Raw genomic sequence first — 72,089 nt, 5'->3', positions numbered from 1 at the left:
ATTTCAGGATGAATAATTAAAAGATCCTAAAAACATTTAAATATATATATATATATATATATATATATATATATATATATATATATATATATATATATATATATATATATTTGTTTTGTCGTGGGAAAAATGGCAAACTCTCATCTTATTTAACAACGTTAAAACCTTTTAGATGACAGAAATTAAGAAAAAATATTTTGTAAGAATGAGAAATGGAAATGTACAAGTTTTTACAAAATCAATTAAATCACCATAATGCTTTAATGGAAATACTTAAATAATATGGTATGGTATGTGTTTCCCTTTCCATTTGGCTCATACGTTCATTTGTTTAATATATTTCATTTTAGAGATAAAAAATTTGTTTAAACTATTAATATTACTAAATTAAAACAATATTGCAAATATAATTATTTTTATTCTGCTTAAGTTGCTCCCAAATGGCAAAAATATTTTTCATTTGTTTTACTAATATTTTCCCTGAAATAATTTATTATGCTCAAAATAGGGCCACTATTAGTATATTTACATAAATAAACACGCTGTTTTAGGAGCTGCCTCTATATGACATTATGACTATAATCATACAACTATGTGCACAACGCTCTTTTAATTAAAAAATTAATTAATTAAAAGCACATCTTGTTTGCCAGTTAGATATAATCTTTGCAGCCATGTCTTCTAATATTGTATTAACATAAAAATTACTGGTTTAAATCAAGATTATTATGCATGTAAACAGAAATTAAAAATAGTATCTGCCAGAACTGTGTAAAATAGGGTATTTTATTCTACTCATTGTTTTACAATTTAGTCCTAAATCTGCTGAGATTGGTTGAAGTAAAATTGAAAAGGTTTCATGCATGTTTTCAAAGTGATTGAGTGGTTGTTTTTTAAGGGCACTTATGAAGGGCATCATTTTCCTTGAAGGCTCATCATGTCAGAAGTTGTCAGAGATTCTAAGCAATTAAACCCATCTTCTATAGACAAGCCACTCGCTGTGTCACTGCAAAATATGTAATAAACTTTGAGGGTTAGAAAGTAAAATCCTTCCATAAAACATGTCTGTTTCTTTCCGGTGTATTTCAGGTTTTGTTTTTGTTTTTGTTTTTTACATATACTTATGCATAGAGTATTGTTTCAATGTTTTGAAAGTTATGAGCTCCTCTTGTCTCCAATTTTTTTACCTGAACTACTTTTTACAATAATAATAATAATAATAATAATAATAATAATAATAATAATATATTATTATTACTCTTTCGTTATAATCCCGAATTATTCGTACTATTATCTGTAATTATTATAATAATAATTATTACAAAAAATGGTGTTCTATACTATGTGATTACCTATCAATAATTATGTAGATTCCAATAAATGATGTATGATATGGCGCTCTGCAATTACTATTAGTGATGCAATTAATTGAAAGGACATTTAAAGACTTCTCAGAAATCCTTAATCATTTCAAAACTTAATTACTGTAGCAATGTGGGTTTATTTTTTCAATTATTTACACATATTCAATCATTTAAACCCCTTTTGAAGCAGATGTTCCATTTCCTGCTTTCACTTAGGATGCTAGGTATCTTTTCACAAATAAGTGTAGCATCAATTTTTCCAAAATTACTAATTGGGTAGACAAAGCTTGGTTTTGTACTTATACTATACTGGAGTATTGTATGGTCTTAAATAAAGATTCAATATAGAAAATCATGGGGATTTTTTTTTTTTTTTACATAACTGATATACTGATAGACCAATTAGCACTAGAATGTTTCTTACCTCATCTCTTTGTGCGTGAAAACAAAGGTCAAAGTACATTTACTGTATATCTCTTCCCCTATATGATACAAAGTACAACTGACCCAAGAGTCCTCTGTGACAAAGTTTAGAGTGTATGTCGTTTTTCTAAAGAGGCAGTCTCTCTTTAGAAACACTTGGACTCAAACTGTTTGGACCACTTGGTGGTCAGGGGTCATACTCTGGTAGCGCTAAGTGTTGGCAGCATACATATTTGTATGTAAGCAAGCCAAGGTGGATATGAGGTTCTTCCCTGAAGGGTAGCAGATTAGCAGTCTCAAGGATTTATGGAGGTGCTGACCAACTGTAGACAAGTGGCGGGTGCAACCCCCAAATAAATGCCTAGGCAAGGTAGGTTGTGGCAGGGGTAGCCTTCTAGAGACCCACCGAGGCACAGACGGTTTGGGTGAGAGCCAGCGGCTTTTTTAGGCATGGCCTGACCCTGTGTTCATATGTAGCAGTTTTTACGCTCCTCCAGCCCATGGTAAGAGACCACTATATCTAAAGTTAAGTTCGGCAACTTTCAAGTTTAAGGTCCCACTAAATGTGCGTGTATCTGCCAAGCATTGTGTAGTACTTAAAGTGACTGTAACCATCAAGCTTGCCGTGCCTCTGAATGAGTTTGAATTAAAGTTAACTTGTTTACACAAGAAGCAACTGCGACATCTTTCCAGCGGATTTCAGCGCCCTTTGTTACATGTGGATAGTTCCAGGGCGTACGTGCCAGTTTAAGTTGTGATTGTTCCAGTAACTGACTTTTTTTTCACAGCGTTAATTTTGAATTGGAGTATATTCATACAATAAATGTTAACTAATCTTAAGGATCTTAACCATTCCCATACAGAGAATATATGGTGACATCTCAGTAACACATATTTTGATTATGTTATTTTAAAGTCTCTTGAATGCAATTATATTTGTCTTTTTATTAGCTGTGAGACATCATGGTTCATTACTTTATTAGAGATGAATATTCTAATACTATAAAAGAGAAAAAAAAAGTTGTTGAAACCAACTTCTTTACCACTCACATTTATTACATTAGATGATTCAATATTGGCTTTGGGCCCAGAACATTAAAAATTGTGGAAAAAATGGCTACAAAAATAATTTGTCTTCATTTTGACAAATGTACTTTTCATAGAATATATTGAGTTCAAAATCTTGTATTTTATGAAGTTTATGCATTTTTTAAGCATTTTTCCTTAAATAATTTTACCATACCATACCTACATTCCAGTTTACCTAATTACCTATTTTTATTTTCAAATGTAAGAGGGAAAAGTATCAAGTTCCTGGCAAACATGCCCAGAAAAACTTGAATAATTGCCTTTGTCCTTCTTTTGCTTTCTGTTGAAGAGAAATTTATATGAAGGTGTCATTTCTGTTTTTAATGTATAACAAAGGTGAAAGAATTGACAGATTATTTAAATGGTATTAGCATCAGGGCATGTTAAACTTTGGCCCCATACAGGGGCAGACTGGGAGTATCTGGACCTCCGGCATGAAAGGTCATTGACTATATAGGGTAAAAATTTGCATTTAAGGGGAAATTATCCCTTGTATTTGTTTTTGATTTTTACATTTCCTGCTCTTAAACATTAAAGGGGTTGTCCAAGATTATAAAAAGGTCTGCTTTTTTTTCCAGAAACAGAGCCACTATTGTATAATGTGTCTGGTATTTCAATGCGGCCCACTTCACTTTAACATCTAGTCTTGGACTACCCCTTTACCCCCTTAAGATACGGCATTATTTTGGGTCTTCTGGACCAAAGTCATAACTTTTTATTTACCTGTTGACGTAGCTTTAAGAGAAAAAAAATCAGCAATTCCGTCATTATTATTTTTGCAATTTTTATACTATTTATAAACATAATTGTAGCAATGCCAAACGTAAGAAAAATAAGTCATTTTTGTGTCACCGCATTACGAGGGTCATAACATTCCTACTTTGCCGTCGCGGCAGCAGTATAAGGGATATGTTATCGTTTTCTTTGCACCATTTTTGGGTACATATAATTTATTGATTAGCTTTTATAAAAAGAAAATTTTTTGGTTGAATTGGCAAAAAGCAGCAAATCCGCCATTGTTTTTTGGATTGGTTTTTTTTTCACCATGAGGAAAAATAATATTTTTGGATTATTTTACCAGTCTTTACGGTCCCACTAGAAGTTTTGATCTCTTATATAATGCTTTAAAATACTTAGTATTCCATAGCATTATTGTCTATCAGTGTTACACTAACGCACGATCTATGGCGTAATAGGTAGTTACATGTGGCAGACCTTGGGGCCTTTGTTTACCACTATTGATTGCGGCATATAAGGAGTTAAACAGCAGGGATCAGGGAGTCTGGCTGTCGATCACAGTTTTTGTGCCTGTACAATCACCAGGACGTATGGTTACATCCTTATGATGTTAGGTAATAGTAAAAGTGAAAAGGGATAAAGAGTGTTAAAGCTGACTAAGGGGCGTGGGCCCATTGGCACTGCCCTAATGCCCGAATGGTCAGTCTGCCTTTGCCTCCACAGTTACCTGAAGCTTTCAGTGAGATGTGATGTTGGTACCTCATGACATTACATCACTTCCCAATTCGCCACATAACTTTACATTCTGTCTAAATGCATGTGTCCCCCATGGTGCAATGTCATTAATATCATGCCTGTGGCAATTCAAGCCAACAGCCATATTGTTCTGCTACTAGGTCAACAACAATAATACTGTCATTAAAGAGGCTCTGTCACCAGATTTTGCAACCCCTATCTGCTATTGCAGCAGATAGGCGCTGCAATGTAGATTACAGTAACGTTTTTATTTTTAAAAAACGAGCATTTTTGGCCAAGTTATGGCCATTTTTGTATTTATGCAAATGAGGCTTGCAAAAGTACAACTGGGCGTGTTGAAAAGTAAAAGTACAACTGGGCGTGTATTATGTGCGTACATCGGGGCGTGTTTACTACTTTTACTAGCTGGGCGTTCTGATGAGAAGTATCATCCACTTCTCTTCAGAACGCCCAGCTTCTGGCAGTGCAGATCTGTGACGTCACTCACAGGTCCTGCATTGTGTCGGCCACATCGGCACCAGAGGCTACAGTTGATTCTGCAGCAGCATCAGCGTTTGCAGGTAAGTAGCTACATCGATTTACCTGCAAACGCCGATGCTGCTGCAGAATCATCTGTAGCCTCTGGTGCCGATGTGTCCTCGCTCGTCTGACACGATGCAGGACCTGGGGAAGTGACGTCACAGCGTGATCTCTCGAGAACACGGCTGTGTCTGCACTGCCAGAAGCTGGGCGTTCTGAAGAGAAGTGGATGATACTTCTCGTCAGAAAGCCCAGCTAGTAAAAGTAGTAAACACGCCCCGATGTACGCACATAATACACGCCCAGTTGTACTTTTACTTTTCAACACGCCCAGTTGTACTTTTGCAAGCCTCATTTGCATAAATACAAAAATGGTCATAACTTGGCCAAAAATGCTCGTTTTTTAAAAATAAAAACTTTACTGTAATCTACATTGCAGCGCCGATCTGCTGCAATAGCAGATAGGGGTTGCAAAATCTGGTGACAGAGCCTCTTTAAGGTTCAAGTGTGAAGCATTGCTCCCTGTGGAAGCCAGGAAAACTAAATATTTATTCTGAGACTTATTTATTTTGGCTCTTTTGATCTTGCATACAGAACCTGAAACAAGAAAACATGTTTTATTAACTTTATAAAAGTTTTAAGGTGTACATACTGTATTCATCAACACACTATTAAAACTGCACTGCAATAGAATGACGGGCACAATATTGGGATCCTAATTTATTAAACATTGCAAATGTTTAATAAATATAATGACAATACACAATTTATACAAGCATTTACTCAAGAGTCCTTATAATATTGTTGACTCACTGTCATCTTTCTCAAAAAGCCATATACTGTAGTTATGGAGAGGAAATCTGTTCTCTTAACCATTTTTTCCATAAAAAGTGTATTTATTTAGTAAAAGTGTAACAAAAAATACATAGAAGTTAACATGGTTTAAACGGCACGGTACAAAAAAAAAAAAAAAAACAACGAAAAAAACAATTTATTCATACATTTCCAGTGGGAATAGCAGAGTAACAGCACAATGCAAACTTTTAAGAAAAGATTCAGAACTGTTATTTAATGATCAATAAAAGTATTTTGTAAAATCAGACATGTCAAGAGAGCGGACAGGTCCTCTTAGAAGGAGCGAGTGGTTTTCCACTGCAATGTAGATTGGTGATGTGTAGTTACATAGGTTGGGTTGTCAGCGGGTATAAGAAGAAATGCAAGTAATTAAATTTTAAGATATCATTTTTAATGATTAAATGAGTAGATTCAGATGCAAACTTTCGAAACAGCTTCGATCTCTACCTGAGACAGAATGCCTGAGGATATTAAGTATCTATAAGGATGCAGATATTTACAAAAGTGTTAACTTATTCTTGTAATGTTCTGTAGGTATTCATTTAATATAGATGTAACTAAGAGTGGATTTTAAATCTACACTTAATCCTTGTATTGTGATTCACTGTCTTGTTCCTGAACTATTGAAGTTCAAGCTCATAAAATCCAAATCTTTTGCAATGGTTTATCTCTAAATCAAGCCCTTGCTCTACCAGCCTTAATAATATCCATTCTAAATGCAAACAGCATATAAGAAATATTCATTCTGATGTTGAGTCTACAACTACCACTAAGACTCTGTGTTCAACGCTACCTGAGAGCAACTGATAAAAGCTAAATGCATGTTGATATAATGTGCATCTTGTAAAGAAATGCAACTTTGCTTCAATCCAAGGAGATACTGAGTATCCGGACACATTTGTATTGCTGTTCCTACATGTTTTACTATTATTAGGCAGTGTATAATAAAGGCATCTATCCTATTTAAGGTTTTAAAGAGTTAGTGCTTCTGTTACATCATAAACCTTACATTTCTGGAGGTATCCACAAATATGTATAATCAGTTTATTAACTCTGAAGGATCATTTAAAAATAAATTTTCAGTGTGAAGGACACTTTCATATAATTGAAAGCAATATTTTCTAGAAATGTAATGATGTTCGATTGCCAATTATCCTCATTTTATATATATACATATATACATATATATATATATACATATATACATATATACGTATATAAAAATGACCCCACTGTAGCATTCCTTGTATAATTAATTTTCCAGTATAGTGGAGGTTGTGACCTGTTTTGTCATGTTGCATGAACTCTGAAAGTAGTCATGACAGAATTTCTCACTTCTACTTTATGATTCTGATACCTCACTTTGAAAACACCATCTGCAAGCCATCAGCGGCTGCTATTGGGCACTATTCGATATGGGGATTCCCTGCAAGACCATACCCTCATGAGGGACATTTTAGGCTACATTCATATGACAGTGAAAAATGGCTGTGTGACGGACTTTTTCAGAACAATGGAGTTCTATGGGTGCATTGACACGGCCATTTTTTTTAATGGCCCGTGTCTTATTTTTGGCAATCTTCACGGCCAGACAGCTCTCATAGAAGTCAATGGATCTCTTTTTACCGGTCGTTTTTCAGGAAACTATCCTTGTAACGGCAGGTAAAAACTGATCCTGGCCATGAACTCCCCGCACACAGCGCTACTTTGAGCACTGAGCCCGGGGAATTCGTTGACATTTCTGTCCATATACGGGCAGTGAAGTACGGGCTTTCAAAAATGGAATTTCCAGCCAGAGCATCGCAATATCTCTGGCCGGAGATTCCTGTCTTGTAGATAGCACCCCTCCATATAGATAGCAACCCCCATCCCCCATAGATAGCGCCACTATAGCTCCCCGTAGGAGCGGAATCCCCAGTGGCCAGAACCATATATGGACAGTGACGTCAAGGGCTTACTCCTGGAGCGGAATCCCTGACCCCTTCTTGCAGGGGATTCTGCTCCTGGAGAAGTTCCCGGCATCACTATCCATATATGGACAGTGACGTCAAAGAGTTACTCCTGGAGCGAAATACCCAGCCCACTCTGCCAGGGGATATCGCTCTCCTGACGTCACTGTCCATATATGGACAGAGATGTCTGGGGCTCCGTCTATGAGTGGAATACCCGGCCCATTCTGGCAGAGGATTCCGCTCTCCTGACGTCACTGCCCATATATGGACAGAGACATCAGGGGCTCCTTCTATGAGTGGAATCCCCATCCAGAGGGTTTCCGCTCCTACAGAGAGCTACAGTGGATTTATCTACAGGGGAGGTGGGTGGTGCTATCTACAAGGGGGTGCTATCTACAAGGGGGTGCTTTATGGGGGGTATGGCACTATCTACAGGGGACACTGTAGCGCTATCTACATGGGCATGGTGGCACTGTGTGGGCTCTGGCACTTTGTATGTGGGCACTATGTCACTTTATATTTGGCTACGGTGGCACTATCTGCAGTGGGCACTGTTTCACTATGCGAGCACTGTGGTACTATGTGGGCCATAGCCAATGTTGGCATTATCTAGAGTGGGCACAGTGGCACTATCTACAGGGACATTGCGTCACTATCTACGTGGGCACTGTAGTGTTTGCATTAGGTTGGGACTAAAAAAACCCTGACAAATGAAATCCATCCTTTTTTTTAACGACCATGAAAATGGCAAACGGATGAAAACGGTCATTAAAAATGGACAGACAGACCATGCAAAATGGCTATGAAAAACAGACAGTCGACCAGTTTTTAATACCCATTTTTTTTCACTGTCGTGCGAATGCGCTATTGATTCCATCAAAACAACAGAACCCTGTCGAAACATTGCCAAACGGAAACCTTTAGCAACGTTTCCGTCACCATTGAGATCAATGGTGAGAAAAATAGAAGCTAAGGTTACAGTTTGCCTTTCCGTTGAGGGGTCAACCCGACGGAAACCTCAGACGGAACCCCTCAATGCAAGGGCTATGGTGATGTGAACACAGCCTTTAGGTGAAGATTGCAAAATCCCTTCGACTCCATCCCTCTGTTTAGCCCCAGTCAAATATGTTGTCACAGTATGTTGTCCAGAGGGCCTCAATCAGAATTTTCGGTGCCCCATACCGTCAAGGCGTCTGAGCTCCTTCCATTACCGGAGCAGGGGTGAGAAGTAAACTGGCAGTGGCTCTTTGGAGGGGCAGGGTGGAAACAATAGGTGAGCAGGAACTCTGTTGGGACAATGTGGAAAGACTAGGTGGCAGGACTCTGTGAAGTTGGGGAGGGGGTAAGAGAGTAGATAGTGGCATGTGTGGGAGTGGGACCAGGGGGGAAGGTCAAGGATGAGACAGTAGATGTGCAGTGGGAGCAACATAGCACTGAAGCTGCTGCTTTTACACAGCACAATCTCTTACCAAGTAAGGCTGGATTCACACGACCATGTTACGTCCGTAATGGACGGAACGTATTTCGGCCGGAAGTCCCGGACCGAACACAGTGCAGGGACAGTTCAGTACGGGACAGTTGTCCTGCAGCGAGGCAGGGACTCCTAGCATCGTACATAACTATGATGCTAGGAGCCCGGCTCCCTGCACTGTGTTTGGTCCGGGACTTCCGGCCGAAATACGTTCCGTCCATTACGGACGTAACATGGTCGTGTGAATCCAACCTTACAGTGTTGGGTGCTGCTTCTGGCTCCTGCAGGTTCTTAAATCTTCCACTGCCGCGTCACGTCTGGATGAATTGTCTGCCTTCTCCTAACAAGTGGCACCCAAGTTACCCATGTACACCAGACCAGATACAAAATCTATTTAGATCCCTGACCCCATTCTTAAATTAATTCACAACCCAGGCCCTTTAATTAATTCAGACCCCAGACTAGATCCCTAAATAAATTCATACCTCCAATTAGACCCCAGACTAGATCCCTAAATAAATTCATACCTCCAATTAGACCCCCAAATGAATTAAGACCCCTTTCAGACCTCTATAATAAATCAGACCCCGACTAAAACCCTAAATTAATTCAGACTCCCGAAAACACCCTTAAATTTATTCAGACCCCCTACTATACCAGACCCCTAAATTAATCAGACCCCCAATATGAACCGTTATTCAATTCAGACTCTCATCCAGACCACTAAATTAATTTAGACCCCAAACAAGACCCCTAAATTAATTCAGAACCCAGACCAGACCCCAGACCAGACCCCTAAATTAATTTAGACTCCAGACCAGACCCCAAAATAATTCAGACCCAAAACTAGACTAAATTAATTCAAACTCCCAGGCCCCCAAATTAATTAAATCTCCCAGACCAGATCGGTAAATTAGTTTACTCCCCAATCAGACTGCCAAGTCAGACCCCAGACCATACAAGCAAGTTAATTTACACCCTAGATCAGACCCCCCCAAAAAATCCAGACTTTAGAACAGACCCCTTATGTACTTATGTACTTATCACTCCTGGGTCCTCTTGCCTCTAATTACAGCCAGGTGCTTCTCCTATGGGCACCTTTTTACTTCTGGTGCCTCAGGACCATATGAAGCAGGGGCCCAGCAGTAGTTACTTTGGAGAAGGAAGTGGGAATTGTTTCTTTCTCCAAATTAACTACTGCTGGGTGTCACATTGGGTACGTGGACCCACTGGGCCGTACCGCCTTGACGGTATGGCAGCTGGCCAACAGGACAGAGGTCACAGTCTATAGTTCGTATAGGTGTACCTGTGGTAGCTCAGACAGTAGCAAAACAGGCTCGGCTGGGACTTTGGCAGCAGGCAGGCACTAGGTGTGGTGAAGCAGGACAGGCGTGGTACACAGTGCAGCATGACTCCAATTCAATATGGCACTTGACCAGGATAGCACGGGATACAGGTTACAGGTAGCAGGAACGGGAAACACTGGGAACTGGAAAACACTTAGGAGTCAATTTGCATAGACAGACTAGGGTAACGACAACAAAGCTCATGCAAGGCAGGAAGGGGCTGGGCCCCTCTTATAGCCCAGGGTGCTCATGGGCTAATTTGGCACTTTAACTCAGGTGCGTGCGCTGGCCCTTTAAGAGCGGGCACAAGCTTGGGCGCGCACCCTACGGGACCCGGCTGAGAGAAGCGGAAGTGAGCACTGGCATCTCCTGAGGAGGAGATGGGGGCCAGCGCTCACAGACCCATGACTGCGGCCATCAGGAGGTGAGTGAGCCTGACGGCCCATGGCCATGGGCCACAGTATCCCCCTTCTTACACCCCCTCCTGTTGGAGCCAGAGCGAGAGAGAAACTACTTCAGAAGAGTAGGAGCATTGACGTTCTTCTCTGGCTCCCAGGACTTCTCTTCAGGACCAAACACTCTCCAATCAACCAAATAAAATGTTCTTCCACCCACTCTCTTGGTGTCCAGGACCTCCATAACCACAACAGTATCTGATGAACCGCTGGGAGCCACTGCAGGACTAGGAATCTTGGAGTAGCGGTTCAGGACCACAGGTTTCAGAAGGTAGACATGGAAGGAGTTGGGGATCTTAAAGGTAGGAGGCAGCCGAAAATTGTAGGAGACAGGGTTGATTTGTTGTAAAATCTTGAAGGGTCCGAGGAATCTGGGAGCAAACTTGTACGATGCCACCCTCAGTCGGATATTCTTAGAGGACAGCCAGACCTTAGTGCCTGGAAGAAACTTGGGAGGCTCTTGTCTTCTTGTGTCTGCCTTTCTTTTCATATGGTCGACCACCAGCAGAATAGAAGATCGGGTCTGCTGCCAGATTTGTAGAAAGTCCCTGAGTCAGCTGCAGGCACCTGGGACGTAGTGGAAATGGAGAGATATTCGTGGGTGTTGGCCGTAGACAATGAAGAATGGGCTGGAGTAGGTGGACTAGTGTGGTTGTTGTAGGAGACCTCAGCCCAAGGAAGCAGCTGCAGCCAGTCATCATGCTGCCTGGAGATAAAATGTTGCAGATAGTTCTCCATAATCTGATTTATTCTCTCGACTTGACCATTGGACTGGGGATGGTAGGCTGAGGAAAAGTCCAACTTCCCACCGAGGAGTCTGCAGAGGGCTGTATAGAACTTTGATGTGAACTGAACCCCCCGATCCGACACAATATGCAGAGCCAAGACGTGCAGATGGAAGATGTGATGGATGAAGAGATTGGCCATTCGGAAAGCAGAAGGTAGGCGGTTAGTGGAACAAAATGATCCATCTTGGAGAATCGATCCACCACCACCCAGACCGTACTGCATCCAGCAGAGGGAGGCAGGTCTGTGAAAAAAGTCCATAGCAATATATTGCCAGGGGGCATCGGGCACAACAGTGGCTGGAGCAGGCCAGTCGGTTTGGAGTGGGAAACTTTATTTGCTGCGCACACCGTGCAGCAGGAGTCAAATTCCATGATGTCTTTGGGCAGCATGGGCCACCAGAACTGACGAACAATCAGGTCTCGGGTCTTACAAGCACCCGCGTGAACTGCCAGTTTGGAACTGTGTCCCCAGCGGAGGATTCTTCTTCTGTCTGCCAGACGCACAAAAGTCCTCCCCAGGGGAATGTCTCTAACTTGCAGAGGGTAGACAGTGATGATGCAGGATGGATCAATGATATTTTGTGGAGACTCCATAGTGTCCTCTGTCTCGAACGACCTGGACAAAGCATCAGCCCTCACATTCTTGTCGGCCGGACGGTAGTGGAGCTCAAACTGGAACCGGGCAAAGAATAGTTACCACCTGGCTTGACGGGGATATAGTCGTTGGGCCGTTTGGAGATAGGTGAGGTTCTTGTGGTCTGTGAATATCAAGATTGGATGAACTGCGCCCTATTGTAGATGTCTCCACTCCTCCAGAGCCAATTTGATGGCCGGTAACTCCCGATCCTCCAATCGAGTAGGTGCATTCTGCGGAAGAGAAGGGTCTAGAGTAATAGCCACATACCATAGTCTTGCCCTTGGAACCTCTCTGGAACAGAAGTGCGCCAGCACCGACAGAGGAGGCGTCCACCGCCAACGAGAACTGTCGAGACACATCTGGATGATGGAGGATAAACGCTGACGTGAAGGCACTTTTCAGGCTATTAAATGCGGATTCCGCCTCAGGAGTCCACACCTTGGCGTTCCTGCCCTTCTTGGTGAGGGTAGAGATAGGAGATGACAGTGAGTAGAAGTTTGGAATGAACTGTCTGTAGAAATTAGCGAATCCCAGGAAGCGCTGTATGGACCTCAAGCCTTGAGGGCGTGGCCATTCTAGGAGAGCCTTTACCTTCTCAGAATCCATCTTGAGGCCCCCATCTGAGATGATGTAGCCCAGGAAGGGTAGATCATTTCTCTCAAACACGCACTTCTCCAACTTGGCGTACAGGCGATTCTCCCTTACTGCAGCAAAACTTTACGGACATGTCTCTGATGAGTCATAGGATTTGTAGAAAAAAATCAAGATGTCATCAAGATAGACCACAACTCAAACATAGAGGAGGTCACAGAAGATGTCATTAACAAACTCTTGGAAGACCACAGGAGCATTACACAGGCTGAAGGGCATTACTAGATATTCATAGTGTTCGTCACGGTTGTTAAATGCCGTCTTCCATTCATCACCCCGGCGAATCCGGATTAGGTTGTAAGCCCCACGCAGGTCTAGCTTCTAAAAAATCTTGGCTCATCGTATGCAATCAAACAGTTCAGAAATCAATGGCAATGGATATATATTTTTTACCGTGATCTGGTTGAGACCCCGGTAGTCAATGCAAGGACGCAGAGAACCATCCTTTTTGTTGACAAAGAAGAACCCGACTCCTGCCGGGGAAGAAGACTTCCATATGAAGCCGCTCTCTAAGTTCTCCTTAACATAGGCGGACATGGACTGAGTCTCTGGCAAGGAGAGAGGATATACCCTACCACGGGGAATGAATGCACCAAGAATCAGCTCGATAGGACAGTCATATGCCCGGTGTGGGGGCAGCGTCTCCGCCTCCTTCTTGCTGAAGACATCCGAGAATGTGGAATATAATGACAAGGCAATCCTGCCAAGGACTGAAGCAGAGGAGGCTGAGCCGAACAAATCTTTACCAGGCAGCGGATGAGACACTCGGAACCCCACTGGAGAACCTCTCCAGAATTCCAGTCCAGGATTTGGGCATGTAGTTGGAGCCAGTTTAGGCCCAGCAGCACAGGGTTGATGGCTTTAGCCAGGACAAAGAATGAGATGAGCTCGGAATGGAGGGCTCCCACTTGGAGCCTCAGCGGCTTGGTCACAGCTACAACTGGGTCTGGCACAGGTAGTCCATTCACCGATGCAACCATCAAAGGCCTCTCCAGAGGGTTTGTGGGTAATTGGAGAAGATAGACCAGGTCTCTTCGAATGAAATTAGCAGCGCGTCCATAGTCCAGATAAGCAGAGACCCGGTGCGTTTTTTCGCCGGACACTATGGTCACGGGAATGGACAATTTAGACAAACGTCCTTCTCCACCCAGGGTTGTCTTTCCCACCAACCCTAGGCTCTGGGGCTTTTGGGGGCACAGACGCACAAGATGGCCTCCGAGGCCGCAATATAGTCCCGAGGTGCGTCTGTGTTGTCTCTCCTGGGTAGACTACTTAAACTGGTCCGTCCTCACATACTCATTTGGAGGATCAGCAACTGAGGAGAGCAGGGGTTGCTGCAAAGTAGGAACCGGGCTAGGGTGTCTTCCCTCCTGATGAGCCTCTTGGAACTGTTCTCGGATCCTTATATCAATCCGGGTGGCCAGAAGGATGAGGTCATCCAGGGTAGACGGTAGATCTCGAGCTGCAAGCTCGTCCTTAATCTCAGGAGACAGTCCCTGCCAGAATGTAGCCAATAAGGCCTCATTGTTCCACGACAATTCTCCCGCCAGGGTGCGGAAGTGAATGGCGTACTCGCCCACGGAAGTGTCTCCCTGGCATAGGTTCAGCAAGGAGGCGGCTGGAGACGAGACTCATCCAGGCTCCTCAAAGACCGTGCAAAATGTCCGTAGGAACCCCTGGAAATCACGGATCTCAGGTACTTGTTTCTCCCAGATAGGGTTCGCCCATGCTATGACCCTGCCAGTGAGTAGAGAGACAATGATAGCGACCCTTGCACCATCAGTCGAAAATGCCCTTGCATACAGGTTAAAGTGGATCTGGCACTGGTTCAAAAATCCATGGCAGGTTTTCACGTCTCCATCATAGCGGTGAGTTAGCGGCAAAGAAAATCGGGGATCAGCACTGCCAGGAGGTGTAGCCGAAGTATCTGTACTGCCAGGAGGTGTAGTAGGAGGAACGGCAGTTTGCACCTCCAGCTGATGTGAATAATATTGTTCAATGCCTGGAGGAGTTGGTCCTGTCGAGACTGGAGGTCTAGCATATATCGCCCGCATCTCTTGTGACGTCATCTTGGTCTTAGATCGACCAGCGGGGTCCATGGTCGGAGCTTACTGTCACGTTGGGTACATGGACCCACTGGGCCGTACTTCCTTGACAGTATGGCAGTTGGCCAACAGGACACAGGTCACAGTCTATAGTTCGTATAGGTGTACCTGTGGTAGCTCAGACAGTAGCAAAACAGGCTCGGCTGGGACTTTGGCAGCAGGCAGGCATCAGGCGTGGTGAAGCAGGACAGGCGTGGTACTCCCCACAGCACGACTCCAACTCAATACGGCACTTGACCAGCACGGGATACAGGTTACAGGTAGCAGGAACGGGAAACACTGGGAACTGGAAAACACTTAGGAGATCATTTGCAGAGACAGACTAGGGTGACGACAACAAAGCTCAGGCAAGGCAGGAAGGGGCTGGGCCCATTTTTAAGCCCAGGGTGCTCATGGGCTAATTTGGCACTTGAACTCAGGTGCACGCGCTGGCCCTTTAAGAGCGGGCATGAGCCGGCGTCCGCACCCTACGAGACCCGGCCGAGAGAGGCCTTACTGCGGCCCTGACTGTCCTATTGACAATGATCTACACTCAGAGTAGAATGAGATACATGCATTAACTTAACTATTAATTTATAAAATTGATCTCTCATAGGTAAAAGAACATTGCCACTGAAGTGTTATTTTATCATAATCATAAGCCAAGGTTTTTATAACTCATTTATCATACCTTAGTACATCTAAATTCAGACCAACATTTTTTTATATGCTTCCTTTCAAGGCTTGTCTTTGTACTCTCAAAAATGGGATGCTATGGCAATGACATATTTAAAAAATATTGCAAATTTGATGGGCACATTTGTTAGTCTATTTTTTTTACATGGGTCCAGTATGGGTGCCCCAGGGCTTTGGAACCTTTGAATACATTCATGCTTGCTGTCTGTGAGGTGGAGCAGTTTTATGCTACAGAGAGACATAAAGGTGCAGACAAGAGATTTCACTATATGCACAAGTGGTTGGTGTACAGAGAGGAAACAAAAAAAAAGAACATGAGACAATTATTTTTATGGCAGTTCCAGAATATAAGGCATAATACTTGGGTGAATTACATTTAAAAAAAGTGGAGGTTAGTATCTATGGGCCTTGGAGTACTGTAAGTATGCAAGAAAGTGACAATTATACCGCCAGCTGCATATCTGCAATAAAAGATTATTACAATAATGAATGTTTAATTAGCTAAGAAAGGATCGAGTATGACAAATTCTGCAAGAACATTATTTCCTATAGTCACAATTTCCCAAACAAATAATGCAAAGTTCATAATCTCCGCACTGAAAAAGTCTCTGACTACTCATAAACATTAGTTGAAATACATTTTCTTACCTATCCCCTTGACGGTCCTCCCAACTTGGCACACTCTGTGCTTGTCATTCAGCCCTGGTAAACTGGGCCAGTCTATCCACTGACAGAAGGTCTACCTAATCAGTGTTTCGCTTCAGCTTTATTTAGGTGCTGGATGGTTTGGATAGAAACTAGAATTTTGTGTTAATTGCCCCTCCAATGTACCTGCTTCGGGCAGCGCTGAGTGGCAGAACTGAGTAGCATCTAGATGTATTCAGTGGATAGTTAACAATCATTATTTTGAACTCTACTTAGCCAATTCCATTTTTCTTTAGGCAGGAAATTTGCCCACCTAATACTTGTCCTGGCCCTAACTGAATTCAATGGACAGTCTACTGTTGCATTTCACCTCTTAGGCAGAATTAGAAGCTCCTCAACCCCAATGTAAAATCTGTAACAGGGCACCCTACCTACCATGTGCCATATATAATACCGGTGTCTTCTGATGTGGCAGATGGACCTTTTGGCCTCTTGAGGCACCAGGGCCCGGGTGCAATTGCTAACTCGACATCCCTATAGCTGTGCCTAGTTTCAGGTCCCATACTTACACAGGTTGTCCAGCATTTCATTATAGTTTCAACCGCACTGTCAGACAGTAGCAGCATTCCTTAGGCAGGATTCCTATATGTGGTTTTGATACAACTTAAAAAATGTTGTTGCACATTTTTGGGCCAAACTGTAGCCTTTACACTTTTGCTTCTTTTTAGATCCACTCCTGGCTTTGGCTAAAAAAGAAAAACTGCACTAAAAACTGCATTTAATACTGCATGTAGGAATTTAGCCTTAGTCATATAGCAAAATGAACTTCACTCATTTATATATGATTATTGTAAATGTTTTGTTTTCACATAAACAGATGGTTACAAATAGAAGAACAATTGTCCATACAGTAAGAGAATAGAAATGGCAGTTGTGGGATTCTTTCCATAGATGTTATTAGCTTGGGTCAGTGCCATGTGTGCCCCACCAATCACTAGAACAAGGGACCATGGCACTCATCTGACCCTTTGTCTTCTGACTGAGAGGTCTCCAAGTTTGTCACTGGAAATGTTATACTGTACACGCCCCTTTATTCTAGTGATCTGTGGGGGTCACAGGGCACAGATCCCTCCGATGCCATTTTTTTAATATGTCTTAGTGATACGTCAGAAAATGTTTTAAGGTGAACTTTCCCGTTAATGGATAGGTGATAATTGTCTGATCACTGGTGGCCGCAATGCTGGGGCCCCCCACTGATCACGAGAACAGGGGTCCTGAACCTCCATTCCTCCTCACTATACCCCTTGCAGTGAGGAAAATATTGACTGGAGAAGCAGGCACATGTTCGTCCTCCACTTTATTTAATGTCTATGGTACTGACAGAAACAGTTGAGCGCTTTCCTCGGCTGTTTTCATCATTCCTATAGACTTTGAGTGGAGCGGCAGTGCACAAGCTCGACGTCTGCTCCATTCAATGTCCTCCTCAATGTGAGCAGTAAGGAGGAACGGGGGTTCGGGACCCCCAATATCAAGATCGGCAGGGGTTCCAGCGGTGGGGCCTCCAGTGGTCAGACAATTATCACCTATCCAGTGGATATGTAATATTTGTTGATTCTAGTACAACCCTTTAAGATTGAACAGGATGGAAAACGTTGCCATTAATATCCATGCTGTACTCATCTGGCAGTTTAAATGAGAACTACTGTATATCTTTACAACATTAGCAAATGATAAAAAAAAATCAGTTCCCTTTAATTTGCTCAGGAAATAAATATGAATTAATTATAAAATCTGTACATTACACAAAGCATTTGTGTGATTTTTAAATACCTGTTATGGATGTGAAGATAATAGCATGTGTGATTATTATATCATTAGTGTTTATTGCTCACTTTATGGCTGCGTTGTATTTATTCATTTAATATCACCATGAAGGATTTCACACTACAGAGCAGAATGGTTTTACACTGCAGTCTTACTGTGATCGGTAAATTGAACCTGTGTTGCTACGGGCTTAATGCAGAATCATTGAAAGCAAAAGATTGTAGAAAGATTTTTACTTTTTGCTACCGTTGATTCGTTTGCCATCCAATCAAGAAAAGCAATGTCCATGGCACTAAAATGGCCCCCAGCCCTTGGATGTTCTATACTTATATCGGGGTTAAACATCTATGTGTAGATGTGACAGCACACCTTATAAAAGATATTATTGAGTAGTATAGACTTTCTGTAATAACCAAACAGTAAAGAATATAGCTTTTTTAAAGGTCTTCCCATGGCGGATCTCATGACTCAAAGATGAGACTTGTGCTGCAAGCTAAGTAATAAAATGTAGTGGATACTCTAGGCTAGCTTGTGACAAATCATATCACACTATTATTAAAGAAGGAACTGGAGACCCAGGACTATTATTGATTCTTGACAGAATTTCTTATAAATAAAGAATTGCAATCAGTTCCAGGACTTTCGAAGGTCCAGGTAGAATTGAACTTACTATTGGGAAGACTAAAAAAATAGCAACATTGTATTATACGAAAGGTGAAAACTGAGATAAAGCTGCATATTCAGTGTCACGTAGGTCAATGCGAACAATCAACAAGTAAGATAAAAAATACAAGGGCCCTGGAAAGGTGCAGATACAGATTACTATTTAAAATGGGCAAAGCTGTTTCCTGGCTTAAAGCTATTTGTGCTGTGAACATGTTAGGAGAATGAATCTGTGACCCTTCTGAGCTCTAAGGACACACCTCCATTAGTGTCCGTATTCCGGCATTGAAGAGGATGGTACAGTCAACTAAAATGACAGCGTGATAAATATAAAACCACTATCATCACCAAGACTTGAATGTAAAAGCACTTAGTTTTATCCTAAGTAACTCACGGAAAGTTAGGTTTCAAGAACCGATGCATCATCCATCAGTACTTTACCTTCTGTTGACAAAGTAATTGTACGATATCTAAAATGGAGGTTCAATATGAACTGACATTTTTGAAAGGAGGAATTGTGTGCTGCACTTACTCATTAAATGTATTTTTCACCCTGGATGTTTCGCTAGGATTTTTTCTCTATTTTTTTATTGCACGTATGAATAACTTTATCTAGCGTTCCCTTGACATATTGACTCTGCACAGAATAGCACCTGTATTCATTAATATGGAAAATGTATAATTTTACACTTGAAAAGCTTTTCATACAATTATATGTTCTCAAGGAAAATTATGTTTAGATCAAACAAGGGTAAAAGGTTTCGTCAAATAAAAGATAGCAATGCTTGGAAGATATAGAGAGTTGCAGGATGAAGTTGGTGTTTCGAGACTGCAACTTTTTTTATAAAATGAAAATAAAACGTCTCAAATTCTTTCGGAACATCGTGGATAGTGCACGCTCTTTGTATAATTATAGGAATAGGATCAATCCTTATTTCACATGAGTAAACAACAGTGAGTAAATATATTGAAGCACTATTATAACAAGGCATCTTATAAGGCAGGAAATAAGTCATTATCTAAGGCATTGAACATTACTTTGATGATTGACAGTGTTATGACTGTATTTATTATTTTTATTTATTCTGCTTTATTTTTATTTTAAACAACTCCCAGAACCACCCATGGCACACACAATTTCTATTTTCTTTAGCCTACCCAGCATATGAAAGCCTCCGGGGTGAGATAAATTAATTAAAGCCAAAATCCCTTTGTGAGTTTGGTTGGATGTTATGATTTTATTTGAGTTATCATGGCAAGTTTCCAAGTTCAGTCACCGCTGGGGAATGCAGTGTAGCAGAAAAAAAAGGCATAAAATTATCCAAACAGAAAAAAACAAAAATAATGTAGACAGAAATCCCCACCCTGTGTATTTCAAATGCAAATTGTGGGTGCTTACAGCAGGTGTATTGAAAAGCTTATTATGTGTTTTAAAAGGGCTTCCAAATAAAGAAGAAACTCCATATACTATATGCATAGGAAAATATTTTATTATTTTTAGGTTTATTGAATTTTTGGCTATTCTGTATAACATTTAGCCAGCCGTAGCGTCCTACCTGCTACTAGGCTGGGGTGTCCCATGCTGTGCTGCCAGTATATGTCCAGTGGCTGTTTACCTTCTTTGCTGGCTGCTGACATGTGTTGGTGTGTATTGATTTTGTGCTGCTTCCACACTGCTGATCTTTGTTGGTCACCAGCCCTTTTTGTTTACTAACGGTATGTGATGATATAACGCCCATACTATGTGGCACAATGACCAAGGATCCCACTTACAATTAAAGGTGAGGAGGTGTTAGGGATCACTGTGGATGATGGATGGGGACAGGGGAAGTAGCACTGTAAAAGTGATTGCAGATCATTAGGTGTCCAGGAAAGAAAGAGTCAAAAATGAGATTAAGCCTTCTGCCAAGCTTTTATTGGGAAAGATTTTACTCATTACACATGATGGAATCCAATCCTGTTTTTGGCACGACATATTCAGAGCGGACAGAGCTTTTCGTATCCCAAAACACACCTGTTGCTGAAGGTGGTTTTTTCGTGGAGTAGAGCCAAGTATTGCTATGGGGTCCCATGGTTACATGTTAAGACCCTTTAATGGGGGGGAATGGAACACTCAGCGATCAGCCGACAATCAATAAAGTTCCTTTGTTCGCGAATTGCATCTTTTATGTGTCAAAAAAATTAATCATTATCGGCAGCACATTTCCCCGTGTAAACAGAGGATTTGCTGCCAACAATGATGCAAACTGTATGGGGACGAACAATCTCGTTTGTTTCCATACAGTACAATGATCGATTTATGTAAATCAAGCTAAACGAGTAACGATCAACATGCTACATCGTCGATCAGCGCTTGTTTACCTGCAGAAATCCTCCCCTGATTCAAACACAACTAGAGTGTTGTTTTGTGTTTCAATTGCAATGAAAAATAATAAAATTCTTGTTTACAATTAGCAAGGTATTCAAGAAATGCTTTCTTTAGATCCACCAAGAACTATAAAGCACGTACATTACCTCGAGTCTCAGATTATGTGGAACTCAGAAATACATTTTATAGTTTCTCTTTGTTCTAGATACAGGTAAGTAAAATCCTCACTAATTCAAGTTCAACTTGTTTTTTGCAATGCAAGTTCTTTTTTTGCTGCAAGAGAATGTATATCATTTCTCGTACCGTAGTTGGAGCCAATAAACCCAGTTTACCATAAATCCTGTTAAACTCTATTACTAAAAAAACAAACTCTGCAAAAAATAACAAAACAGGATCTAGACCTATAGGAGATTAGCAGTTACACCTGGTGAGCTCTTTGTTGTCACTGTTTGATTTAAAAAAAAACAAAAAAAAAAAAAACAGAACTGCCCCAGAGACAACTGGCACAAATTACAAGAAGAGGGCACACATGAAATCAAATCCTCTTCTTCTTCTGCCAAATAATTGTCTGTATTTGTATTAAGGACTTAAAAAACCATTGAAGATGTGTAATTGTATACAGCAATATCAGACTGATGATAAGTTGCAATGATTGAAATTTCCTGCTGCATATTTGCACAGTTGTCTTTTAGCTATTCCAGTTTTGCATGAATCCTGCCTGCATGTCTACTAAGAATACATGCCTGAGGCTGTGATCTTATTAAACATGTTATTTATTAGAGCTATTGTCCTACAGTATGGAGTGAAAGGCCTGGTACATACCTACAAGCCCATGGAGGGTTACATGTAAAAATGGAGTGTTTATGATGCATTTATAAATTATGCCACAACCGTTTATGTTTATGCCTATAGCTACATGTAGGACGGCACAATTTTTTTCAGGGACCACTGTCTATAAGTCTGTTCATTCTTTTATCACATAAAAAAATTTTGAAATAATACGATGATATGTCGTTTCACCAATATCAAAGGTCGTTCTCAAAGCATCTTTTTTTTTTTTTTTTTACTGTAAGAGAAATGTTTAGCCAGAAAGGCCTAGATTACAGAAACTCCAGGAACTAAATGTTGTATTTTAGTTATACATTTGGTGTTTGAAAATGGAGCTAAATTAGGCAAGGTTTGTACCACATTATCCTATTATTTGCCAAATATAGAGTATCCTCTTAGGATAGATTTCAAAACAACTTATAAAAACGAAATAACAGCACAACAATTAAAAAACAAAAACCTATTACTTAGCCCTTATTCACACGACAGGGTTTCCCATCAAAAAATGGGACTTGTCCTATTTTTGGCCGTTTACCCGGCCGCCCGGCTCCCATAGAAGTCTATGGGGCCGGGTAATACACGGCCATCACCGGAATGTGTCCCGAGTGATGGCCATGTATTCCGTCGCTCGCGCTGTCTCTCCTCCTCCTCACAGTGCAGAGTGCATGTGAGGAGGAGGAGGGTCTTTTTTTGCTCCCTGTAGGAGTCGGAATCCCCAATCCCCGGCCGGGATGAACGGCCGTCACCCGGCCAGGAAACCCTGTTGTGTGAATAAGAGCTTAGACTTTTTAGTGTGTGTTGCAACACATAGGATGCAAAATGGAGTAAAAAATAAAATAAAATTAAAAGTTGCAACTGAAGGTGCCATGCTACAAAAAGTCTATGTAAACCGAGTATAAAGCAGCCTTAACAAATACCCATTTTGAAGGTGGAAATCAAATCTAATTTAAAAATTCATGCACGTGACCGTAGATTTCATCCGTAATTAAGGACCCATTCATTTATTTTATGGACCCTGCTTCCATACTTTATAATGGGAGCATGGCCCGCAAATGCGGACGGCTGTCCGTGCCGGTAACCACGGACTGTGATTACGGGCACGGTCGTATGCATAGGACCTAACTCAGTCATCATCCATATGCAGGAAAGGCACATGAGAAATGTTGAAACCATAGTGTAGTGCAACAAATTTTTTACACACTTTTTTTCAGTGCCTTCATAGTGCCCTCAAAACATTGCTAGCCACAACACTCCTAAAAGGTGACAGGGTTTGCACATTAAAATGGCAAAATGTAAAATTGAGTAAAAAAAAAAGGTCACATAAGTTGCAATTGAGGGTGCCACGGTTACACACTTTTTTTTAAGTGACCCCAAAACATTGCTAGTCAAAACACCCATATAATGATGACAGCCATGTCGTCCCCATAACAATGATAGCTGTTATACATAGGGCACTATTTATTTTATAGCTTTGGATTTTGCTGCCATTTACTGCTATATTCTATGTTCTATACCTCTATCATTTACGCCAGATGTTCACTAATATTTAGTGCATTCACCAAAATCACATCTCGGCTCCATTTGTGTGTATTTGGCATATGTTCATTAAAATCTGCTTCATAAATGCAGATGCAAAATCAGGGGTAAACAATTAATTGTCTATGCAGATTTGAATAAAAGAAATACAGAGTAATATACTACCCGATAAGCGAAACCCCAAGCACAGTCCCCATTGTGAGAGTTATAATAGTCATGATAACCCACCTAAAGGTGTTAATTATGAAAAGGTTATGCACCCCAAAATGAATAGGAAGCACAATTAGTTAGTCCTGTGTGGTGATATTCTTACTTAAAGTAAAACACATTGATGGCCAATCTTTAGAATAGGCCACCAATGTGTAATCAGTAGTGGGTCTCATCCATAGCAGCGCCACTATCAGCAAAACAAAGGAGCTGTGGCGCTATAGATAGCACCATGGCACTTCATTCCGCTGATTTTTGGAAGTGCTGTAAGTTGGACCCCCATCCATTACTCAGGGCCAGGGCCATTTTAACACATTGGTGAGCCCAGTTCAAAGGTTGCATGCGTGGACAACCCCCTGTACATCAGGATTACACTCCTGTCTCGCCCTTTAGATTTATTGCCTGGTTCCTGTGGTTCTACTTCTGGTATCTTTTTTCCTTACTCCTGATTGCTAATCTGTTGATGACCCTTGGCTATGTTCCTGGTTTGGTCTATCAATAAATAATCTGGGGACCGCAACCTGGGAATCTGACTGGGAAAGATCCTACCTCTTTGCATGGGTTAAGGGTGAAGAAAGGGAAGATTTTAATAGACACACCCGCCCCAGTCTAGCCCTGAACATTAGAGCTCTGGATGTGCTGTCTTATGAAGGTTTATCTGGCTATATCAAAAATAAACTGGTGGGTCTTGACCTTCCTTCTGCACTGTATAATTTAATTTCCCTGGGAATCCGATTTCAGGATAGATCTCAAGAAAAGGAACATAACTATTGTTTTTCTTGTCTCCTACCTTCAATAATCCACCAGCTGCTGCTTCAGACAGGCCCATGTAAGTGGGCCGCATAGCCTTGCTAGTAGAGGAATGAGCAACGACGCCATCTGACTCAAGGCATATACCTCTATGGTGGACAAAGAGGTCTTCTCCGTGCCAGTTGCCCTGATTGTCCTCCACAGCCAGAAAACGGCAAGGTGTCACGAAGGGTCTGTGGACCCACTGGGCCGTACCGCCTTGGAACAGCAGCTTGTGCCTCCTGCCGACGTGCAAGAATGTTCAACGCCTGGAGGAGTTAGTCCTGTGGAGACCGGAGGTCTAGCATATCCGCCCGCATTTCTTGAAACGTCGTCATAGTCTTGAATCGACTAGTGGGGTCTATGGCCTGAGCGTACTGTCACAAAGGGTCTGTGGACACACTGGGCCGTACCGCCTTGGCGGTAAGGCAGCTGGCCAACAGGGCACAGGTCAATGTCTATAGTTCGTATAGGTACCTGTGGCAGCTCGGACAGCAGCAGGGCAGGCTCGGCTGGGACTAGGCAGCAGGTAGACGTCAGGCGAGGTGAAGCAGGTCAGACGTGGGATACAGCACAACAGGACTTTGGCACAGCACAGTGCTCGACCAGGATAGTATGGAATGCAGGGAACAGGAACAGGAACACACTAGAAGGCCATCATATAGACAAACTTAGGAAACATCAACAACGCTCAGGCATAGAAGCAGGGGATTGGAGCCCTCCTATAGTCCAGGGTACTCACGGGTTCAAGTTCATCAGAAGTCCGGTGTGCACGCTGCCCCTTTAGGAGCGGGCAAGAGCATGCGCGCGCACCCTACGGGATCCGGCTGAGGTGAGTGGACGCGAGCGCTGGCGTCTCCTGAGGAGGAGCCCGGGGCCAGTACTTGCCGACTCGTGGCTGCGGCTGTCAGGGGGAGATTGGAGCTGACGGCCCGCAGCCCCGGGCATTACAGTATCCTCCCTCTAACACCCCCTCTTCTTGGGACCAGAGCGAGAGAGAAACTTTTTCAGAAGAGTAGGGGCATTGAGGTTCTCCTCTGGCTCCCAGGTCCTCTCTTCAGGTCCAAACCCCCTCCAATCCACCGAAATAAAAAGTTTTTCCTCTCACTTTCTTGGTGTCCAAGATCTCCTTAACCTCAAAGATGTCCGAAGGGCCGCTGGAGGCAATCGCAGGGCTAGGAGTCTTAGTATAGCAGTTCAGAACCACCGGTTTCAGGAGGGAGACATGGAAGGAGTTGGGGATCCTGAGGGTAGGAGGCAGCCGAAGCTTGTAGGCAACAGGGTTGATCTGCTGCAGGATCTCGAATGGTCTGAGGAACCTGGGAGCAAATTTGCACGACGACACCCTTAGTCGGATATTCCTAGAAGACAGCCAGACCTTTGTGCCAGGAGGAAACTGAGGGGGTTCTCTTCTCCTTGTGTCAGCCTTCCGTTTCATGTGGTTGACTGCCATTAGGATGATGGATCGATTCTGCTGCCAGATCTGCAGGAAGTCTCTAAAAGCGGAGTCAGCCGCTGGTACCTCGGAAGTATCGGGCACCGGGAGAGGAATTTGTGGGTGCTGGCCGTAGACAATGAAGAATGGTGTATTCCTTAGCAAACCGAGCAATGCCCCAAATTGTGCCAATGGTCACAGTGACTGATATAACAAACCAGAAAGAGAAGAAAAGTCACGACCAAGTATTTGCAAAATTACAAACAATCTTTATTTCAGTCAAAAATACACAGAAAAAACACATTACAACTATACACAGTAAAAAGAATGAACCCTCATAAAGAGATGGAATCCGAACATGAAAGCAGCCTGGTCCCCCTGATGTTAAATTGGTCACAAGATCCCAAAAAGAGCATAAATAAATATTTTTAAGCAGGTGCTAAGCATAGTACATTTGCACAGATAGATACCTAATAAAATACATGCAAAGTGCAGTCATAGGCAAACTAATGAGCAGTATACCTACACCTACGTAGTGGAAAATGAGCAGGAGATCAGGGCCGGGAGGGGAGACCGCTGCCATACCCGACGCGCGTTTCGCTGGTGCTTCGTCAGCAGTCGGAGCCAAGGCAGGCCCAGCAACAGAGGGTTACCAGCTTTGGATAGGACATAGAACGACAGAACTTCCAAATGGAAGGTCTTCGGCGAGCGACATCCGACGCCATTTTCTTGTGGACCGGAAGCCGCGGCCGGACATTAAGATGACAACTTACGGTCGCGGCTTCCGGACATGTGATTAGAAGCAAGCACTAGGAGCGGACGGACCGGAGGGAGCGGCAGCAGTGGCGGCGGCTGGAGCAGGTAAGTTATGTTTGTGTATGTTCGTGTTTTAGTGTGTGATTACCACTGTATGTAAGCCTACTACACTGTGTATTCGCTCAAAAAATGGCGGCACACAGTGTAGGAGGTTTGAACATTCAATCCCCTCCTTTCTCCTGGCACTAGCCAGGATAAAGGAGGGGGGATTGTTTCAGGACGCTAGAGCGAGTGTGTCTTCTGAAATTTTGCAGCATAAAGCATTTTGGGAATTGCTCCCTCTAGTGACCAGCACAGGGAAATGTTATAAATTAGAATCTAATTTATAATATTTCCTGACTTGTGAAAAAATGAAAAAAATTAGAACAATGTGTAATCATGTATATAATAACTGTTTAACTAAAAAAAATAATAATTCTAGCGACACATTCCCTTTAATTCCTCCTTTTGTTCAAACTTAAGATCAGAATACAATATCGCTGTCAGTGTAATAGGTGTAACACCTATAATGGCTTTAAGCCTTCTCTGTGTCACAGCATGTAAAGCCTTTAATTAGTTCTATTGTTCACCAGGCAAGCAATCAGGTGGCTGCACACAAGCAGCACACTACAGAATGAAAGGGCAGGAATGAAGAATGGGTGTCGTACAATAAAAGCTTGTTTGACTGCCTAGAAACGCTGGTCTGATCACACATAGGAAGGGCCCTGTAGAAGAAGGCAGATGATGGCACAGTCAGGACTCATTGTATCTGCCCATAGAGTTTAGATTGATGATAGGCAGCAAGGTAATGACACCATTAAGTGTACCTCCAACCAGTGGCGTAACTACCGCAGTAGCAGCAGTAGCGGCTGCTACGGGGCCCGGGGCTTGAGGGGGCCCGTGCTGCCAGCCGACACGCCCACCCAAATGCCCGGTGGCGCCGCTAGCAGCCGTTATGGCTGCTACAGCGGTAGCGCCGCTACTGTGGGGCCCGCGCCGCCGAGCCTTACACAGGTCCTCTCATCATGCCTGTAGGTGTCACTAGCACCGGAGGGGGCCCCAGTGCTAGCGGCAGCCAAATACATGTATTAGCACTGAATGGCCGGGCATGTTCCGTGCCTGACAATCCAGTGCCTTACAATGACACTGATTGGCTAGCGGCGCGATGACATCATCGCGCCGCTTCCATGCTTGGAAGGTGCTGATTGGCGGGGCAAGTTATTCTGCCCCGCCAATCAGCGTCATTGGAGGACGCTCGTTCAGCTCCTGCAGACATGCTCAGAAGAGAGCATGTCTGCATCGCCAGTGAACAGCGTGGGAACGGGATCATGTGAGTATGTCAAGTTCATTTTTTTTTTCCCTCAAAAATGTGAATGGCATTATCTATAATGGGGGGGTCTATCTACAGGGGGGCGTCGTCTTTATGTGGGCTATTATATATGGGGGGTCTATATGTGGGGCAGTAGCTACAGGGGGTTCTATATGTGGGGGTGTGGGCCACTATATACAGGGAGCTCTATATGTGGGCCATTATATACAGGGGGCTCTATATGTGGGCCATTATATACAGGGGGGGTCTATATGTGGGCCATTATATACAGGGGGCTCTATATGTGGGCCATTATATACAGGGGGCTCTATATGTGGGCCATTATATACAGGGGGGGGTCTATATGTGGGCCACTATATACGGGGGGGGGTCTCTATGTGGGGCACTAGCTACAGGGGAGGTCTGTATGTGGGGATGTGGGCCACTATCTACAGGGGGGTCTATATGTGGGGCAGTATATGTGAGACACTATACAAGGGTGGGCTATATGTAGAGCACTATCTATAGGGGAGCTATTTTTTTAGGGTACTTTCTATAGGGGTGGGCTATGTGTGGGACACTATATACAGGGGGAGCTATATGTGAGACACTATCTACAGAGGTGGGCTATACGTGGAGCACTAACTATAGGGGAAGCTATATGTAGGGCAGCACGGTGGCTCAGTGGTTAGCACTATTGCCTTGCAGCTCTGGAGTCCATATGTGGGCACTATCTACAGGGGCTTCTATGTAGGTCACTATCTACAGGGGGCACGGTGTGTGTGTGTGTGTGTGTGTGTGTGTGTGTGTGTGTGTGTGTGTGACAGTTATATTTAGATGTGTTGAGAATTGTAACTTTGTTTATAGGTGCAGAAATGTTTTAAAAGTGAGAAGCTGAAGACATCTAAACGGAAAACTGCAGAAATGGGTCATGGCCGGGAGAAATCCATCATAGATGTCTGAACCGGAGGGAGAAGAAAAGAACTAGAATCTGAGACGTCACCGGTGAGTCACTTAATGTAAATGTTTATTCTGCCTCTAATCAGTATTGTAGTCACTGTATGATCTGCAGCGAGATGATGGGTGGTATGATTTTTTTGTGTGAAACCGCATCTCCCAGGATATCCTTACCATTGTTCCGGCCATGCTGGGAGCTGTAGTTTTACACCGTACAAACCTATACGCAGTGGCGTAACGACCGCTATAGCAGCCGTAGCGACTTCTACGGGGCCTGCAGCATGAGGGGGCCCGTGGCACCCGCCAGCACGGCCCCCTCCCATGTCCGCAGGCTCCGCTAGCAGCCGCTATGGCTGCTACAGCGCGACGCCACTGAAGGGGTTGTTCCTACAAAAGACATGTATCCCCTATCCACAGGATAGGGGATACATGTGGGATCGCTGGGACGACCAGCGATGAGGAGAACGGGGGACCGAAAGTCCCCCCTAAGTTCTCCATGACAAACCTCGGACTTCCGGGGTCTGTGTCGGCAGCTCCGTAGAAATGAATGGAGCGCCGGTCGCGCTTGTGCGCATGCGTGACCAGCGCTCCTTTCATTTTTATTGAACTGCGCAGACGCCAGAAGTCCGAGGTTAGTCATGGAGAACTTCGGGGGACTTTCGGTCCCCCGTTCTCCTTATCGCTGCCAGCGATCACACATGTATCCCATATCCTGTGGATAGGGGATGCATGTCTTTTGTAGGACAAACTATAGGCCGTTTTTATTTTGGGGGGGCTATATGGCGTTATCTACAGAGGGGGTCTGTATGGTGTTATCTACAGAGGGGGCTGTATGGTGTTATCTACAGAGGGGGCTGTATGGTGTTATCTACAGGGGGTCTGTATGGCGTTATCTACAGAGGGGGTCTATATGGCGTTATCTACAGGGGGCTGTGTATGGTGCTATCTATAGGGGGGCGCTGTGTGGTGGAATCTATAGGGAGGCACTATCTACAAGGGGGGGGTTGTGTGATACCCAGCAGAGGGGGGGCCCCAGTCAAAAGTTTGCTATGGGGCCCAGTCTTTCCTAGTTACGCCCCTGCCTCCAACTATGAACACCATTTCTAGGGTACTGAATTCATGACATATCTTTATAGGTATTGGAGTTCAGTTTGTCTGATACAGAGCTCTAAATCCTGTGCTCCCCTTCACACAGCCATATAATGAAACAATAACATTCTAGCTTCCTACAGCCACCACTAGAGGATGGCGCTTAAAAATCTGTATTCAGAAAAGCTGCCAGGGACATCCTTCATTGATAATCAATTGGCACCAGAGTGTGAAATAGTTGGAATATCTACCACTAACCCCCAGAAAACGTATTCTATATCTGTGATTTAAAGGTCAAGATACTCACCCATAATCCCTACCGTCTCACAATAAAGCAAAGCGGTCTGAGGAACTTTCACATTGGGAGTCAGGCTTCCATTGTAGATTCCTTTATGTCTGAAGCCCCTGGGTCACATTCAGAGGCTTTCACATGGCTTAAAGAGGATCTGTCCCTAGTTTATTAATGCCCTATCTCCTAACTAATCTAATAGGTGCTATGATGCTGATAACATTGTCATTTATTTTATTTTTTAAGTTTATTATTTGCAAAGTTATGTGCATTTTTAAAAATATGCTAATTTGGCTATACTTGCCAAATGGGAGGTTACTCGTTATTTTCACTCTGGGCGGGGGAATGTTTTCTGTATGACGCTGTCCAAGTAGCGTCATGCAGGTCTCCTCTTCCCAGCCCAGCAAGACAGTGTGATCATATAATATAGAGCTTCCATTCCCGACTCAGTTTTAAACTGGTGACACCATACCACTGTTCTAGGTGGTCCACAGCCCAAGACATGGCTATTTTAAGTAATCCCCCTTCCCTGCAGCCTCAGTCTCTCACACTGTGAGCTTCATGATGATAGGACAGCGTCAGAGGCTGTGAGGTAGCTCTACCTCTGGAGAATCGCTGGTGTTGACACCCATTTGTCTAGTATAGGCTCATTTGCATCTTTAGAAAAAAGCTCATAACTCTTAAAATAATAAACGTTTTGGGACAACATTTTCACTAGCATTATCAGTGTGACTGTGCCTATTAGACTAGCTAGGAGATTGGGCATTACTAAACTAGGGACCTATTGTCATGTCCGTGGCTGCGGTCCATTAGGTTCACTCTCCCCCTGACGGCCGCAGCCATGGGTCAGTGAGTGTTGGCCCCAGTCTCCTCCTCAGGAGACGCCAGCGCTCAGTTCCACTCGCATCGGCCGGGTCCCATAGGGTGCTCCTAAAGGGGCAGCGCGCGTACTGGACTTTAATGAATTAATCAGCCCGTGAGTGCCCTGGACTATAAGAGGGGCCCAGCCCCTTGCTTCGATGCCTGAGCGTTGTTTGTCATATCCCAGTTGGTCTAGCAAATGGTTTCCCAGTGTTTTCCAGTTCCAGTGTTCCCTCTTCCTGTATCCCATATCCTGTATCCCATGCTATCCTGTTCTAGTGCTGTGCTGTAGTCATGCTGTGCTGTATCTACGCCTGTCCTGCTGCTCCATGCCTGACGTCTACCTGCTGCCTAGTCCAAGCCGAGCCTGCCTTGCTACTGTCCGAGCTGCCACAGGTACCTTATACGAACTATGGACTGTGACCTGCACCCTGTTGGCCAGCTGCCATACCGCCAAGGCGGTACGGCCCAGTGGGTCCACGAACCCAACGTGACACAGATCCTCTTTAAGGATTATTTAGGTCTTCCCACAACTCCCAACGTTTTAGCAGCTTCCAGATAGATATTTCAGATTTATTTTTTACTAATCTCCGACTAACGACAAAATACAAAATGAGACTAAGTAGTATTTTACCTTTCTTCGGACACTAAGTTCTATTTATTTCTTATTCTATGTATAGAATGTCTATGTGTTGGATACCTCATCCATCTTGGATTCTATCATTGATATTACGATGATATGTAAACTGGATCCTATTTCTTATGATGCTTTGTTTTTTTATCAAAACCAATAAAAAGATATTTGAAAATAAAAAGTTGGGCGCTATAATGTAGGTGCTAGCAGTGCTTTTTATTTAGAAAAACTATCTATTTTTACCACGTTAGGAGCGATTTTAGTTTTATGCTAATTAGTTTCTTAATGCCCAAGTGGGAGTGTTTTTACTTTAGACCAAGTGGGCGTTGTACAGAGGAAAGTATGACGCTGACCAATCAGCGTCATGCACTTCTCTCCATTCATTTAGTCAGCGCATAGTGACACTGCGTTGTTCGCTATGTGCTGTCTTATACTGATATATTAACGTTACCGAAGTGTTTAGACAGTGACTAGACATTCCTTCCAGCCAGGACGGGATGTCTATTCACAATCCCGATACTTCAGTAACGTTTATTTGGTACTTACAGCAGAGCAAGCGTAATCTCGCGAGATCTTGCTGTAAATGAGAGGTTACAGCAAGATTACGCTTTGCTCTGCTGTAAGTACCAAACAAACGTTAACGAAGTGCAGGGATTGTGAATAGACATCCCGTCCTGGCTGGAAGGAATGTCTAGTCACTGTCTAAACACTTCAGTAACGTTAATATGTCAGTATAAGACCGCACATAGCGAACAACGCAGTGTCACTATGCGCTGACTAAATGAATGGAGAGAAGTGCATGATGCTGATTGGTCAGCGTCATACACTCTACTGTACAACACCCACTTGGTCTAAAGTAAAAACACGCCCACTTGGGCATTAAGAAACTAATTAGCATAAAGCTAAAATCGCTCCTAACGTGGTGAAAATAGATTGTTTTTGTAAATAAAAAGCACTGCTGTTACCTACATTATAGCGCCCATCTCCTTATGTAGGAAATATAGCACTTATAATGTGGTGACAGAGTCTCTTTAATCACTGGTTGGGGACTATAGATGGAGTCACACAGGCGTTAAATAACCGAGCATGTTCCATTGGGAAATTATGGTGTGTTGCTGCCCCTTTATATGTGCAAATTTGTTGTTATTAATTGGTTTTCTTTACAGGTGTGTTGCCATATAAAATATGCAAATATTTTTGTGTAATGTAACTTTATTTTGCATGTAGCAATGGTGTTTTACTGTGACTTTAAATTGAGTACTGGGAGAAACGGCCTGGGCTCCATTTTTTTGTAGAGACTTTCCCTTGCCATAATATTGGTGAGGATGCATCCACCGTGTTTATGCTGCGTGCCTCACACTGGGAATGGAGCTTAGATAATAAAAGGTGGCGGTTCCCACTTAAAGGAGAAGCCAGAAAGGGCCCATGGATGGAACGGATTAAGTGCCTTCCTGTGATTAGAATGCTGAGAGTGGGTGAAAGTTGCTTGGGGCTTCCCCACAAGAGTGACAAAGACTGCTGTAGGCCAAGAGAGAAATGGCCTGGATTTAAAGTGGTCTTACTCTTGCATCAGGGAGGAACTCAAGCTCTGTACAAAGAAATTGTGAGTGGGCCACCATTGCCGCATTGCCTGAAGTGGCCCATTTTATGAACTGTTAAAGTGACTGTGTCTCTCATATCTGCTGAGAAGTGTTGTACCCTAGTGGCTGTTTCACAAAGTTACCGGCCTAGTAAAAGGAAGCGTTATTGCATAAATCCAGGATCTCGTGCATACCTCCCAACTGTCCCGTCAGCGGGACAGTCATGGATTCCGGGCGGTGTCCCAATGTCCAAGGCGGCCGGTAGTATGTCCCGGTATCAACTGTATCTGCATCCCCAGGACGCCCAGTTCTGGGACTAAGCCTACATACACTGGGTGTATGTGCAGTGTGGGGACCCAACTTATAAGTGAGGTCGCCTTGTCATTTGCAGGTGGGCACACACAATTTGTTCAAAATGTGCGCTAAGAAACTAGCAGATTCAGCTGCAATGCATATTTATTTATATATATATATAGTGTTTTAGGTGGCATTGGTGTCTGCAAAGTGCTGTCGCCATTTTCTTGTTTAATCTATTATTTTGCAGTCAAAGGCGTTCTTGCACCTGTATACACAATTTTTTTTATTTTGTTGGACTGTGCCGATCAAGCTTGTTTCTTGTGTATTGCATATATAGAAAGTGACATCATTGGCTCATTCAGGAGCGGAATCCCCGGCCAGAGCATTGCCGACACTCTGACCAGGGATTCCCCTCCTGGAGGAGCCCCTGACGTCACTATCTATATATGGACAACAATGTCAGGGCTCTTCTTGAAGCATAATCCCCGGCCAGAGATTCCTCTCCAGAAGGAGCCCCTGACGTCACTGACGTCAAGGGCTGACGTCACTGTCCATATATTCCTGGAGTGGAGTCCCCGGCCAGAGCGTTGCTGTTGCTGTTGCCGTTGCCCTTTGGCTAGGGATTCCCCTCCTGGAGAAGCCCCTGGAGTCACTATCCATATATGGACAGCTATGTCAAGGTCTCCTTCTGGAGAGGAATCTCACACCAGAGCGTTGCCGACGCTCTGGCCGGGGATTCCCCTCCTGGAGAAGCCCCTAGCATCACTATCTATGTATGTACAGTGAAGTCAGGGGCTCCTCCTGGAGAGGAATCCCTGGCCAGAGTGTTGCTGATGCTTTGTCCGGGGATTCTGCTCCTGGAGAAGCCCCTGGCATCCCTAACCATATATGGATAGTGAAGTCAGTTGCTGCTCCTGAAGCGGAATCCCCGGCCACAGCGTGGCCGATACTCTGGTTGGGGATTCTGCTCCTAGAGGGAGCCCCAATAGAGCAATCTACGGGGGGTAGCACTATCTACAAGCAGGGTGGAGCTATCTTCAAGAGGGTTGGCACTATCTACATGGGCACTGTGGCACTATGTGGGTACTGGCACTTTATATGCAGGCACTGTGACACTATGTGGGTACTGTGGCACTATCTACAGTGGGCACTGTGGCACTATGTTGGCACTGTGGCACTATGTGGGCACTTTGGTTAAGAATTGAAGTCGGCACACCTTGCTTGTGTTTCAAAAAATATATTTATTGGATTCTCAGGATGGATGCCAGAGGCTACATGTGCGACGTCGATGTTTCGGTCGATTAGTGGGCGCCCATGAAGAGCGGTAAGCCGCCAATTACTTATCATAGCAGCGCTACAACGCAGTATAGTTTCGTACCGATCCAGTCCCCAGTACGGCTTAGTGCCCGACGAAGGTCTAATCGATCGAAACGTCGACGTCGCACATGTAGCCTCTGGCATCCATCCTGAGACTCCAATAAATATATTTTTTGAAACACAAGCAAGGTGTGCCGACTACAATTCTTAACCTACATCCGGTTTGGGACCCTACCTCGAGCACCCAAAGAAACCGGTGCTATCTGAACACAAGCAACTATGTGGGCACTGTGGTGGTATGTGGGCACTGGCACAATCTATGTGGGCACTATCCACAGTGAGCACTGTTGCGCTATCTACATGGGCATTGTGGCACTATGGGGCATTATATTGTATGGGGGGCATCTGTTTCGGCATTATACTCCATGGGGCAGCTATGGGGGCATTATACTGTATGGGGCAGCTATGGGGACATTATTCTGTATGGGGACAGCTATGAGGCATAATTCTGTATGAGGGCATCTGTGTGTAACCCAGCAAAAGGATTGTATGGCATTGAGAAATGGGAGGTTGTGGCCGGCCACTAGAGGGCGCTGTGAGGTTAGTACATCGACAGTGTTTAGTGTGTGGAGTGATATACAAGAGAGGTCTAGTAAGGAAGTGTCGGGGGAGAGGTCTGAGAAGCGCTGGACAGGAAGAGACAGAGACTGGACTGAGAGAGCTGTAGCAAGTAAGGAAGACATTGTGACTCAGATAACTGTAAAAGATAAAGAGCATTCTGGCCAGCAGCAGAGCATAAGTAATGTGAAGTATCAGACACGCATTTACTGGAGTTCCAAGTTAAGGAGAAACGGCTGAGTTAAGAGGAGAGTGTTTAGAGCAAGAAGCTGAAGACGCCATTTTTGAGCATAAGGTAACATAGAGCATTAAGTGCCGGATCATCAGAGAGTGCATTGTATTACATTGCCGGACCTCAAAGATCACATTACACTAAACCTGGAAGCTAAGAGACTTTATTATCCTAAGGCACAAGATAAAGAGAACATATTTTAATCATTACGGATTATAAGAGACTGTGTTATATTGAAGTGCCGGATAAAAAGCAGAGACTGTATTGTTTACCGAGCACCAGTTATATTTTGCCTAGAGCTCAAGTTTTCACTGTTGTCATATTTTCTGCATGTTCAGTAAAGACAAAACGAATATAATCCCGGTGTCAGTAATTATTGTCCTTAAAGTCATATTACAACTTGGCGTAGTGCGGCAGGATGGATGCAGATACAATGGACGAGACAACATTATCATCCAGTGTGACCCATCCAATGATACCGGTGGGAGCCCTCTTAAATCATTTGCCAAAGTTTAATGGATCTGATCTATTGTTGGAAGATTGGAGTGAACGGCTGGAAGGAGCGGCACGGCTCTGTAATGTCGCTCCACATTTAAAAGTAGAATTGGCGCTAAGTACCTTAGAAGGAGAAGCTAGGAAAACCGTTTTGTTACAGCCAGCACGACATCGACAAACCTTCGAACAAATTCGGCAGCTATTAGATGATGTGTATGGGGATACGTCCTCTGAGGGCATGATAAGGAAGCGATTCTTTGCCCGCCAGCAGAAAGAAGAAGAGACACTGGCGCAGTTTGCAAATGGATTACAGGAAATAATGGCAATGTTGCAACGTAAAGAAGAACAATCAGCCGGGTCCTTTACCAATGTACACGTAGTATTGCGGGATCAGTTTGTAATAGGTCTCAAGAATCCACCGTTAAGGAGAACTCTGAAGGAAAAGTTAAAGAAAGAACCAGATATGACGATTCATCAATTATTGACGGAAGCTATCGCATTGGAAAAAGAGGAATCGGCCAGCACTGATACGGTGGTCAGGCAAGCAGAAATTGTAACCAAGAAGAACCCCGAAATGGAGGCAAGGATGGAGTCATTGGAAGGTGCCATGAGAGAGTTGAAAGCCGCTATTACTAATAAGCCTGACCCTGGAACTCCAGTTCGATACTCACAAGAGAGACAGTCGTTTGCGGATAGAAGGAATCAAGGTAGGAATGCTCCAGACCCTACCATCTGCTATAATTGTGGCCGAGCAGGACACATTGCTAGAAATTGCATGCGTTCTCACTATCAGAGCAATCGCAGGAATTTAAACTAGAACGACCTGTAGTTGAGGGGCAAACTACAGGAGAGTCCACGGATACATGCCCTGTGTTAGATGCTACAGATATAGTGGGGGAATGTCCCGTCGTTGTAGCAAAATTCAATGGCGTTGAGTTGTCATGTTTAATCGATACTGGATCTCAAGTGACCACTATGGATAAAGTTGTGTTTGAAACTTATTTCCCTTCCTTGTTATGTGAGAAGAGTGACACTTGGATAAGACTCAAGGCAGCTAATAGTTTACCTATCCCTATCCTGGGAGTTATACAAATGGACATTTCAATATGGAATCGTGATTTGAACAAAAAGGGGGTTATCATAGTAGAAAAAGCTATGGACTCTGACATTCCCGTGATTCTAGGAATGAATATATTGCGGGACTTAGATGGAGTAATGTCACAAGAGCTGGGCCCAAAATACTGGAAACAAATACCCACTCAACGACCTTCTCAAATGGCTTTACAGCGCACTTTAAAACATTGTCGCATTAATGGAGAACTGTTAAATTGGCCTGGAAGGGTAGGACTGGTTAAGATACCAGCCTCTCGAAGTATACAAGTACCAGCAGGCCATGAAATGTTGTTACCCTTGCCAGTGGGTACTAATAAAGTGTTAAAGGGCACCACTGTGTTAATTGAATCAGCTCTGCAGAAAGAAGGAGTAGCCGTGGCCCGGTCGATATGCAAGGTACAGGCTGGACAAGTATTATTACGAGTGGTTAATATCACGAAACAAAATGTAACCTTATTTCCCCGGGAACTAGTAGCTGAAGTGTTTCCGGTGAGGGAGGAACAAGTGGAAAGCCGTTCAGATTGGCAAGTGAGTTATCCTTGTGAAAGTGTAGCTGTGGTTACAGTGTGTCGAGCCACCACTCAAGCTAATGACACCATTGGGAGGCGATTACTGGAGCAAATACCTTTAGAAGGAACGGATTTGACTACCAGGCAAATAGATGAAGTGGCGGGAGTGTTAGGAGAGCACTACAAGGCTTTTTCCAAGAATGAAGCAGACTTTGGGTTGACAACAACTTTAGAACATGAAATACATACGGGAAATGCTCACCCGGTACGAGAACGATACCGTACCATTCCGCCCGCTTTTTATCAAGAAGCCAAAGTGTTGCTAAAACGCATGCTAGACAGTCATGTTATCCGACCCAGTAAGAGTCCATGGGCTTCTCCCATAGTATTAGTAAAGAAGAAAGATGGAAGCTTGCGGTTCTGTGTAGATTACCGGCGATTGAATGCCTGCACCGTCAGAGATGCATACCCTTTACCACGAATAGAAGACTCTTTGCTGGCTTTGGGTAAGGCCAAATACTTCTCTACCCTGGATTTGGCCAGTGGGTACTGGCAAGTACCAGTTGCAGAAGAAGATCAAGAAAAGACTGCATTTATCACCCCTATGGGGTTATACGAATTTTTGAGAATGCCGTTCGGTCTAACCAATGCACCAGCTACATTTCAGCGCTTGATGGAAGTTTGTTTGGGAGATTTAAACTTTGAATGTTTGCTCATCTACCTAGATGACATCATTATCTTCTCAGCCACTTTCACAGAACATTTGGAAAGATTGAAAGTGATACTTACGCGTATCGAAGAACATGGTCTAAAACTAAAACCGGGCAAATGTCACTTGTTTAAAGAAAGAATTGAGTACCTGGGACACGTGGTTACTAGAGATGGTGTACAACCAATGGATGCCAAAGTACGAGCCGTGCAACAATGGCCGGTACCAAAGACAGTAACAGAGCTTAGAAGTTTCCTAGGACTGATTGGATATTACAGACGGTTCATACAGAATTTTGCTAAGGTGGCTGCTCCCCTATATGTGTTACTGAACGGAACCAAACCGGGAGTCGATCATAAGAGAAGTATCACTTGGGGAATAGAGGCTGAACAAGCCTTCCAAGAGTTAAAAAGACGACTAACTGGTGCTCCTGTCTTGGCGTATGCAGATTACTCTCTACCATTTGTTTTGTGTACCGATGGAAGTTTAAAAGGATTAGGAGCTGTTCTTTCTCAAGTGCAGAATGGACGGGAACGTGTCATTGCTTATGCCAGTCGGACGCTGAGAGATGGGGAAAAGAATCCGGACAACTATAGCTCATTCCGGTTGGAACTTTTGGCAGTCGTATGGGCGGTTACCGAGCGATTTGCAGATATCTTGCTGGGCGCAGAGTGTGTGTTATGGACTGACAATAATCCATTGGTTCATTTAGACTCGGCTAAATTGGGTGCTATGGAGCAACGTTGGCGAGCGCGACTTAGCAAATTTAAATTTACTGTAAAGTACCGCCCAGGACGAGCTAATGGGAATGCAGATGCCCTGTCCCGTAATCCAGTAGATTTGCCTGAAGGACTGACTGAAGAGGAGTTAGAGGAAACAGAGACTCCTAATTTCCTTGCCAATGAAGTACATGATCAGATGCCAGGTGAGAATATTCAAAGTGCTCCGGTGCATACTGTGGAGCCCATAAGAGAAACCATCGATCAATGGACTGCTGAAGAATGGAAGAAACAGCAGTTGCAAGATATTCAAATTCGGACTGTAAGAAGATGGGTGCTAGAGGGATACCGACCCAATCAACGAGAGCGATTGCGATTGTCTGGAGTGGGACAGAGAATATATCGCCAACGAGATAGATTGGCAGTAAAACAAGGGATATTGTACCGCCGAGTATTCCTACCGACCATGGAAGGACCCGTCTGGCAAGCTGTGTTGCCGGAGCGAGAGTTAGAAAGTACGGTTAAGTGGATGCATGAGAAAAAGGGGCATTATGGTCCTGAAAAGACTTTCCGTTGGTTGCAACAATTCTACTATCATCCTCTGCTGTTTGCAGTGGCACAGAAAGTGTGTCAGAACTGTAGAAATTGCACCCTGGCCAGAGCGGCTGAACAACAAGCTCCGGTGGGCCATATACAGACGCATTATCCATTACAGTTGGTCATGATGGACTATTTGACAGTAGATGAGTCTTTACAAGGGTACAGATATTTATTGGTTGTGATAGACCACTTCACCAAATTCACAGTGGCCGTACCTACCAGAGATCAAACGGCTGAATCTGCGGCACAGGGATTGTGGACTCATTTCATCTTACCCTATGGATGTCCTTCACAGCTTCACTCTGATCAAGGAGCTTGTTTTGAGGGGCGAGTAATAGAAGAATTATGCAGATTGTACCAGATTAAAAAGACCCGCACGACCCCGTATCACCCTCAAGGGAACGGGGCCTGTGAAAGGATGAATCGGACCATATTGCAGTTGTTGCGAACACTGGAAAAACAAAAAAAAGAGAGATGGCCTGACTACATTGCAGAATTAATCTGGATCTATAATAACACTGTACATGCCACTACTGGATATTCTCCTTTTCTGTTAATGTTCGGAAGAAATGGACGATGTCCCCTAAATTTAATGATGCCTATCCCGGAAGAACAAGAAGAGTGGATTCCGCAGACCTGGATGTGGGGTCATCGACGCAAGGTACAAGAAATGTATAATTTAGTGGCGCGGAGACTGGGGCCTCATGATCTTACAGTAAATCAGAAATTGAAGGAACTACCTTTGCAAGTGGGTGATAGAGTAATCGTGCGAAATCAGGGTGCAAGAAGAGCAGGAAAGCTGCAATGGAAGTGGGAAACCTTGGCGTATGAGGTGGTGCGTCAGCCCAATCCATATATTCCTGTATTTGTGATCAAGCCGGAGGGTAGTAGTGGCCCTTTGAAAACCGTACACAGAAATATGCTGAGACCCTGCACATTTATAAGTCGTGAACCAGAAGCAAACACTAGAGATCCTCCTGTTGCAACACCCGTTCCCATAGATGAAGGTTGGTGGAGTCCGCCGGTTCAAGTACCAGAGAGACAAGAAAGTACCAGTGAAGTACAAGAAGAGAATGTTACTCCTGTGGAAGAAGAGTTGTCGCAGGTACGTCATTCTCAACGATCCAATTTTGGAAGACTTCCTTCTAGGTTTGAAGGATTTGTGACGCCACAGCAAGTTGCCGGGACGGCAACTGATAAACCTGGGGGAAAAGATGTAACCCAGCAAAAGGATTGTATGGCATTGAGAAATGGGAGGTTGTGGCCGGCCACTAGAGGGCGCTGTGAGGTTAGTACATCGACAGTGTTTAGTGTGTGGAGTGATATACAAGAGAGGTCTAGTAAGGAAGTGTCGGGGGAGAGGTCTGAGAAGCGCTGGACAGGAAGAGACAGAGACTGGACTGAGAGAGCTGTAGCAAGTAAGGAAGACATTGTGACTCAGATAACTGTAAAAGATAAAGAGCATTCTGGCCAGCAGCAGAGCATAAGTAATGTGAAGTATCAGACACGCATTTACTGGAGTTCCAAGTTAAGGAGATCCGGCTGAGTTAAGAGGAGAGTGTTTAGAGCAAGAAGCTGAAGACGCCATTTTTGAGCATAAGGTAACATAGAGCATTAAGTGCCGGATCATCAGAGAGTGCATTGTATTACATTGCCGGACCTCAAAGATCACATTACACTAAACCTGGAAGCTAAGAGACTTTATTATCCTAAGGCACAAGATAAAGAGAACATATTTTAATCATTACGGATTATAAGAGACTGTGTTATATTGAAGTGCCGGATAAAAAGCAGAGACTGTATTGTTTACCGAGCACCAGTTATATTTTGCCTAGAGCTCAAGTTTTCACTGTTGTCATATTTTCTGCATGTTCAGTAAAGACAAAACGAATATAATCCCGGTGTCAGTAATTATTGTCCTTAAAGTCATATTACATGTGTAGGCATTATACTGTATGGGGGCATCTGTGTTGGCTTTATACTGTATGGGTGCATCTATGGGGGCATTATACTGTGTGGGGGCATTATACTATGTGGGGGCAGCTATTTGGCATTATGCTGTGTGGGGGGCACTATGGGCTATTATACTGTGTGGGACAGTTATTTGGCATTATACTGTGTGGGGGCAGCTATGGGGTATTATACTGTATGGGGGCAGCTATAGGGACATTATACTTTGTGGGGGTTCTATGGTGGCATTATACTGTGGGGAGGCACTATGGGAGCATGATACTGCGAGGGCTGAACCGGGTGCATATGGCCGGGGTTATAGACAAGGCTTAAAAAAAAATGACGCACCGCGCTACACGCGCCGCATCGATTGTCCCACTTTGCGAAACCTGAAAGTTGGGAGGTATGATCTCGTGTCATCATTTCTGTGGCTAAACTTGCAAAGTCTTCTGTCTTCAATTACTAGACTCCATAACTGGAGATTTTTTTAAATGGGTTTTATAAACCAGATAACCCCTTTAATAAAGCAGTGCCCATCATTTAATGTTTGTTTTTTTTATATGTTGCTACAGGGTTCGAACATTGTTGACATTTTGATTGTCTTGCAATGTTGTTATATTCATTGGCATACCTGCTACAGAAGCAAATGATCTCACCACTATAATTCCAGGCCTTACTCAAATGTTCATTTTTAATTCTAAATTTGGTGTTAAATTTGATTTTACTACGAGGCATTTGCCCGAAAAGACATGCTATAATGTAAAATAACGCTTAGATTAGTGACACAAGTCGGCAAGGTTGCTTACACCAGTATGCCTACAAAATATAATAGGCGAGATTTGCTAACTTAGTGTAGCATAATGTTTTACGGTATAATTTTTTATTAAAATAGCATGCATTAAATTTTTCATATCAATGAAAGATATTTCTAGTTGGTGTCATGGAAATTGATTGTGGATTTTCCCCCTTACCCCTATAGCTCTGTGAAGCTTTACTTTCTTCTCTAAAAAAAAGTGGCACAAAAACGTAGTACAACCTGGCATTATTCAATAGTGTGCATCATTTTCCCCAACATGCATGTATTCATAGGGGAACATCACACAATGATAAACTTATACTTGCAAACAACTTACAGAGGCGTAGCTAGGATATGCTTCATTCAGGAAAAAGATACAGTTTGCTGCCATAGATCTGTATCTCAATACCCTGGCCAAGGTAAAAAAGCTTGTTGGCGTCCCAGTCCATGCAGCAGATATGTGCCCACCAGACTCTTCTTCTTGCTACCCACGTAGCAGCTCAATCTCATCAATGGTTCTATATTGATATTCGATATTCCAAGTTTATTCATTTAAGCCAGGAAAGGATTCGTTTCAGTAGAAAAAACTGAACTATGTATTTGCACACGAGACAAAGGAGTGGAAAATTACAATGCAATTTAGTATCGACCATGACAATTTTGCAGATGAGGAAATCACAAGTTTTAGGTAGCCTGGCTTCAAACGATCTGAAAACATGTTCTCCAGGCAAAAGGTTTTTTCGGCACCTTTTTATGTAACGCGTCTGTCAGTATGTCATTTCAACAAGATAGAAACTTCCCTTGGCTTATTTTAATAAAAGGTTCTGAATCTAAAGTAACATTCAATCTGCAACAAATCTCCACGGTCTTAGAATGTGTGCAGTTAGGGACCTTTTGCCTTTTGTTATGAAGCATGGCAAAACCAAAATGGAACAAATATTACCTTGGCAAATAAGATAACTGTCAGGCTGAACTCTCTTAAATTAATCAACATTGTTCTGTGCCTGCCAAGAGATTAACTATACATGCATTTAATTTGTGCATTTGTCTCAATGCTTTAATACATCTTATCTTATTAGGGTGTGACTTTGGCTAGAAGCAACTTGAATTTGGCAGCTTCTCAGGTGAATACAAGTTGGAGTTCACGGTGAAATTTTCCATCTGGAAAATACATGGGTTACATATATCACCAGGATCCTTTTAGTTCTATTTGTGTTATATGTACCACAACCTACTGCTGCAGCAAAATAGTCACATTTTTTATTTTAGATTAGCTGTTTGCACCTTATTAGACACTTTTAAAGTGCGTCCCAAAAAGGCGTCTGTCTTAGCAAAAAAGGGCATGGCTTAAAATACTCAAAATTGTGCCAATTTGCTTAAAGAATCTGGCACAAAATCATGTTGATCTTAGTAATGGGTGATTATGTGTAAAATAGAGTTTGGGTGGTTGGAGGATCAAATATCCTGCTGAAACGGTTTTAAGAATTCAGCATAAAGGCCTATTCAAACATAGCAATTCGCTTTATACGGCCCCAGAAGAAACTGAGTTCTAAGCAATGACAGGCACTTTGGAAAATGTGCCCATCTTTAGCAAGAGAAGTTTTATCACAACTTCTATGGAGCATGGTTACTAAGGAATCTATTTCACATTCATATGTTCACGTTGCAACATAATATAAATTGCAAGTAGCGGTACACTTTTCACCCAGGGCCGAGACAAAGAGTGACTGGAATAGGCAGCCGCCTAAGGCGCCATTGAGGAGTGGAAATCTAATTTATGGATTACATTTTTTTTTTGTACAACCAGTTGGATGCTGGTAGTACAAAGTGGCTGATAATACTTTAGGTTGTGATGTCTGATGAGCATTTCCAATGAATTTAAGTAAATGAATAATTGCCCATACAAAAGTTATCAGGTAGAACTTCAAGGATCGAGGTTGAGGGGTCGCATTCTAAATTTTGTCTTGGGCACCAAGAGAATGTGTCCCAGCCCTGTATTCGCCACATTAGAGAACCATAAGTATGGAACACATATTGATGTGCTACAAACCCCAGCGCACTGATAATAAACAACATACGGGTGATTCTCTCTAGTCCCTCAACTGGTTTGCCTCTGACACTGCGCAAAGTTTAATGGTGATGACTAACCATGCAGTAAAGTCTAAATGATCCTCCCACTCTTCATCCTAAGACCATGTTCAGATGTGGCAGAAATGTGCATATTTGACAGGTAGTTCAGATGTTGCGGATATCACAGTGGACTTGCTGCAGATTTCAGCCTTTGCATTGCAAAGGCTGAAATCCGCGGTGAAAATCCTTTGCTTCTCTTGCTGGCGGCCATGCATGCTGCGGAATGAAAATTCTGCACCACAGCCTATTTTACACAATGGCTTTTTTGTCTGCACTAAGTTACCTAAAAAGCCATAGAAAGTAATGGAAAAACGTCTGCTGCGGATTTCCACTGCGGACTGTCCACAGCGGAATTCCACAGCAATCCCGCAACGTCTGAACGTACCCTAAGTATGGTTTCACACACAACATTTTGCTGCATTTTTTTGCGTTCTTCGTGGCATTTTTAATGTCATGCTGATTCTGAGATTTTCATAGATTTTTATGGCGCTTCTGTGCTGGAAGTATAGTTGCATAGCCGGTCACATGAATCAGCGCGACAGTGGACCGGAATGTATATTCGCAAGTATACTCATATACTGCAGTGAGTACACTGCTAATAATTTTTGGTCCCCAAATAACCCCTTTAAATGTTACGTTTTACTTAAAAATTTGTTATATCCTATTCATATCTTTTCCTTTAATATTGTCAACACACGAATGTCAATTATATATATGTATATATATATATATATATATATATATATGTGTGTGTGTGTGTGTATATATATATATATATATATATATATATATATATACAGACATATATATATGTATATGTATAAAAATATATAAATACATATATATAATTAAACTGCAATACAGAATTGTATAAGTATATTAGTATATTTATTGCAATATAAAATGTACATTTTAATGGGCAGCGGCAAATCTGCCAATCCGGAGCGCTTATTTAAATTTTTGCATTAAAAACTATTTTTATTTCACACTGAAAACCTCAAGAAAACCAAGTTTTATATAAACATGTCACACATTTCTACTATTTAAATATTCCTATCAAACCAAAAGTGATTGATAGAATCTGAGTATGTAGCTATACAATGTCTCATCTGTCACATCCATTTAATTATTTTATTTTTTTTCAATCTCTAAGCATAGTTAAACAGAATATATAATACATGTGTCACCTGTGTCTGCACAAATACACACCATCTCACAATCCTGTTTTTAACAATATATTTTGAATGTAAAATAAAAATATTAGTAGTAATAATTGTAATAATAATAAAATAATGTTTAAATGCATCCAAAATATTTACCTCCTAATAAAGAGGAAATAATGTCTGTATTATACACAATGCTTCAGTCTATTCCAGTAAGTTCATTGCACTCATTAGAATACCTAATATAAATACATTGGTTAATTAATATACATCAATGCTACTGAATATAAATGCAAATAGAGATAAATTGTATACAGAATCTAATTCTTTCTGTTGAATAATATTTCGTTACAAAGTTGCCAGGAATGTCATTAATAGACAATAGCAGCAGAGGGGTTAAGCATGATTGTAATCCGATTGCAGTATGCATGATCATGTGGTTAATAGTACATTTTCCATGATTAACTGTCCCGGTTTGTTACAAGCTCCTATTAACATTAACGCTCTCTGTGTTAGCTGTGGAGACACACCACGGACCAGTGGAAGATTAATGAATGCAGGTCCGCATGCTGATTAGAATGTGGCAGTTTAATAAACTCTTCTTCCATTAAATTATTTAATGCATTCATACTCATGAAGACTTTTCTGTGGTCAGCTTGACCACCTATGTGTTAATATTGGGAATTGGAATGCAGGGGGATAGAAGAGATCTAGCAGTATATGAGGTAATTAGCTCTTGTGTCTGATAAATGGGACTATGCCTATGTGTATACATGTTTTAGAACATCACAAATGGTTTCTTCGTTATCCAGAATATTCTTTCAAATAAAAAAAGGGGTTTTTTTTCCATCTAGTTTCACGCATTGTACTGATGACTGCAGAAATCACTGGCTGAAAATCCTTGAAAATGTAAAAGTTAACCATAAAAATGAGAAACAATGTTTAAGATGGCAATGAAAAAACAATTATTTAGGGTGCTTAAGGACTGTTCAGTTGTGGACATATCCTAATAACAAACATTTTAGTCTCCAGGACACACAAATTAATTGGCGGAAATTTTTTTTTTTAAATTTGCGTGGCTGGGGAACACAAATTGCAGACATGCCATGATTTTACAATGCTGCCTCACATCTATTTGCCAGAGATTTATTTTGTATTAGAACTCGTGAAAGGTGAGTTAATTACGAAGCAGAAGTGAGAAGAGGCGAGTGGGTTGAAGTAAACGTTGGGATCTTGGTAATTGAGGAATAGAGGTGTCTGATAATCCATACATTCATATTGCACATTTTAGACAAACAATTAAATTATCAGGTGAATCCTCCTTATTAAATACATGAGATTGTCAGATTCTGTTTTATGAGAATTTGTTAATGAAATTCATCAACAGAAGATAAGCTTGATTTACATTCATGTTTTCCATCAGCATCGTGTAAATTGTAATAAGATTTTTTTGGGGGTTTGAGTCAGAAAAGTAATAGATAGATGTATGTAGGATAACAGTAGAGAGGGCCGTACATTACTATAGAACGTGCATATCTTGTTAATCATCTAGCAGTCCAAGGTATGACATATTAGCTGCCTGCCTGAATGATATCTACAATACGGCTTTACAGTCTCCTTGTACACACCCGATACAGTGTCCATGTAAATACATGTCCTAACGTTAATGGTAGGCCACAGTGTACAGAGCTGCAGCTTTCACATGGACAACCCGACAGGTCATTAGTTTTTTGTCTCCAAGATCGGTAAACACATCGCTCAGTCTGAGTTCTGAATCTCCGAGTTTGGAAGCCTCCAAACTCATGTTGTTTTAGAAATCTGTGATGTCATAATCAGGGCTGGAATGAGGGGAGGCGTACAAATAGGGCAACATAGAAGGCCACAGTTTATTAGTAAAAAAAAACAAACACACAAACAATGCTCAGCCTTTAAATTTCTTTGTACAAACAATTAGACGTTGTTGCGAGCTGCTAATAACAGTACAGATGCATGGATCCATTAAGCAATTCCCTTTAGCGTATTGGTGAGTGAACAGCGCCCGTCATACAGAAATAGACTTTCATTGTAACTAGTGCTCCCCCATTGAGGAAAGTGGCTGACTGAAGAGTATCAGGTGGCAGTGTAAATATATAGAGGGGAGCTGGGGGAGAAAAGTTACTGCATTTGATGGTCCCTTAAGATACCTGGTAGGGTGGCCAGCAGATATCATGCTGAACTTCAGGTACCTGGGGGAGGCACATTTTAAAACATCTGCCTTGTGCAAAAGAGCTAGCCCCACCCCTGGTCATAACTACTTCACAGGATTTCTGGGTTTGAATATAGTTTGTTTGTGTGTGGGTGGGGGAGTTATGTTTTTAATTTATAAATCCTGTTTTCCCTGATTCCTCCAGTCCTAGGAATAAACTAAATATCAAATGTAAAAAAAATAAAGTGATAAAATAAAATAATATAATATGTAAAAAAAAAATAATTGTTGAAAATAAGAAAAACTGACACATCCTAACCCATGCAAACTGCCATTTATTATCCTGTGTGATACAAATGTGTTTTGCATGGGAATCTCATGGGGTTGTCCCCGAATAGACAATTATCACCTTTTGACAGGATACTTGATAATTGTCTGATCGCTGGGGACCTCTCCACTGGGACCCCTGCTGATCTCGAGAACAGAGGTCCTATGTGCTGATACATGAGAGTAAGTGAAGGCAGCAGTATTCTGCAGTCACCGAACACACAACCACCATCCTGGGAGGAACTCAGCCACATAAAATAGTCTGAAACTAAGAGTAAGTTTCAAATTGATTTTCAGGGGGGTCAGAAAATTAATGAAGGAATCAAGATTGCAGCCTGAAACTCAGTGCACCTTTTTTAACTCAAGATACCCGCTAACAAGTATAAAAATTATTGTTAATAATTATTATTAATTTTAGAGAACTACTTAAATTGTTTAGGTACTTTTAGAAAACTTTTTATATGTCATAGACACATATTAGAAGTTTTGATCGGTGGGGGTCTGGGTGCTGAGATTCCCACAGTCGCTAAAACGAAGGGGCTGAAGTGCTGAGCTGAGCACTCTGCACCTTTGACTGGGATCAGCTCTCCTCGTCAGCCTGAGCATGGGCGCATAGACATTCTCTGTGATCCCATCTTCAGGCTGACGAGGAGAGTTGATCACAGCCGAAGGTGCGCAGCGCTCAGATAATCGCTTCTGCTCCTTCGTTTTAGTCATGGTGGGGTTCTTAGTCTCAGGATGACCTCCACCGATTAAAACTTCTGATATGTCTCTATGACATATCAAACGTTTTCTGAAAGTACATGAACTATTGAAGTCTTTTTGAATATATTTTTTTATATATGTTAGTGGGTTAGTTGAGTTTAAAAAGTTGCACTATGTTTCAGGCTGCAATCTCCATTCCTTCATAAATTTTCAGACCCCCTAATATTTTATTTGAGACCTGGTCTCAGTTACAGACTTTTCTGTGGCTGCGTACGTCCCAGGTTCACACAGTATCCATTGTACCCAAGTCTATGGCCTATCCATGAAATGCACAATGCTAGGTCCTCCAGAGTAAGAGACACTCTTTCAGCTGATCCCTGCACTAGCTAACAGATTAAGTCCCCTGCTCACTGAACTCAGAATTCCTTAACAGGGTATTTAAAAATAGGTTTTCGGGACCAGACAACCCCTTCAATTTGAATAATAATTTTGTGAGTATTTTCCCTTAGTCTCACCTACAAACCATATTGGAAAGTTCAAACTATTATGAGTTTATCAAGAAAAAAAGGAAAGATATATACTATGCAGAAGGTAGTTTGTTCTTATGGTAGGTAAAAATTATTTCCAAATAATATAAGATTCCTAGATTAATCTATTTCATAAAGTATATGTACAGAGAGTGTGAGTTAAACAGTGTGATTGCCAATAGTTTGTAGTGTGTTACTTCAAAAGTAAAAAAATGAGCTTCAAATAAAATCTCAGCATGTTGAAAATATATAAAATATAGCACAAAGACATTATTTTCATCTCTTGCTATTCCATTCTGGCGACTAAGACTTGACAGGAAATATTTCTTTTTTTTTTTCCTTTGGTATCCTTCTTGGATTTTAGGATAAAAAAAAATACACACATATTTGCATTTCATATATAAAGTGCCTGCTGAGTGATTGGGCAAATAGACAAAATGATACATAAATGCACCTAAATACATCTCTCTGATTCATAACAGAGTTTGATTAATTTTTTTGTTGTCTTAGGTTTTGACATGTCACTGAAAATTCCATGACCAATAACTTCACCCTCCTGAATTTCAGCCTCTAACAGTAATTATACAGCAATGAAAAAGTGCTAAACTTGAGATAGCAAGACTCTGCAGATCAATCTTTTTCAATTGAATCTGAACTTGTTTACATAAACCATAATTCAAGTTTTTAAAAATGTCACTAGGAAGAAACTGATTTATTCTTGTCATCTCCTTAAAAAAGTTCACACAAAATATAATTTTAAATAGTGTCTAACTACATAAAGATTGCATAGCATGTCGTGGAACAGCGGGGGAAAAACACATATTAAATCTCCAAAATTATATTTTATTGTAAATCAAATTGTAATGCAATCCAATTAAACCCTTATCCTATTTGAGTTCCTATTTAAATATAGCTGATTTATTCACTGCATTATGCCAGTTTAACTTCTAAAAATGAAGTGATAATTTACCTGCAGATGCCATCTGCAATATATTATGTAAAGATGCTATTTTTTTCCCAAGAATCTTTACTTTTACCGAAGAGATCCGTTCCTTATGTTTTATATCTGTGGAAAATGTCTATACTGCTAATAATAATAATAATAATAATATTAACAGTAACAATAATATTTTTTCTGTAACACCAGCTCTAACCCTTAAAGGGAACCTGTCACCAGCATTTTTAGCTATAAAGCCAGCAATACCTGGTGAAAGTGGGTGAAAAATCATTGTCATCTAAGCTATAAATATGTTCTAAGTAAGCTCTGCAGCTTTAGTATTCCGTTTTTCAGTGGTCCCACGCCGTATGCAAATGAGCAGAAAAGAGTCAAATCTTCATCTGAAAAGAGTCAGATTTTCATTCCTCCAGCATCTCCACCTCCTTCTTTTTGATTGACAGCTCCTTAGCCAGTCAGGGCCGGACAGGTGCCGGCGGTGGGCTGGGTTAAGAAGCTGAGTCCCAGAGGGAAAACTAATTACCATAAAAGGCGGGAAGAGTTTAAACGACTACATTTACTGACAGAGGAGGACTTCAGGAAAGAAGAGAACAGGGACGTACTCTGGACAGCTGCGGCCATTGAGGGGTCAGGCGAGTTTGACAGGTAAGATGTTGATGACAGGATCCCTTTAATTTCGTAAAACATAAAAAATAGAGTATGCATTTATATTACATCTGTATTAAATGAAAGTGATTGTCCGTTCAAAACTATACCTGCAGGTATGCCCAATTATAAAATATGGACTACAAATATGGGGTTCCCTTGCTTGGTACTCCCTATTATCATACACATTTTCTTGACTGGGTGCCTTGCAATATCATATTTCGCCAGAATTTTTGCTGCAGGGGAGATGTGCAAAAGTGGCATTATCCCCAGGAATAATAGCTGAATTCCAGGGTGCTACATTTGGAAAGGGGGTTTTACTCAATGAACAACCTCTTTAAAGGGTACCTCCAATAATGATTCTGGACATGTCTCACAGAGCTTTGCAAGGGAGTTTTTTGGGGTCATACGCTTGCTCAGACAACTGGACCTCCCACTTGCATCCACCACCTAAGTTTCTGCCAGCATCTCCTGCCGTCACTTTAAACTTCTGGCGGCAGATGCAGCTGGCATAGTAATCGGAGGTGCTCTTTAAGAAATAGATTTATATGCAATAAAATGATATCATGTGTTAGATGATTTTACTAAAGTTTATGGGATTAGGTTATTGAACTGGGCACAGAATGTGTTCAAAGTTTCAATATATCATGGGTCTGAAGAGCAAATCTAAGGGACCATCAATATAAACGACAATTTTTTTTTTTTTACATCCAGCACATCCACATATGAGAAATTTGTACACAGACGTCAAGAAATATGTAATTCCTTAAACCAAATTGCTTTCATCTCAGCCATCGGTCGATGATGTGTAATGTAAATTTTTACCTTCTATCCTTAACGGGTGGGGGGTTTCCATGTTCACTTTGTTGATGGTAATGTTGGAAAAAAACAAAGAGTGCATATTTCCATTGGGATATAGGCGCTCACCTTGATGAGTTGTGTTGTGGGTGCAACACCATAAAACATCTCTGAGATGAGATGCTGCCATAGATCTATCAATTTTTCTTCTTTAAGACCGGTCTGTAGAATATGGAGGTGTGCAGAAAAGTACACATCTGGACTTGTCTTAAGCCTTAGTAGTATTTTCTTTTTTCTGATGCATAAAGCAACGCATTTTGTAGCATTGCATGTTGCTTTATGAAGCTTAAGGCATTAGCTTTTTATTTGCAGTTCTTCACCCCAATTCATTATTTATTTCCTTTGAGCAAATTTACTATGACATATAGATCAGAAAATGTAATTATGTAAATTATGTATTGAGTAGGGACTCCAAAGCACATGGGTCAGTTCTGATACAATACATAATATTAATCAATAGATCGATTGGCTAAAAACTTACACTAGGTCACACTGTAGTCAAGTCTCTTGCTACCATAGTGATATGAAGCCATGTCCTACACACTCATACATACACACACACACACACACACAACACACAAGGTGCGGACAACCATTAATTCCTGAAGGAGAGGCCTATCAGTTCACAAAGAGCTAGTGACTTTTGCAGAAGCTCAGTAATAACAATTATTGATAGGTTACACTGTTATATTTACTAGATCTTAATAAAGAAAGCTCCCATTTCCCGTAAATATAAGTTCCTTATTTATATGCTGCAAAAGAAAGCTACTGTATAGCTAATAATGTGGAACCCCAGCAAGAATCTTTCTATGTTTAACATTGTAACATAGTGACATAGGTCCGTTCAGGTCAGCCTACTATTCTGCAATGGGGAATGAAAAAATCCCCATGAGGCAAAAAACAATTTTCTTAATCTTAGGGAAAAAAAATATTTTCCGACTTCAAATATTGCAATCAGATTAAATCCCTGGATCAATTCCTACACACGCATCAACAGAGCATGTAAGAAAGAGTTTAGCCCTTTAAAGGAATTAAAAAATATTTCTGAGTGCATTTATCGGTTGATATTGTAAAGTAAAGTACCTAAATCCCCATACTGGAAGATTATGTTCCCTACCATTTTATTTTATTTTTTTCAAAAGCAATGCAAATCCTTTGGTTCTTTTACACAGCCCAATATTGTTCGAAAAATGCGTGCAAAAGAGCAATGATTCTTCATGTAAAGGGACAAACAATCGTTAATGTTCATCCCCTATGCATTTGTATCATATCTCTCTGTCTACACAGGGAGATGTGCTGCCAAATAATTCCCATTTTTTGACCACATAAAAGATCCGATCCGCCGATGAACAATTGTTTGCTCCTTCAATGGCTGATCATTGCCCTGTTTACAATGATTGATATCTTAGACACGAGAAAAGGGACCTTTGGGCCCTGTTCTTACATTGGGCAAAATACCATCCAGTAATTTATTGGTTGTGATGATGTAACTGATGCACTAAACAAAAAACCTTCCATCTGTCATAGAGGACAGTGTGGAAATGATGGAGCTACATGACAAAGAGGCCACTAGGCTCTGGCATTTTGGCAAATGGCGCTGGAGCCGAATGGCTGTTACAGATGGGATGTTTAGCTGATGAATTTTACCTTTTTTTTTTTTTTTCTAGAAGTGTGAATAGAACCTTAATGGGCTGAACTTAAATTGATTAATTTTACTTAATAACTTTTCAAATATGTCATTTAATACTCTCTATCTTAATTCCCTTGCCCCTTATTTGTAATTTTTTTTCAGATGTTTCCTTATACTTGTATTTCTGCTGTGGATATAATTCTGACTTCTCTCTGCTTTGTCTTCCCAGAGCTCCATCTGATCAAAATGTCTCCTCTGCATCTTCTTCAGTTTAATTCTATGAGGTATACAGCACTATGTGCAAGCAGATCACAAATTGTTTTCTTATTGTAAACCTTCTAAAGTGCATATGCCGTGTTATTCACAATTCAGATATATTGTGCTGTTAATAATCTATTCTTCTACAGCCTATAATAATTTTTTTATTTGTTTTTGATTATCGAAGCTATTATATAGCCTCAATGCTATGCGATTACATTTACTGTAGAATAGTAAATTATTGTATTCACAATATATAGCAAACACGACTTACTGATTTATGTGAATTTATTGGCAAGCAACCAATTTAAAAATAATTAACCAACAAAATCTTACTATAAATTAGTTGTGAAAACATCTTAGTAAAAAAAATGGCATATAATGTAAAGTACCAAAGAAACTAGTACAACAATGTACAGTATTAATTTCTATATACAAGTATGTGTTGTATAGAATTTTTCCATAACAGATGGAAGAGGGAAGAGATTGATATTTATGAAAATGATTTATTAATTAAATCATTTATTAATATGCTTGTGGGTAGTTTATGAATCAAGATGAGATGCTGAAGCTGTTCCAATGGCGTAGATGCAACTGTTCATTTTAAGCAAAGCATTGTGCCATCTGCCATGCCAGTGTGTAACAAAAAAGTCAGCTAAGAAGTCTTGTCGGTCTGGCCAATCAAATAACTAATTAGCTCTATACAGATCATTTTAATCCGATGGGCAATTGGTAGCTCTTTTTTCTCAGCCAAGATAAAGAATGGAATTTGTTGTGTCAACAAGTTTGTAAAATCCATTTTCCATTTTTAATCTGATGGTAAATAATTTAATCTGTTCTTAAATCTACAGCATTTACTTTACATTTTACTTATTCAAGGCTGCAATTTTGAACTATGGGTTATTAATAATTATAATGTTTGAGTATAATAAGGAAATCATGAACAATGACTGGAAGGTGTGCACAGAAATTCTCTTTTGATGTGCAAAATATGTCAACAAATGCAGATTCTACTGTTTGCCCCATTAGAAACTCCAGTATCAGTGAGTGGACGATATCGCTAGCCTCCCCAGGAAGACCATGAATGCATTACTCAAGTCCTATAAGAATTTTTTTCTGACATCTAAGGCCTTGTTCACATTACATTTTTGTTTACATTTGGCACGTACGTTGGGAAAGCTCCCGAGTATGGAATATCGTAGACTACACTATTCCATCCTGTGGAGTCCAGTAAAAAAAGTATACTTTTTTGTTAACATGGTAGCCTATGGGTTATGGATTCCGCTGTATAGCATCCAACACAGGCATCTATTAAACGCATACGTGATAAGCTATTTAATAGCTTTTCATGACATATCTGTTAAAAGTATGCCATTATAGCTTATGGTTGAGGGAGGGATGCATTAAATGTATACCTTATGGTGGCATCTGCCACCCATAAGCTGTAATGGTATCTGTTTAACGGATAAGTCATGAAAAGGGTCATGAGAGTTAATTGTGAATCTGATAAATGGAAACCATTAAAGCCTATGGGTAACTGATGCCACTGTTAAGCATGCTTCCACCAGTGTCTGGACAACAGCACATTTACATCTCCTGTATGGACCAAATGATCATCGTAATTGTAGGGTCTTTCTCAAGCCAGAGACGCTCTCTCAGCTCAGCCTCTCTCTCTCTGTCTCTCCCTCTCTCTCTCTCTCTCTCTCTATCAAGGACAAGGTGCCACCAACACCACCTTGGCTTTCAATAGTTTTCTTCGGCACTGTGCTTGAGTGTAACAGGTCAGTGGTATACTATCCTTTGTGTATGAGAAATAAGACATAAAAATACATAATCACAACAAACAGGATAAATTGGAGATACATTTATGAATTTATTCTCAGTCTCCTTTCTCTAAATTAAAAAGTTGGAGGTGCTCCCAATCAATGTTTTGCCTAGGAGTCTTCACCAACCCTTATCTTGCCATTGTCCCCACGATGGTTAAGTATTTTAAATACAAAAAAAATAACATTGTGCTTGTTATAACCCTTATATAAGGTTCATTTGATCTAGTCTTTTGCTACATATGCTTTTAGGTGTTTTTTAAACCCACACATATTACAAAGTGTTCACTTTATTGGCTCAGTTAGAAAAAAACATAAGATTTCAAAAGTATTTATGTCATCATACTTGAAGAAGAGACCTAAGTAGTTCTGAAAGCTTGCAATTCCCTCCAAGTGTTCAAATGTAATTTCAATTATATGTTGCTCTAATAAAAGGTATCATACAATCTCCTCTATCTCCCTGCACTTTCATTTAACTCACGTCAATAAATGTGCCAGCCTTACTCCACTTTTGTTATTTTTTTCCACAAAACTATTTTCTTGCTGTATTTGCTAAAAACTATATTTTCAGTAAAACTGTTAGCAAACTTATATTCCAGAAGGGAAGCTTTTTGCTTATTTCTCTAAAAGCCCTCAAAGAGGCCCAGCAATAAGTTTACTACTCCATTTTTATCCTTCGCACAAATCCCGGAAAATGCTCACGGATCTCAGTCCTTATCACTTTTAAGAGAAAGGCCTTTCCTTGAATTATAGGGATGCAATAGCACTTTGCTTTCGATCTTCTTTTTATTTCTGTGTTTATGTTCTAGACCTTGGGTTTAGAATCTCCATTGTTTTTGGTAATGGAGAATTTTCAGTATCTTATCTTTTATCTCTGTGCTCACAACGTTCACATTCACTGATTCTAAAGCCAAAAAGTGCAAAGCAATAGGATCAATGTCTAATTTGTTCATGGACAAACATTATTTATTTTTCATGTAGCATTGGCGTGTTGTTGAAAAGAAGATGCCGTTGGGCTAGTGGCAGTCATATATACATATGTAGTAGTTCCTTCGTTAGTAAAGTTCAAAACACATGTAAGTTGAATATGTTGAGCTTATTATATTGATATTTCTGTGTCGATTTCAAAGAAAATGCAAAATGACGTTTACTGTGATGTGGTTACCAACTTGTCGGCAGAATTCTTTGTTCCTATACCCTAACTTCTTCAATATAAGTAGGAATTCTCCAAATCCAACTCTAATTCTCTAACCAAGACCTAATATTAAATGGAAAGTCTGGCGTCCTGTTTTTTTTTTTAGACATACTAGAATTACCACTTGAAAGAGTTCTGAGTGAGATCTCAATTATTCCTAAATCACTAGCCTAGATGCTCCACAATTGTCTTATGCTCTGAGATTTGTGTGGCAAAGTATCTCATATGGTAGCGTGCCATTGACATAATTGGTACTTTAACACAAGCTTTGCTTTTTGGCACTACAAAACAGTGCTAATAGTGTTCTTACCTGGCTCCAGACCGATCTACAATGCCACAGTTTCCAGCAATATCCTGTGTGATCGGTGAGAGTCTGTCCCACAGCACCTACAACAATCAGACCCCTATCTGTCAAACATTGATCATTGAACATTGTCAATTTTAAAGTCCCAGGGAACCCATCTACATGGGCTCATTATATGTTCACTGAAACTCTAGTAATACTGAAAAGTTAGATAGTGGTGGAGCCAGATAGGGGTACTATTACCACTATTTTGTCATGCAAAAAGTTGATAAAAAGTTAGTTGGCTGTAACAATATTACACAGGAGAATAATACCATAAAAAATGCATAGAATAGTCATGGGTAGAAATAGATACAGGTTTGATATACATCGTAGTATCCACTGGCGTAGCTATAGGGGTCGCAGCGGTCGCAATTGCGACCGGGCCCCGAAGCCAGGGGGGCCCACGGCCCCCCGCACCACATCAATAAAAAGTTACTATAGTAACTCGGGCCGCGGGCCCCTGTTACTATAGTAACATACTTTACTTACCTTCCTGGTTCCGGATGGCAGCGGAGGTCCTGACGTCAAGCGCTGTGCGCAGCGCATGACGTCACCACGCTATGCCGCCGCGCACAGCATCGAGACTACAGAACTCCCGCCGCGGCCGAAGAGGAAGGTAAGGTTATCCCTGACTGGCGGGGTCTGACTCCCGGGACCCGCCAATCAGCTGTTTTGAAGGGGCCGCAGCACTCGTACGAGAGCTGCTCCCCTTCATTCCTGTCACTTCATTCCGGTCACACTGTGAATCGGTGTCGGCGATTCACAGTGTGGGCGAGTAGTGAAATGAAGGGGAAGCAGCTCTCGTACGAGTGCTGCGGCCCCTTCAAAACAGCTGATTTGCGGGTCCCGGGCGACACATCAGCTATTGATGGCCTATCCTGAGGATAGGCCATCAATGTTTAGGGACTGCACAACCCCGAAGCCTACGATGTATCAGGCTTAGGGGGCCCATGAGACAGGATCACAGATTGTGTGATCCTGTCTGCTGGGCCCTGTATCTAAGCCAACTGACAAAAATGAAAAAGATCCTGGGTAGTTGGTGGGCGCAATACACAATAATAACTAATTGCCGTTAGGCAAAAAAGCCCTGTTTTCCAACTGCCATGAAAGATAATAAATAAATAAAGTAAATTCTTTAATGTGCTATATATAGCAATAGGACAGACCACATGAAAGTTAAAAATATCACTGCTTGATTGCCGGGTAAACGTATGCAAGACTGCTGTCCATGCACTAGTGTGATACACCTATGAACCAACGTGCCACGACCGCTGACTTAGCCGTCAGTGGTTATAGTGTGTGATTTAGTTTAACCAGCAAGCAGGAAATAAAAATTGAAGAGCCCCCCCGACATGTTTCGTTACTGCTGTAACGTCCTCAGGGGAAATGGGGCTAAGGTAGGCTTAGATACATGGCCCATGCGTGATCCTGTCTGCTGGGCCCTGTATCTAAGCCTACCACACTGTAGGTTTAGATACAGGGCCCCAGCACACAGTAATCTTATACTGTATAAGATTACTGTCTGCTGGACCCTGTATCTAAGCCTACCTTGTGGTAGGCTTAGATACAGGGTCCCACAGACAGTATCACACATGCGCCCTGTATCTAAGCCTTAGGGTATGTGCACACACACTAATTACGTCCGTAATTGACGAACGTATTTCGGCCGCAAGTCCCGGACCGAACACAGTGCAGGGAGCCGGGCTCCTAGCATTATACTTATGTGCGATGCTAGGAGTCCCTGCCTCGCTGCAGGACAACTGTCCCATACTGTAAACATGTTTTCAGTACGGGACAATAGTTCCACGGAGAGGCAGGGACTCCTAGCATCGTACATAAGTACGACGCTAGGAGCCCGGCTCCCTGCACTGTGTTCGGTCCGTCACTTACGGACGTAATTAGTGTGTGTGCACATACCCTAACACATGTGTTACTAATCATTTTTTGTGTGTTTTCTTGCAGGTTCGGTCGTTGGACTACTGCGGATTCCAGGACTACTTCGATGACAGCTTTTTTTTTATTAATAAAATGGTTAATGAGGGTTGTGTGGGTTTTTTTTTTTATTTCAATAAAATATTTTTTCTATGTCTTTGTGTTTTTTTTTAAACTATATTACTACCGCCTTAGTAATGGCCGCCGGCTGATTGACAGCATCCATTACTAAGGCGGGACTTAGTGTTAGCTGCTGCAGAGGCCAACACTAACCCCCTTTATTACCCCGGTACCCACCGCCACCAGGGGTGCTGGGAAGAGCCGGGTACGATCCAGTACCTGACCATCTGTAGTGATGGTCGGCCACTGGGGTGGCCGCAGGCTGGTATTATCAGGAGGGGAAAGGCCAAAAACAGTGGCCCTTCCCACCCTGGTAATGCTAGGCTGCTGCTGCTTTATTGGATCTGGCTGGTTATGAAAATGGGGGGGACCCCACGTCATTTAAAAAAATAAATAAATAAAAAATAATTGGAAAGAACGATGTGGGGTCCCCCCCAATTTTCATAACCAGCCAGATACAACACAGCAGCGGCAGGCAGCATTACAAGGGTGGGAAGGGCCACTGTTTTTGGCCTTCCCCAGCCTAATACTACCAGCCTGCGGCCACCCCGGTGCCTGCCCGTCACTACAGATAGTCGGGTACTGGTTTGTACCCGGCTCTTCCCAGTACCCCTGGTGGCGGTGGGTATCGGGGTAATAATGGGGGTTAGTGTAGCCTCTGCACCGGCTAACATTAAGCCCCGCCTTAGTAATGGAGGTTGTCAATCAGCCAGCGGCCATTATTAAGGCGGTGATAATAAAGTTTAAAAAAATACAAGCACATAGAAAAAATATTTTATTGAAATAAAAAAACACAACCCTCATTAACCATTTTATTGAGAATAAAAAAACGCCGTCATTGAAGTCCTCGTATCCGAAGTCCAACAACCGAACCTGTAAAAAAAACACAAACACACAAAAATAATCAGTAACACATAAAGAAGCAAAATTATTATTCTTACCTATCCTGGGTCCAATCCAATCATGTTTGATACGGTCTGCTGAGCTGTGTATCTAATCCAATCATGTATGATACTGTCTGCTGGGCCCTATATCTAATCCGATCATGTGTGATACTGTCTGCTGAGCCACTGTATCTAATCCTATCATGTGTGATACTGTGCTGAGCCACTGTATCTAATCCTATCATGTGTGATACTGTCTGCTGAGCCACTGTATCTAATCCTATCATGTGTGGTACTGTCTGCTGAGCCACTGTATCTAATCCTATCATGTGTGATACTGTCTGCTGAGCCACTGTATCTAATCCTATCATGTGTGATACTGTCTGCTGGGCCACTGTATCTAATCCTATCATGTGTGATACTGTGCTGAGCTGTGTATCTAATCCTATCATGTGTGATACTGCCTTCTGAGCCACTGTATCTAATCCTATCATGTGTGATACGGTCTGCTGGGCCACTGTATCTAATCCTATCATGTGTGATACTGCCTTCTGAGCCACTGTATCTAATCCTATCCATAGTTTATAGGGTCGTAGTGCTATAGATATGCTATGCTGTCTCATATACACACTTTTTTTTGGGCGGACACCTATGTATTGGGGCTATTTCCCCTGACATTTTAAGCCCTGAGGGTATGTTCACACGGCAGCGTCCGTTACGGCTGAAATTACTGTGCTGTTTTCAGGAGAAAACAGCACCGTAATTTCAGCCGTAATGGCATGTGCAGGCGTCTTTTGCTGCGTCCATTACGGAAGTAATTGAAGCTGGTTTTCCATGGAGTCAATGGAAAACGGCTCCATTTACGTCTGAAGAAGTGACAGGCACTTTTTTACGCGCCGCCTTTTGACAGCGGCGCGTAAAAAAAAATGACCGTCGGCACAGAACATCGTAAGACCCATTCAAATGAATGGGCAGATGTTTGCCGACGCTTTTGAGCCGCATTTTCGGACGTAATTCAATGCTAAAACGCCCGAATTACGTCCGTAAATAGTGTGTGTGAACCCAGCCTTAGTGACGCCCCGGCTGCTAGTGCTGCATTGTTGGGTCACTTAGGAGACCCAGCGATGCAGCTGAAAGCGGACCGTCGGCCATGAGAAGTTTGCGGGGGGGGGGGGGGCCAGTAAGAATTTTTGCATCGGGGCCCATGAGCCTCTAGCTACGCCCCTGGTAGTATCCCATATCATAATAGCATATGGTGGATGGTGTATTTCTAAATAAAGTAGCATATTGTGTCATCTACCGGTGTTTTGAGTTAGGGTGCTCATAGATAATACCAAGATAATTACTAAGTGACAGCAATTTAAAGGCGTTTGCTATAGATTTACATAGACAGATAGGCCCAAATTTACTAAGGCTGGTGTTTCACACAAGTTAAAGACTGAGGCCTACTGGGGTAATATGTGACAAATTTATTAAGAAGCACACACCTCTTAATAATTTTGTTGCATCTTGAACTGTTGAGGCACCACAAAGTGAATTCTATGCCAGCTACAATCTGGAGTAGATTCCCGCTATAATTTCCGCCAATTTCTGGCGTAAATGATAGTAAATCTGTCGGGCTGTGGTTGGCCCCGCCACTTATTTTAGTGGAAATAGCTGTGTAAAACTTAAAAAAGTTACAAATTATTGGGAAAAAATTACGTGCCCCATGATTTGCAAATATTTAACGCCAGAAAGCTGTTGTAAAGCTGTTCATAAACTCCCCCCTTAATATTTACTATGAAATACTTCTTACTTTCTTTGCAATAGAGGCAATAATACTATAAATATCATCATTATAAATCACCTTTTGTATATTGGCATTTTAGGCTTAAAGTAATATATTTTTATGTGCATGGTACATTTTTTACTTTCTCAGACAGGCGGTGGGTGTTATTTGCTGAAAATCATTCATAGTAGCCAGCAGGATTCCTTTGTAATCTGCAGGTGCCATGACTCGTAATTGTGATGCCCATAGATAAGGTAAAGATAATTAGCAAGTGACAACCATTAAAGAAATGATATCAGCAATAATTGATCAAAAATATTTTGGATTATAAATATTTGGTTCAGATAGCAATATTACAACTATAACCATGTATTGTGTACTGTATATTGGCAGTTTGAGCAAAAGACAATATATTTCTATCTGCATGGTTCAATTTTGACTTTCTTAGACAGGCGACTGCCTGTTATTTCCAGCCTCATAGCTCACAGTAGATTCCTTTTTGTCAGCATTTCAAAGATTATTAGTTCACTTTGAGAATCACGCATTAACTCAGATTTCATAAACACCAGCAGGTGGTTCATAGAAAGGTCAGCTGAACTCCCTAAATTTCATACATCTTATATCGATTCATAAGTGGGCCACATAGTACATTATTGGAATATATATTTTTATGACAGACAAACAATATTATAGAGTCTCTTCAGATTTACCCGCAGACAAAGAGGGTTCTTAACAGTAAAGCGTTGATTTTAAATAATTTTAACAGTAAGCCTCAATATACTCGATTAATTTTTCATTGTTTTATATTAGTGTGCACTGTGCTTGCGTTATATTGATTTTCTTTTTTGATCTTCTATTAAAAAAAAGTATTGTACTGTAATGCATATTGGAAACACATACTCACACTGAAGATGAAATAATTAAATGACCACATAATGAGCTCAGGGGTAGACATACCATATGTACAAGCTGTGCATCTGCACAGGGGCCCTCCCTACTGTCTATTACTGTAGCTCTTGAATAAGTGGCTACACGGTCCTCTTACATGGCCCGTCCTTGGCCGTGTTAACGAGCGCCAATCAAGGAGACAGCTTGTTGATCGGCGCTTGTTTGCTCCTTTCACAAGGAGCTAGTATAGGGACTAGCGCTCGTTTCTCCGATCACTCGTCCACATACATTATTAACATGTTAGCAGAACATCTCCTTACTTACACAGGGGGATGTGCTGCTGACAACGATAATATTTTTTTATTTTTAAAACGATAGGATCAGTAGATGAACGAGCGTTTGCCCGATAATTGGCCTGTGTAAAAGGCCCTTAAGGGCATGCCCAGACGTGGCGGATTTCTTCCGCAACTGTCCGCATCAATGCCGCACAGAATCTGCGTTGCAGATTCTGTTGCGGCTCTGCCCAGAATGGGCATTAAATTGATGCGGACTAGCCGTTGCGTATTGAGGTGAAAGTACTTCCCTTCTCTCTATCAGTGCAGGATAGAGAGAAGGGACAGCACTTTCCCTAGTGAAAGTAAACGAATTTCATACTTACCGGCCGTTGTCTTGGTGACGCGTCCCTCTTTCGGCATCCAGCCCGACCTCCCTGGATGACGCGGCAGTCCATGTGACCGCTGCAGCCTGTGATTGGCTGCAGCCGTCACTTAGACTGAAACGTCTTCCTGGGAAGCCTGACTGGAGGAAGAAGCAGGGATTTCTCGGTAAGTAGGAACTTCTATTTTTTTTACAGGTTGATGTATATTGTGATCGGTAGTCACTGTCCAGGGTGCAGAAACAGTTACTGCCGATCGCTTAACTCTTTCAGCACCCTGGACAGTGACTATTTACTGACTTCGCCTAGCAACGCTCCCGTAATTACGGGTGCACACACGTAGTCACCCGTAATTTTGGGTGCACACACGTAGTCACCCATAATTACGGGAGCCCCATTGACTTCCTCAGTCTGGCTGTAGACCTAGAAATACATAGGTCCAGCCAGAATGAAGAAATGTCATGTTAGTAAAAGCAATACGCTCCGCAGCACACATAACATCTACATAACATCTGCAGACTTCATTGCGGAATTTTGAATCTCCATTGAAGTCAATGGAGAAATTCTGCAATGAGTCCGCAACCAGTCCGCCACACGACCGCAACAACCATTGTATGCTGCGGACACCAAATTCCGCACCGCAGCCTATGCTCCGCAGCGGAATTGTCCGCAACGTGCAAACGAACCCTACTAAAAAGCTGTGGAAGGCAATGGAGAAACGTGTCCGCAGCGGAATTCCAGAGCAATTCCGCCACGTCTGGCCATGCCGTAACTCCCATCCAGTACTTGTGAATTAGCACACTAGTGAAGGATATTCTGAACAATGGACAAGGTAAGCTATGGTTTATGGTTAGCACCCAGCTGTCATCAGAATAGCAGTTCAAAAACAAGGGGCCCACCTACAATGGAGCCAAGAGCCACATATGGCTCCCTATCCCTTGGTGGTAGTGACTTCAACTATGAAGTCATGTATTATGCTTTTGTGAATGTTTGTGCTAAATGTTTGCTGTTGATGACAATAGACATTCATTTACTGGTATAGTGCATTGTGCATCAAGTCTATCCTACATACTTAAAAATGGCAAATATAAAAGAACCACTAGCCAGTATTGGCTAATACAGCATGTGTACAGAATGCATGTGTATATAGGTGTATTTAAATTTATATTTAATTATTTATAAAATATCGAAACATACAATGTTTTCTTTCCAGAACGAAATCCTTTTGGGTAATTTAATTACAACATTCTGTGGTCATTCCAGGGTTAAACCTTTCCATTATAAACTCTTTGGAACACATGAACAGTGATTCCTTTGTGTCTATTTAGTATTGAACACCATCATATAGTAATGTTTCAACATCATCTTTTAAACAATAAAGCTAATTGAAATAGAGATACTTTGTATGTGAATATTTTTTTTACTGAACAATCAACAATGTTTCTTTGATTACGTACCAATTATTCTTAAACATGCATTTCATGTTTCACTTGTAATAGTAGGAAATATACCCTTGTATAGTAAAATGTGCTTTCCCAACCACAATCTGCAAGTTTATTTTCCTTAACTTTCTTCAAGAACCTTAGAGTTCAATTGAGTCTTATCATAGTAACATAGTTGATAAGGTTGAAAAAAGACACAGCCAGTCCAACCTATAATCCTACCATGTTTATCCAGGGGAAGGCAAAGCCCCCATGATGTTGTTGCATATTTCCTCATTAGGGGGAAAACTCCTCACTGACTCCAAATATGGAAATCAGAATAAATCCCTCGATCAAAGTCCCATCTCCAGAATCTAGTACTCATAACCTGAAACATTATATTTTTCAAGAAAGTCATCAAGGCCGTTCTTTAACTTGTTCAAAGAATCAACCATCACAACATCCTGTGGCAGAGAGATCCATAGTCTCACTACTCTCACAGTAAAGAACCCCCGTCTTGCAACATGTAAACCCTAAATAGGCACTAATTTTTCAACAAACTTTGCATAAAAAAATAGTACAAGTGAATATGAGAAACTTTAATATACTGTATCTTATTAGAGAAAAATTCTCCTTTCTCCACTTATCAGGCTAATTGCCCCTGATAACTCTCTGCTCACTATATGGACAGTGACGTCGGCAGCAGTACGGGAGTGCCTAGGCGAGCATCATCTGATGCTCTGCTCGGGGACTCCACTACTACTGCCGATGTCACTGTCCGTATATGGACAGTGACCTCAGGGGTTTCCTATCGCTGGAGTCCCCAAGAGTTGATGCTCTGCCTGGGGACTCCAGCATTGCCGCTAACGTCACTGTCACTGTCCATATATGGACAGTGACGTCGTCAGCGATACGGGAGTCACCAGGCAGAGCATCAGCTGATGCTCTGCTCGGGGGCTCCACTACTGCTGCTGACGTCACTGGACAGTGACTTCAAGGGTTTCCTATTGCTGGAGTCCTCGAGCAGAGCATCAGCTGAATCTCTGCCTGGGGACTCCCGTACTGCTGCCGACTTTACTGTCACTTCACTGTCTATATATGGACAGTGACGTCGGCAGCAGTATGGGAGTCCCCAGGCAGAGCATCAGCTGATGCTCTGCCTGGGGACTCCCGTACTACTGCCGATGTCACTGTCACTTCACTGCCCATATATGGACAGTGACGTCGGCAGCTGATGCTCTGCTCGAGGGACTCCACAACTGCTGCCGACGTCACTGTCCATATACGGACAGTGATGTCAGCAGCAGTATGGGAGTCCCCGGGTAGAGCATCAGCTGATGCTCTGCCCTGGGACTCTAGCACTGCTGCCAACGTCACTGTCCATATACAGTATGGACAGTGATGTCGGCAGCAGTACGAGAGTCCCCAGGCAGAGCATCAGCTGATGCTCTGCTCAGGGACTCCAGTACTGCTGCCGACGTCACTGCCTGTATATGGACAGTGACCGTGACGTTGGCAACAGTGCTGGAGTCCCCGGGCAGAGCATCAGCTGATGTTCTGCTCGGGAACTTCAGCTACAGGAAAGCCCTGAAGTCACTGACCAAATGTTGGGAGCAGGGCTGGAGTCCCGCTCAGGGACTCCAGCAATAGGCAATGTGACAGCCCCTTGCGGTCATGCCATTGATAACATGCCGACACGAACAGCACAGGAAGCAAGGCCTCAGTCACATGAGGCCGTGTCGGCCCCTCATCAATATTAGAAGAGCTCCAGGACTTACGGGAAGAATTCACCGAGTTTGAACGGCACCATTTAGTACCAAATTTTTAATTAATGTACATTAGTAAGTGACTTCTTTTTACATAAAAATATGAATGCAAAGCAATTTTTGAAATGTTTGGTCCCCCGGATAACCCCTTTAAGATGAGACGGATTATCAGCTCACTGAAGGTTAAGGTTACAGCTGCCCATAGAAGTCTATGGAAAAGGGAGGAGGGAGCAGAGTGAGAGAGAGGCAGAGACAGAGAAAGGGGGTGACAGAGGAGAAAGACACAGATGCTGTAGCAGCTACCGAGTAACTATTTTATTTCATCCCTGTGCTGGATTCACAGCTACACTGCTCAGTACTGCTGTATAATCTACCTCATGCTGCTGCAGCTTCTAGTAAGTGCTATATCTCACCCTAGTGCTGGTTCATAGCTACACTGCTCATTACTGCTTTAGGATCTCCTCCATGTTGCTGCTGCTTCTATAATAGAGATAAGAGAGCAGTATTCTCCTTGTCTCTGTGTGCATGATAGCAGTTAGGCTCCATCCACCAGTTCAGGGAAAACTGAGAATTAGAGAAAAAACCTGCAGAGGTGAAAGCTGCAGGACACAAGTCATATAATGGCCAGCTATAGTGTTTTTCCTCATGTACACACATATGACAGTTTATTCTGAAATGTCACTTGAAAAGTTAGGTATGCTTTAAGACTTGAAGCCTCAAGCATTATAATTTGAATTCTTCAAGGCTCAATCTACATCCTATGGGTGATGCGGTCCAGCGCTGTCTCTCCTTCCTGGTCGCTTGCACAAATAGTCTCTCAACAAGGCTGGCAGGGATGTCAGGCAGCACATGTGCATAGCACATGACCACCTTTACCAGAGAGAGTGTTGGGCGCTTTATTTTAATTCCCTGCACGCTGGTCTAAGTAACAGTTATGTGTTCGTTACATAACCTGGTTTTGCTATATCCTGATCTTAAACTTTATTGTTATGATTTTTACTGTTCCTCACTACTCTCTTTGCCTGATTATCCTCCTGACTACTGGTTTAATACCACGCACCCAGCTCTGCTACATTTCCGTTACCGAACCCTGAACTGCTTGACTCTGCTACATGATTATTTTGGTATGTATTATAAATTTTTGCTGCTGTTATTCTTAGCAGCCATATTTCCATTATCTCTATTATTTGGCTTGGCTGAAAATGTGGCAATGTGCGCCAAAAATGCGCCAGAAACCTGGCCCGAAATTCTGGCACAAAATAAATTGCTCTAATATCTCGATAATAAAAAAATTTCAACAACAAAAAAATGCCATTTCAGCAGCATAAATTTTCAGCTGTGTGTAAACTTAAAATGCTCCTATCTTTATTGTACCACTGTTCAGGTCCTGAGGATCCCAAGTCATTGTAAAATGTCCATCTTATCTAGCCTAAAGAGTATGCACGGCGGTATGTACATTGCTGATGAAAGCAGTGATACTAAAATAAGCGCGGAAATAATTTTTTTTTACTTAGGTGATATAAATGTAAGATAACGATGTTACTTTAATAAAGGGTTTTGAAAAATGTGTTTTTCTTCATTACACTTTGTACAGAAACCATTTAGTGTAACAAATAAGCAATACTTGGAGGCATATGGAAGACACTTTATACCCAATGCCAGTTTACCAGGGGTGCAAAACCATTGGGTTCTGTATTAACAAAATTATATTGTATTTCTTATTTGTCAGTTTTCTATATAATAGAGTAAAATCCAAACCAACTGGTAGTAATAAATAATGGCCAGTGCTTTCAACTAAGTGTCTCTGAAGTTTCCCAACATTTGTGCCATTGTTTCTTCCCTCACTATCTTATTATCTGCTAATTACCAGTTAATCTGGATTTAGAACTATGACATAACCACTTATTTACATAGAAATCTAAGTATGCATATCTTTCGGCCAGACACACAAATCAATGCTCTAATGATCTGTTTAGAATGTTCTGCAGCTCCTCTGACCATTTTTCCTTAGAACCAGATGAATAAAATGATACCTAGATCACATGGTCACACTTGGAATCTCAAACTTCGACCAATTGATTTTTTGAATGCCCAAATTTTTACATATGAATTGTCATATACATGTAAATATACTTTCAGATATTTTCAGAAATGACATTGAATTAAATTTCTCAGTTGCGTAATTGACTATTAGTTATCCGTGTTAAACAAAAGGAATGCCTTTGAAGTCAAGTTATTGTTCAATAAGAAAAAAGGAAAAAACATAAAATGGTATTCCCGGACTAAACCAGCACACTATACTACGCCTTTAAGTTGGACACTATTTAAGGTGTGGATACCTGGATGGCCATGACGGCTCTGAGGAAGTCCCTGACACGTGCGCGAGTGACGTCCCACGCTGAGTACTCGCTTCGTAGCTAACTTCATGCTGCATGACTACAACTTGGACTTGCTCTGTGTCCAAGGTTATGAGAGGCGGGTTGATATAGACTAACCACACAAGTCAGAATCAGACCGGGCCTGCTTACCTGGGGAGTGAAGATTTTATCTCTCCTTCGATCCCGTGCTGAAAAACGCAATTGAATCTGCTCAGCAAGTATCTGTCGGTCTATGCATTTACGGCACATACTATCTACTTGCTTGAATTGCTACTAATGGATGGTGAATTGGTCGAACCTAAGGTCTTCTGGATAACATTTATCAATGGGGCCCTTTAATATATCTGCAAATAGATGAGTACCTCTGAATCTATGTGCATATATAAAAAAAATTGGAATCTGATCATTTTGATCTATACAGTTATTTACTTTGTAACGCTGCATAATAAACTACCCTTCTTGTTACATACACTACCGTTCAAAAGTTTAGGGTCACTTAGAAATTTCCTTATTTTTGTAAGAAAAGCACAGTTTTTTTCAATGAAGATAACATTAAATTAATCAGAAATACACTCTATACATTGTTAATGTGCTAAATGACTATTCTAGCTGCAAACATCTGGTTTTTAATGCAATATCTACATAGGTGTATAGAGGCCCATTTCCAGCAACCATCACTCCAGTGTTCTAATGGTACATTGTGTTTGCTAACTGTGTTAGAAGGCTAATGGATGATTAGAAAATACTTGAAAACCGTTTAGCTGTTTAGAGGAGCTATAAAACTGACCTTCCTTTGAGCTAGTTGAGAATCTGGAGCATTATATTTGTGGGTTCGATTAAACTCTCCAAATGGCTAGAAAAAGAGAGCTTTCATGTGAAACTCGACAGTCTATTCCTGTTCTTAGAAATGAAGGCTATTCCATGCGAGAAATTGCCAAGAAACTGAAGATTTCCTACAACGGTGTGTACTACTCCCTTCAGAGGACAGCCCAAACAGGCTCTAACCAGAGTAGAAAGAGAAGTGGGAGGCCCCGCTGCACAACTGAGCAACAAGACAAGTACATTAGAGTCTCTAGTTTGAGAAATAGACACCTCACAGGTCCTCAACTGGCAGCTTCATTAAATATTACCCGCAAAACGCCAGTGTCAATGTCTACAGTGAAGAGGCGACTCCGGGATGCTGGCCTTCAGGGCAGAGTGGCAAAGAAAAAATCATATCTGAGACTGGCTAATAAAAGGAAAAGATTAATATGGGCAAAAGCACACAGACATTGGACAGAGGAAGATTGGAAGAAAGTGTTATGGACAGACAAATCGAAGTTTGAGGTGCTTGGATCACACAGAAGAACATTTGTGAGATGCAGAACAACTGAAAAGATGCTGGAAGAGTGCCTGACGCCATCTGTCAAGCATGGTGGAGGTAATGTGATGGTCTGGGGTTGCTTTGGTGCTGGTAAATGGGAGATTTGTACAAGGTAAAAGGGATTTTGAATAAGGAAGGCTATAACTCAATTTTGCAACGCCATGCCATACCCTGTGGACAGTGCTTGATTGGAGCCAATTTCATCTTACAACAGGACAATGACACAAAGCACACCTCCAAATTATGCAAGAACTATTTAGGGAAGAAGCAGGAAGCTGGTATTCTATCTGTAATGGAGTGGCCAGCGCAGTCACCAGATCTCAACCCCATAGAGCTGTTGTGGGAGCAGCTTGACCGTATGGTACGCAAGAAGTGCCCATCAAGCCAATCCAACTTGTGGGAGGGGCTTCTGGAAGCATGGGGTGAAATTTCTCCCGATTACCTCAGCAAATTAACAGCTAAAATGGCAAAGGCCTGCAATTGCTGCAAATGGAGCATTCTTTGACGAAAGCAAAGTTTGAAAGAGAAAATTATTATTTGAAATAAAAATCATTATTTCTAACCTTGTCAATGTCTTGACTATATTTTCTAGTCATTTTGCAACTCATTTGATAAATATAAGTGTGAGTTTTCATGGAAAACACAAAATTGTCTGGGTGACCCCAAACTTTTTGAACGGTAGTGTATATTCTGTTCAAACATACTGGATTGTATTTATATGTAGGTGATTCATTGTTACATAGTTAGTACAGTTAAAAAAAGACACATGTTCATCAAGTTCAACCAAGGGATGGGAAAAGGGAAGGGAAAAATTGCTACGCATAGGAGCTAATATTTTTTCGTTCTATGAAATTATCTAAGCCTTTTTTAAAGCCGCTACTGTCCCTGCTGTGACCAGCTCCTGTCATAGACTATTCCATAGATTCACAGTTCTCACAGTAAAGAAGGCTTGTCGCCTCTGCAGGTTGAAACTTTTTTTCTCCAGACGGAGGGAGCGCCCCCTTGTCTTTTGAGGGGGTTTTACATGGAACAGGTTTTCCATACATTTCTTGTATGGGCCATTCATATATTTATATAAGTTAATCATGTCCCCCCTTAGTCGTGTTTTTTCAAGGCTAAATAGGTTTAATTGTTTTAATCTTTCCTCATAACTTAGATTCTCCATGCCCCTTATTAGCT

Source organism: Rhinoderma darwinii, chromosome 7 (genome assembly GCF_050947455.1).
Source record: "Rhinoderma darwinii isolate aRhiDar2 chromosome 7, aRhiDar2.hap1, whole genome shotgun sequence".
Taxonomy (NCBI): Eukaryota; Metazoa; Chordata; class Amphibia; order Anura; family Rhinodermatidae; genus Rhinoderma; species Rhinoderma darwinii.
This window is presented reverse-complemented; position numbering follows the sequence as displayed.